This window comes from Hydractinia symbiolongicarpus, chromosome 13, assembly GCF_029227915.1.
Source record: "Hydractinia symbiolongicarpus strain clone_291-10 chromosome 13, HSymV2.1, whole genome shotgun sequence".
NCBI lineage: Eukaryota > Metazoa > Cnidaria > Hydrozoa > Anthoathecata > Hydractiniidae > Hydractinia > Hydractinia symbiolongicarpus.
The window spans coordinates 22911677-22983765 of NC_079887.1; the positions used below are offsets into that span (position 1 = coordinate 22911677).

At 33.0% G+C, this 72089-nt stretch overlaps 4 protein-coding genes, 2 long non-coding RNA genes and 1 pseudogene across 6 annotated transcripts; 2 read left to right on the forward strand and 5 right to left on the reverse strand.

Moving 5' to 3' along the window:
• Positions 1-3203: 3203 nt before the first annotated feature.
• Positions 3204-6348, reverse strand: LOC130624216 (uncharacterized). The gene is made up of 4 exons (XR_008981191.1): positions 5680-6348; positions 5419-5476; positions 3726-3784; positions 3204-3621 (listed from the first exon to the last, which is right to left on the reverse strand). It is a non-coding gene; the product is annotated as an uncharacterized LOC130624216 (long non-coding RNA).
• A 10357-nt stretch (positions 6349-16705) lies between these two features.
• On the reverse strand, positions 16706-20262 carry LOC130624207 (uncharacterized). Its single transcript, XR_008981187.1, has 4 exons — positions 19182-20262; positions 18921-18978; positions 17228-17286; positions 16706-17123 (listed from the first exon to the last, which is right to left on the reverse strand). It is a non-coding gene; the product is annotated as an uncharacterized LOC130624207 (long non-coding RNA).
• A 3076-nt stretch (positions 20263-23338) lies between these two features.
• On the forward strand, positions 23339-25636 carry LOC130623805 (alpha-1A adrenergic receptor-like). Its single transcript, XM_057439324.1, has one exon. The coding sequence runs from the start codon at positions 23644-23646 to the stop codon at positions 24781-24783; it is 1140 nt and encodes a 379-aa protein (XP_057295307.1). The 5' UTR covers positions 23339-23643; the 3' UTR covers positions 24784-25636.
• Positions 25637-33500: 7864 nt separating this feature from the next.
• On the reverse strand, positions 33501-35308 carry LOC130623879 (alpha-1A adrenergic receptor-like). Its single transcript, XM_057439417.1, has one exon. It carries the CDS (start codon positions 35036-35038, stop codon positions 33902-33904), a length of 1137 nt encoding a protein of 378 aa, XP_057295400.1. The 5' UTR covers positions 35039-35308; the 3' UTR covers positions 33501-33901.
• Positions 35309-37862: 2554 nt separating this feature from the next.
• Positions 37863-39134, reverse strand: LOC130623233 (uncharacterized). Its single transcript, XM_057438708.1, has one exon. The coding sequence runs from the start codon at positions 39132-39134 to the stop codon at positions 37863-37865; it is 1272 nt and encodes a 423-aa protein (XP_057294691.1).
• Positions 39135-43344: 4210 nt separating this feature from the next.
• Positions 43345-44701, reverse strand: LOC130624101 (melanocortin receptor 4-like). The gene has a single exon (XM_057439667.1). It carries the CDS (start codon positions 44665-44667, stop codon positions 43498-43500), a length of 1170 nt encoding a protein of 389 aa, XP_057295650.1. The 5' UTR covers positions 44668-44701; the 3' UTR covers positions 43345-43497.
• A 22596-nt stretch (positions 44702-67297) lies between these two features.
• On the forward strand, positions 67298-68939 carry LOC130624073 (uncharacterized; annotated as a pseudogene).
• Positions 68940-72089: the final 3150 nt, after the last annotated feature.

Genomic DNA, 72089 nt, shown 5'->3' on the forward strand with positions numbered 1-72089 from the left:
TGAGGAAAGAAAGGAATCAGACATTTTTGCGTTACTGGTGTGTGTTTTCCTTTGTAAATGACATCTTTTTTAGATATAGACACTCTGAGATAGATAATACAGAATTTTAATACATATTTGTGATGTAAGAAACAGGTGCCGTTAAACACGCATTGTTACATGTCAACATCAATTTCATAAATTCTTACCATAGCAAACTCTTAAATGTTTAAGATAGAAATGAAGAGAGCTAAGAATTAACACTTTTCCGTTAATGGTGTCTGTTTTCCTTTGTAAATGACATCTTTTTTAGATATAGACACTCTGAGATAGATAATACAGTGTTTTAATACATATTTGCGATGTAAAAAATAGGTGCCGCTAAACACGCATTTTTACATGTCAACAACAGTTTGATAAATTTTTACATTAGCAAAATCATAAAGGCTTAAGATGAAAATGAAGAATGCTAAGAATTAAACACTTTTACGTTAATGGTATCTGTTTTCCTTTCCAAACGACATCCTTTTGACATTAAACACTCTCATATAGATAATACAGAATTTTAATACAAATTTGCGATGTAAAAAATGGAGGCCGCTAAACACGCATTGTTACATGTCAACAACAATTTGATATATTTTTACATTAGCAAACTCATAAAGGCTTAAGATGAAAATGAAGAATGCTAAGAATTAAACACTTTTACGTTAATGGTGTCTGTTTTCCTTTGTAAATGACTTCTTTTTGACATTCAAACACTCTCATATAGATAATGCAGAATTTTAATACATATTTGCAATGTAAAAAATAGGTGCCGCTAAACACGCATTGTTACATGTCAACTTTGATAAATTCTCACCTAAGCAAACTTATAAAGTCTTAAGATGAAAGTGAGGAAAGAAAGGGATCAGACATTTTTGCGTTAATGGTGTGTGTTTTCCTTTGTAAATGACATCTTTTTTAGATATAGACACTCTGAGATAGATAATACAGAATTTTTATACGTATTCGCGATGTAAGAAACAGGTGCCGTTTACAGCATATTTTTACAAGACAAAGTTAAAGTTTTATCAACTCTAGGTACCAAAAACTTACTTATGGCAGCTACGAGGAAAACAAAGATATAAGGAGCTTAAATAGTTTTGCATCGATTGTGTAAGTTTACTATACCAGCAGCATCCATTTTTGTTTTAACACTTTAGGGTAAATAAAATAAAAGAAGCAAAAGGATAGATAAAGAAATATACAAGTTAATAGTATATAATATACAAGTTTTTTTTCGACAAGTGAAGCAACTCCTTAGAAATAATTACTTAAGGGGGCTATCAAAACGGCTGTTGGTTTTCGAGCTAATGGTGGCGGTAAAGTTTATGATAACTAATGATAAAAACAACATCCTAAATATCCTCTACATATATTGAATATTCATATATTACTCGATACCATAATTTACTCGATAAATATAACGTACCTTGCTTTTAACTCAAGTTTTCTAATACAATAAACTTCAAACATTTTGAACTAGCTATCTAGCAAGTACAAGTTTGTTGCATATAAGTACCAGTTGAATCAACAACAATAACTTTTAAATCTTTTTAGCGATATTAATTACCTTCTTAAAGCTAGTAACGTAACACATTTCTAACAAATACATCTTCTTGTGTTGGCTCTGTTCTCTCGTCAAAACAAACTTTCTATTTACTGATATTTAATACATTTTACAGTGCTGGTGGATGTATCTTTAAATGCATAACTTTTTTTGAAATCCTCAATTTTGACGACAATATTACTCAATGGGCATCCTGCACGCATGTTTGTAGCCTTGAAGTCTTTATAGATGATACTTTCTGATGTAGAGAAAAAAAATTATATGCATAAGTGCTCTCACGTAGTACCATATTTACATGGTCATTAAAAACAGTAAGCAACTCTTTCAAGTTGTGTACCACTTGTCAATGGTGTGGTGAAGCAACTTTCAAATCTTATGTCATTCTTATGCTGGAGTTGGCTGACTTTTAAATTTATTTCTTACCGTTTAATTTTCGTGCTCAGAACCGCGAAATTCCTTGTTGCGTCTTGAGTACAACAATTTCAACTCTGATTTCGGCGGCTGTGTGTGTTATAAATGATTAGATTGGCCTCAAAAAATTTGATATATTGGACTGACATTTATTACTTGTTGTTTTTAGTAGGTTTTGTTTTTAAAGAGCATCACAAAAGTTGGATATAAAGCGATTTCCTCCAATTCACTTAAAACTAAAGTCAAACCATAAGTATATCCTAGAAAACGATCGGTTGTTTTCGAAATATTGGTTTGTTTAGCTAAAAAAGATAATGAATTAGGACTTTAATTGTTAGTAAACTTGTGACTTCTAAACCAATCAGAATACTTTACTGGTACTTATTTTTAAGGCAATAACCCTCGCTATTGTCATGAACTAGAATTATGGTGTCATTCAGTAAAGCTAAAAAGTTCAAGAAATGTCAGCAGTTTGTGGAAAATTGATCTCGATTGAGAAAAAAATAACTTTCTCCGCACAAAAAAAAACGCGTTCGCCAAAGTCATGACAGAAAATCATTAACGACCTGCTTGTAGTATTAATAATTTCACGTCATTTGCAATAATAAATTGTCACAATGTTTTTTTTTTTAAATCACAAATTTATTTGCTCAAAAATTAGTATTACTTAAGAAACAGTAAATTAATATGCATAACGGTTTCAATTGGTTAAACGTCGAGATCACGGAAATAATGACTGTAGAACACAACCTCATTGTAAGAACATTTCTCTTATAAACACGAGAGTTGACTGATGTTATCTTAAGCACTACGCAACACTTTTTCTTTCGTTCAGGATCGAACATCAAGTAAATTTTGAAATGCAATGTAAAGTCTGTATTGACGCGAAAAAAAAAAGAAACTTTTAATTCTTAGTCCCTTAAAAATTGTTTTCAAACCCAAGTAAATGTGTCTTTTGATAAATTAAGAATACAAATTGTTTCTTCCATTAAAGCCCCAATGACTAGTAATTACCTATAATGCCCATCTCGTGATTCTTAAAACTGTGTTTCTTATGAAAAGATGTGTGTAATAAACTAAAAATACAAAACTACTATGTTTACATTTTATACCTTTTCATGATTTCAAGTTCAATAGATAGGTAAGGCAAGATGCATTTATAAGGGAGTTCTTAGCAGAAACATGCCAATTACAGTGAGAGTACAACAAAGGTAAAATTATTGTATTTCATGATATACAAAATTTCATAAAGAATTACTAAAATGACTACACATACTGTGATATATAAGAATACAAAGTAAAAAGAAAAGATAACGCTCAAAGATTCAGGCTGTCCATTCATTAAAAATAAATATGCTCCATAAATGATTTATTAGCTATAGTGACACTTGTAGTGAGTTCACTATAATTTATCTGTATCCGGAACTTAGTGTTTTTACACAAACTGTCATTTAAAACAAGTATCTTTTCAATGTTTAAACTTTTATTGGTATCTACAATACAAAGGAACGTTTTTAGTACACCTTTCGTCAATATTATTTCATTCTGCATGTTCACTACATTTCTGTCCAAGCGTTCAGGTCAAATTTGGGTGTTGCCAACAGCTCGTGGAACATCCCCTATAAAAATATTTTCACGACTCATATAAAAAAATATAATAAATAAAGACAATACACAAATGAATACAACCGAAGATGATACAAATAAATACCAAAAATATTACCTTTCACTTTTAGATGATAACATATATCCATATCAAGGATTTTCCATTCCTTAGTTTCACTATAATAACAACCATAATATGTGAGAAAATGAAGTGGAAATCCATTTGAAATACTTTGAACAGTTTACTCCACATACTGAATGCAAAGTCATTTAAATACTTAAATTCAACAAGAGAAGTATGTTCCATTTTTTCCCTAAACATTGGTTTTTAAAATACATTTCTTACCATAAAAGGTTAGTTACAAAGTTATCAGAAATAGCATAACTATATTCATCACTTTAATCACTATATACGTAAGATATTTTGAAAAGCACATTCTTTAGAAAAAAGATTTTTTTGTTAAGAAATACTCCAAAAATGTCACAATTTCTAAAAGTTTATACAGAAATAAGTTCTAATAAATGGGAGAAATAAAACCAACTTTTTAGCTAAAATATATGCTGACTACACGTCCTTTTTTTATAAGACGAATTATTATCTGAGGCTCAAAAAACCTCAAAACCTTAAGAAAATTTTAAGAAAATCCCTAGCCTCAGCATGTTAAGATCCAATTTTTGGAGACCATTCACAGCTTTTAAACCATAATTTCAAAACACAAAACAATCAAGTTTCTTATTTATTAATGAAATATACATCCTAGCAAAGTTTTATTGTAAAAATAACAAAAGAAGTTTATTTTTTCATTAAAAATAAAGATGTCTTCAAAAAATACATAACTATAACTTCAAATAAAACATGGAACTAGTTTAATTTGAGTCAGAATAAAGTCAGAATAAAGGAATAAAAATTAAGAAAATATTTACGAAACCTAATGTAATTCCGGTATTCTGCTAAAAAAATTGAGGCACAGGTCAAAAATTGGTTTTCTTATAAAAAAAAAATGTGTATAATAACAACACATGGAATAAGATTTTATTAATTTCATTTAAGAACAGAATACTGTCAAAGTTTTATCTTTTTGTTAAAAGTTACAGGTTATGTCACCAAACCAGTCGCATCTTTTTTTTAAAAAAAAAAAAATAAATTGGATAAATAAAACCAATTGCAAGTTTTCCAATAAACCATGTATTCGAAATGTGCACTTGATTATGAGCAATTAAACACAATATACAAAAAAGTTTGTGTTAACAACATTATCATGAGTTCAAATGTTGAGTGTATTATATATAAGGTTATTCTGACCAACCGAAAGGTTGCTCAAAAACTCACAATTACAGAATGAGTTTCATATATATATATAGATAAATTATTTCATGTTTTCTTGTATATCTTGATGAAAATTAAAAATTAAAATGACTTGGTTTCAAAAACAAAAAAAAAATATGCAGAACTCCCTTTGATTTTTTTCTATCAAACTCTTACACATTACTATTATTTTGAAGTTGGACGTACGCTTATGCTCTATTTGGGTCTTGCGTTAATGACATTCAATGAGGTGAAGGAAATATTGAAAAACAGGAGCTGTTCATGTTTTATCCAAATATAGGACACTTTTTATTGGATGTGATAAGTGTGAAAAAATTAGTGTTACCCGTACACCTAAGCTTCCTAATAGTGGCCATTTTCTTAGCCTGTGCCAGGTAAAAAGTTTCCTAAAGCTTCTTAAAAGTATCTTTAAATTACATTTGGCTTTTTTGAGTCCACAATTTTATAAAGTGTTTCTTATAAAAAAAATTATAGTGACGTTTACCTTTTTTTAAAGTTTCTAGTTAAATCAGTTCTTTATTCTCCTCCCTCTGCTATTCATGCTATTAAACAAAAATAAAAAAGCTCAAGACTTGTATCACTCCTAACAAGAGTACTGAATTAGCAAAACAAATTCTAGTAAACAAAGAAACCTGCTGTATGTCAGGGACTCTACTAGTGGATCGAAAAGATATGCAGAAGTTTTTACTCATTGTTTTGCTTTGCATTGAATTATTACTTAGAATCCAACTAAAAATATGTTTACCTTTTTAGTATTGTCCTTTATTTTTGCTATCAAATCAAAAATGTCGGCTTAAAATACCTCAGTGTGCAACTTTAATCTTGCTCTTCTCTTGGTGCCATTAAACACCCAAAATGTCAATATCCAAATGATAAACAAACTTTTGGGCAATGGCATTTTGTGGGTATAGCGGAACCGGGTTAAGATACAACAAAAACATGTGATTAGGAATAAAAGCTCACTCCATATCTTTCCTATAAGCCATAAAAGTTTTAAAATAAGTAATTAAAATAAAATTATATTGATTACTTTTTGGTGCCGCTAAGGCAGTGTTTTTACAAACCATGAATGTTTTTTTGAGGGCTTAGCGGCACCGGATTTCCGAAGTGCTAGAAGTAACCAAACCTGGCTTAACGAGTGTTTATTGACTTATTTATTCAATTAAACCAACCCAGGGTTTATTTACGATAAGAAAACGTTGGTGCCGCTAACCCCGCATTTTAACAAACGTATTTTTGGTGCCGCTAACCACACATATGCTTCTATGTTTGTCTGTCTGTCTGTCTGTCTGTCTGTCTGTCTGTCTGTCTGTCTGTCTGTCTGTCTGTCTGTCTGTCTGTCTGTCTGTCTGTCTGTCTGTCTGTCTGTCTGTCTGTCTGTCTGTCTGTCTGTCTGTCTGTCTGTCTGTCTGTCTGTCTGTCTGTCTGTCTGTCTGTCTGTCTGTCTGTCTGTCTGTCTGTCTGTCTGTCTGTCTGTCTGTCTGTCTGTCTGTCTGTCTGTCTGTCTGTCTGTCTGTCTGTCTGTCTGTCTGTCTGTCTGTCTGTCTGTCTGTCTGTCTGTCTGTCTGTCTGTCTGTCTGTCTGTCTGTCTGTCTGTCTGTCTGTCTGTCTGTCTGTCTGTCTGTCTGTCTGTCTGTCTGTCTGTCTGTCTGTCTGTCTGTCTGTCTGTCTGTCTGTCTGTCTGTCTGTCTGTCTGTCTGTCTGTCTGTCTGTCTGTCTGTCTGTCTGTCTGTCTGTCTGTCTGTCTGTCTGTCTGTCTGTCTGTCTGTCTGTCTGTCTGTCTGTCTGTCTGTCTGTCTGTCTGTCTGTCTGTCTGTCTGTCTGTCTGTCTGTCTGTCTGTCTGTCTGTCTGTCTGTCTGTCTGTCTGTCTGTCTGTCTGTCTGTCTGTCTGTCTGTCTGTCTGTCTGTCTGTCTGTCTGTCTGTCTGTCTGTCTGTCTGTTTTCACCAATGTGTGTTTACCGGCACCAAAGTGTGTATAAACACCGCCTTAGCGGCACCAACTATTTTATCGGCACCAAATTTGGTGCCGGTAAATTTATTGCTGCTATGCCCATAAAATAGTGTTTCTAAGTATTTAAAAGTGATTTATTTTGGTGCCGCTAAACCACAAATTTTTAACAGACACGATTGTAAAATTGTGGGTTTAGCGGAACCAAAATTTTTGAAAAATAAAAGTGTTTTTAGTCTGTCATATATGCATCACATTTACTACAAGGCCGATAAACTTCCTTACTTTGCTTTTTTTTCCTTTACTTTAGCCATAAACACTATAAATTTCTACGTGTGTTAAAACGTGGGTTTAGCGGAACCTGAAAAATAACAAACTTTACATTTGATTTTTCTTTTTTATGTTTTGTTTTTTGTTAACATATACTTCTGAGTAACTACTAACTGGAATATTCCGTTAAAACGTATTGTGGAGGTTTTGCAGTTTTTATATAAGATCTCTATATTATTTTTGGCCGCTAAAAAAATTGAAATTCTGAAAACACACGAAAATACTTTGTTGTGACGGAAATTGTAAAATTAAAAGACGACCAAACACGTGGTTTTTTTTCATGAGCCGCGAACAATCCTTTATACTAATACCCGTGTTCTTTGTGTTCGCAACAGTTTCACTGCAGATTTATTTTACTTAACTTATAATACTATAAAGTGTAAAATCTAAATGGTAAAGAATACGTGCATGCAATCTGCATGCAATTTACAGGACATTTAAACACAATAGTATTGTAGGCCATAGATATAATTTATTTTATCTCTATGTGTAGCCCATATATGGCGAATGAATAAAAGATTTTTGGTTGGCTTAATAAGAAATGTTTAATTGCTTTATAATATCAGTGAGATTTTTGATACGTTTCACTAAAATATTATATTAAGTATACATTTGCTGAAAAAATTAAAGAAACTCCTAGTCCTGGCTAATTCAGGAGTTGGATTTTTATGCAAAATACATTAAACGTGTAGCTTACAAGTGGCTGGTGCTCTTTTTCTGAATCACAAAAAAGTGCAAAATGAAATTATGGAGCGGAACATAACAAATTCCCACAAAAGAAATACCTTCAAATAACAGTTTGTCTAATTTGATCATTTTGTTGTCAAATTTATACATAAAAATAGCTCTTAAACAAACAGAGTTGAAGTGGGACCAGAATGGAATTTTACATAAAATGTTCTGATATTATTATTCCAAAAAATTGAACAGGACAAGCGATGGTAAGGGACAACATTCGCAAACTGCAGTGATTATTACTAAAACTACAAAATTGTTTACAGACAGGTTACAAAAGAGAACTTATATCATGTATGGTACAACCAAACCTTATCTTAATATCGCCGCCGGCATTCAAGTGTTTTAAAAAGCGTGCAGAATCTAAGCCGATGCTTGCGTGAGTAAAAGGCAAAAATCAGCTACACTTTCCCAAAAAGTAGCAGTAATTAATATTCGTTACCTCAAAATAAAAAGTAAATATTAGTTTTGGCGGAAGGACAATCCTTTTATCGTTAAAGTTAGATCTTAAAGGCTTTAGCGTCTACATTTTAGTTATTCCAAATGTATTATATGCCATAAAAAGTCATAGGATGCCAAAAAGTTTTTCATGAACCTGAAAGATTGGGTCAGAAATAGCAATGTATTTCTTAAAAGAAAAAACTTATTTCTTATCAAAGTTTTGTAAATAATATTCTTCACAATTATGTCAGGGAAAACTTTTTTCGCTTTTTTCTGTTATTTTTTATTAAAGCAGTTTAGACACCTGACATCGCCACTCTTCATCTGTAAAATTAAAACTACAAGTGACACACTTTTACAATATTGCGCAGTAGACTCCCGGTTAATCAAAGCCCCACGGGCGATAAGAATTTGCTTCGAATAACTGAAATTGGAGGTGTTTATAAAAAAAAGACATATTTAGATACTACTGTACTGTTTTAACTAATAATAATACCAGAAACAACTTATTAATAATGCCTAAAAAATCTTTTATTAAAGCTGGCTTTTTTGTTTCACAATAGTGTTTACTGCCGTGGCTGTTATAGATGAGAAAGAGAATGTAGTGGGGCATTTACCAAAAGGAACAAGTGCCAAATACGCAAAGACCATATTTTACTTTGTCAAATTAGATCCACTGAATATTTATTTGCATAGCGAAAGTCACAGAAAAAGCTATAAATCTTGGTCATGACAAAGAAGAAGAATTGTTTGCTCTATATTTCTAGAAATGGAGAAATGATAAGTGTTGAAAAGGTTGCTTTGTACATAGTTATATTTTTATGAACAGGACGAATATTTTCATCTTCAAAGCTTTTTTTTAAAGTTAAAAAACCTTATTTTTGCTCTAAATTTTCAATAACTGGGTGAGTATTTGGTTCAGGGAGTAAGATAACAGCCTTAAATAACTGAAATTTCAAATAACCGAGGGAAATTTACGTTAAATTCTGTTAAAAAAATTTGCGGGAAATACAATCTTTTCATATAACCTAAAATAAGAATATGTGCAGGTTCGAATATAGTCTACTATACTTTATATAAAATGTTGTTTGCCCGTGTAATAAAAATTTGAAATTCTGAGAGCTATACATAATACATACAAAAAATACGCCAAATTGCGTTAATTAATACACGTGTCAAAAGTTTTGCTGTTAGCTACTTTAGACTACGTGCTAAATAAACTAATTTTTACAAAAAATGGATAATAAATACCTTGACGCCTTATTTATTATCCTTCTAAGTAAACTCAATACACACTACTATTTTGTCGTCTTTACTTTTATTGTCAGTCATTATTTTGCTACGGAACTTTGGAACTTTCGTCAATGTTCATCCATTGACTTTTGTTTCTCTAGATTAAATGCGTTAAAATTAGTCTAGATTACTGCGAATTGAATTAGCTGTTGGAGGGGCGTTGTACAAGTTGCACGTTGTAAATGTATGTATAATTGATCAAATCTCTTTGTAAGTACATAAAATAACTAGCTCATAATTTTGTTTGGACTTCCTTATCCTGTTAAAAGTCAATGACATTAGAATGGAATGAACACAGTTTTGTAGATTTGAGTTTAATTTATTAGTCAGTGATATTGAATTGTTCATAAATGAAGTTATCTATCTGACAACACATTGTCCTAAAAAACCAAAGAGAAATCCGCGAGAGTTAGTTTCGCAAGTCCTGATATGTCGCAAGAATTGAATTGTGTAAATTTTACGAAAAAGGAAATTTCATGACATTCTCAATTTATATCATTTTCTAACAGCTTTTATGTAACAGACATAAAAAAGATTGTTACAATTTAAATTTTAATTATATCGATTTCTAGGTTGCCTTTCTCTACGAATTTAATTTACCTGGACTTCAATACCCTCTCCAATGCCAAGCTCTTCAGTGTAAACATTTTTACTCTCATAGCAACATAAAGGATTTGTTCGAATCTGTAAATATGGAACTTATCGATATAAATGAGTGGTTTCGTGCAAACAAATTGTCTTTAAATATAAAAAAACCTAATATAGTAGAAGATTTAGTAGAAGAGATCACATTCCTTTAAAACTACCAAAATTAGCAATAAACAATATAGAAATTGAAAGGGAAACAGAAAGTAAATTTCTTGGAGTAATCCTAGATCAAAATATTACTTGGAATAAACATATTGAATTGGTAGAAAACAAAATCTCGAAAAATATTGGTATTCTTTGTAGAGCTAAATCTATTTGAACCAGATGTGTTTAAAAAACATATACTTCTCACTAATTCACTCGTACATAAACTATGCAAACACAGGACCAAATAAAAACCAATTTTAAGCAAACAAAAACGAGCAACTAGGATAATTTACCACCAGGATCATGGCACTCACTCAAGGCATTTAATGAAAGATATAAAGGCGCTTAACGTTTATGAAATAAATGTCTATCAACACTTAATCTTCATGTTTAAAGTTAAATATAAGTTAGCACCACAAACATTCAACAATAGTTTTGAGCTAATAAATCACAATTTTTCGACTAGATTTCGTAAAAATAATCTAAGGCAACCAAAAATTGTTACGCAGCGAACTAGTTTTGCTATATCTAAAAGAGGACCACATCTATGGAATAACTTTTTAGACAGAGATTTAAAAAAGTTCACATCATTATGTGTTTTTAAGCAGTGTGTGAAAAATTTTATTGCGAAATTTGAAAACGAAGTTACTTTCTTTCAAATAACAACAAGGAATAATAACTCTCTACTCTAACGAAACTTATGGTGGAGCTTGGTGATAAGGCAAAATTGCTTTCTGCAAGCTCCAGTCAGTCTTTTAATTTTTTTCGTATGGTTTAAGATCTTTAATATACAAGCTGATGTATGTATATATTTTCTATTTACTTTTAAACGATACGAACTTGTATATATAAACGAACTTGAAACTCTCTTTGACGAAAAGAACACACACTACTACTACTACTACTAAACAGAAGGGGGAAATACCTAAAGTTTACGGAAAACAATTTTGCTAATTTCGCGAATAACGACCATCCTTAGTGCCAACTATTTTAATTAATTTTAATAAATTCTCACCTAAGCAAACTTATAAAGGCTTAAGATGAAAATGAGGAAAGAAATGAATCAGACATTTTTGCGTTACTGGTGTGTGTTTTCCTTTGCAAATGACATCTTTTTTATATATAGACACTCTGAGATAGATAATACAGAATTTTAATACATATTTGTGATGTAAGAAACAGGTGCCGCTAAACACGCATTGTTACATGTCAACATCAATTTCATAAATTCTTACCATAGCAAACTCTTAAATGTTTAAGATAGAAATGAAGAGAGCTAAGAATTAACACTTTTCCGTTAATGGTGTCTGTTTTCCTTTGTAAATGACATCTTTTTGACATTTAAACACTCTCATATAGATAATACAGAATTTTAATACAAATTTGCGATGTAAAAAATAGGTGCCGCTAAACACGCATTGTTACATGTCAACAACAGTTTGATAAATTCTCACCTAAGCAAACTTATAAAGGCTTAGCATAAAAATGAAGAAAGCTAAGAATTAAAAACTTTGGCGTTAATGGTGTCTGTTTTCCTTTGTAAATGACTTCTTTTTGACATTTAAACACTCTCATATAGATAATGCAGAATTTTAATACATATTTGCGATGTAAAAAATAGGTGCCGCTAAACACGCATTTTTACATGTCAACAACAGTTTGATAAATTTTTACATTAGCAAACTCATAAAGGCTTAAGATGAAAATGAAGAATGCTAAGAATTAAACACTTTTACGTTAATGGTATCTGTTTTCCTTTCCAAACGACATCCTTTTGACATTAAACACTCTCATATAGATAATACAGAATTTTAATACAAATTTGCGATGTAAAAAATAGGTGCCGCTAAACACGCATTTTTACATGTCAACAACAGTTTGATAAATTCTTACATTAGCAAACTCATAAAGACTTGGCATAAAAATGAAGAAAGCTAAGAATTATAAACTTTTACGTTAATGATGTCTGTTTTCCTTTCTAAACGACATCCTTTTGACATTAAAACACTCTGAGATAGATAATACAGAATTTTAATACATATTTGCGATGTAAAAAATAGGTGCCGCTAAACACGCATTGTTACATGTCAACAACAGTTTGATAAATTCTCACCTAAGCAAACTTATAAAGGCTTAAGATGAAAATGAGGAAAGGAAGCGATCAGACATTCTTGCGTTAATGGTGTGTGATTTCTTTTGTAAATGACATCTTTTAGACATATAGACACTCTGAGATAGATAATACAGAATTTTAATACATATTTGCGATGTAAAAAATAGGTGCCGCTAAACACGCATTTTTACATGTCAACAACAGTTTGATAAATTCTCACCTAAGCAAACTTATAAAGGCTTGGCATAAAAATGAAGAAAGCTAAGAATTAAAAACTTTGGCGTTAATGGTGCCTGTTTTCCTTTTTAAACGACATCATTTTGACATTAAAACACTCTGAGATAGATAATACAGTGTTTCAATACATATTTGCGATGTAAAAAATAGGTGCCGCTAAACACGCATTCTTACATGTCAACAACAGTTTGATAAATTTTTACATTAGCAAACTCATAAAGGCTTAAGATGAAAATGAAGAATGCTAAGAATTAAACACTTTTACGTGAATGGTATCTGTTTTCCTTTCCAAACGACATCCTTTTGACATTAAACACTCTCATATAGATAATACAGAATTTTAATACAAATTTGCGATGTAAAAAATAGGTGCCGCTAAACACGCATTGTTACATGTCAACAACAGTTTGATAAATTCTCACCTAAGCAAACTTACAAAGGCTTAGCAAAAAAATGAAGAAAGCTAAGAATTAAAAACTTTGGCGTTAATGGCGTCTGTTTTCCTTTGTAAATGACTTCTTTTTGACATTTAAACACTCTCATATAGATAATGCAGAATTTTAATACAAATTTGCGATGTAAAAAATAGGTGCCGCTAAACACGCATTGTTACATGTCAACATCAGTTTCATAAATTCTTACCATAGCAAACTCATAAAGGCTTAAGATAAAAATGAGGAAAGAAAGGAATCAGACATTTTTGCGTTACTGGTGTGTGTTTTCCTTTGTAAATGACATCTTTTTTAGATATAGACACTCTGAGATAGATAATACAGAATTTTAATACATATTTGTGATGTAAGAAACAGGTGCCGTTAAACACGCATTGTTACATGTCAACATCAATTTCATAAATTCTTACCATAGCAAACTCTTAAATGTTTAAGATAGAAATGAAGAGAGCTAAGAATTAACACTTTTCCGTTAATGGTGTCTGTTTTCCTTTGTAAATGACATCTTTTTTAGATATAGACACTCTGAGATAGATAATACAGTGTTTTAATACATATTTGCGATGTAAAAAATAGGTGCCGCTAAACACGCATTTTTACATGTCAACAACAGTTTGATAAATTTTTACATTAGCAAAATCATAAAGGCTTAAGATGAAAATGAAGAATGCTAAGAATTAAACACTTTTACGTTAATGGTATCTGTTTTCCTTTCCAAACGACATCCTTTTGACATTAAACACTCTCATATAGATAATACAGAATTTTAATACAAATTTGCGATGTAAAAAATGGAGGCCGCTAAACACGCATTGTTACATGTCAACAACAATTTGATATATTTTTACATTAGCAAACTCATAAAGGCTTAAGATGAAAATGAAGAATGCTAAGAATTAAACACTTTTACGTTAATGGTGTCTGTTTTCCTTTGTAAATGACTTCTTTTTGACATTCAAACACTCTCATATAGATAATGCAGAATTTTAATACATATTTGCAATGTAAAAAATAGGTGCCGCTAAACACGCATTGTTACATGTCAACTTTGATAAATTCTCACCTAAGCAAACTTATAAAGTCTTAAGATGAAAGTGAGGAAAGAAAGGGATCAGACATTTTTGCGTTAATGGTGTGTGTTTTCCTTTGTAAATGACATCTTTTTTAGATATAGACACTCTGAGATAGATAATACAGAATTTTTATACGTATTCGCGATGTAAGAAACAGGTGCCGTTTACAGCATATTTTTACAAGACAAAGTTAAAGTTTTATCAACTCTAGGTACCAAAAACTTACTTATGGCAGCTACGAGGAAAACAAAGATATAAGGAGCTTAAATAGTTTTGCATCGATTGTGTAAGTTTACTATACCAGCAGCATCCATTTTTGTTTTAACACTTTAGGGTAAATAAAATAAAAGAAGCAAAAGGATAGATAAAGAAATATACAAGTTAATAGTATATAATATACAAGTTTTTTTTCGACAAGTGAAGCAACTCCTTAGAAATAATTACTTAAGGGGGCTATCAAAACGGCTGTTGGTTTTCGAGCTAATGGTGGCGGTAAAGTTTATGATAACTAATGATAAAAACAACATCCTAAATATCCTCTACATATATTGAATATTCATATATTACTCGATACCATAATTTACTCGATAAATATAACGTACCTTGCTTTTAACTCAAGTTTTCTAATACAATAAACTTCAAACATTTTGAACTAGCTATCTAGCAAGTACAAGTTTGTTGCATATAAGTACCAGTTGAATCAACAACAATAACTTTTAAATCTTTTTAGCGATATTAATTACCTTCTTAAAGCTAGTAACGTAACACATTTCTAACAAATACATCTTCTTGTGTTGGCTCTGTTCTCTCGTCAAAACAAACTTTCTATTTACTGATATTTAATACATTTTACAGTGCTGGTGGATGTATCTTTAAATGCATAACTTTTTTTGAAATCCTCAATTTTGACGACAATATTACTCAATGGGCATCCTGCACGCATGTTTGTAGCCTTGAAGTCTTTATAGATGATACTTTCTGATGTAGAGAAAAAAAATTATATGCATAAGTGCTCTCACGTAGTACCATATTTACATGGTCATTAAAAACAGTAAGCAACTCTTTCAAGTTGTGTACCACTTGTCAATGGTGTGGTGAAGCAACTTTCAAATCTTATGTCATTCTTATGCTGGAGTTGGCTGACTTTTAAATTTATTTCTTACCGTTTAATTTTCGTGCTCAGAACCGCGAAATTCCTTGTTGCGTCTTGAGTACAACAATTTCAACTCTGATTTCGGCGGCTGTGTGTGTTATAAATGATTAGATTGGCCTCAAAAAATTTGATATATTGGACTGACATTTATTACTTGTTGTTTTTAGTAGGTTTTGTTTTTAAAGAGCATCACAAAAGTTGGATATAAAGCGATTTCCTCCAATTCACTTAAAACTAAAGTCAAACCATAAGTATATCCTAGAAAACGATCGGTTGTTTTCGAAATATTGGTTTGTTTAGCTAAAAAAGATAATGAATTAGGACTTTAATTGTTAGTAAACTTGTGACTTCTAAACCAATCAGAATACTTTACTGGTACTTATTTTTAAGGCAATAACCCTCGCTATTGTCATGAACTAGAATTATGGTGTCATTCAGTAAAGCTAAAAAGTTCAAGAAATGTCAGCAGTTTGTGGAAAATTGATCTCGATTGAGAAAAAAATAACTTTCTCCGCACAAAAAAAAACGCGTTCGCCAAAGTCATGACAGAAAATCATTAACGACCTGCTTGTAGTATTAATAATTTCACGTCATTTGCAATAATAAATTGTCACAATGTTTTTTTTTTTAAATCACAAATTTATTTGCTCAAAAATTAGTATTACTTAAGAAACAGTAAATTAATATGCATAACGGTTTCAATTGGTTAAACGTCGAGATCACGGAAATAATGACTGTAGAACACAACCTCATTGTAAGAACATTTCTCTTATAAACACGAGAGTTGACTGATGTTATCTTAAGCACTACGCAACACTTTTTCTTTCGTTCAGGATCGAACATCAAGTAAATTTTGAAATGCAATGTAAAGTCTGTATTGACGCGAAAAAAAAAAGAAACTTTTAATTCTTAGTCCCTTAAAAATTGTTTTCAAACCCAAGTAAATGTGTCTTTTGATAAATTAAGAATACAAATTGTTTCTTCCATTAAAGCCCCAATGACTAGTAATTACCTATAATGCCCATCTCGTGATTCTTAAAACTGTGTTTCTTATGAAAAGATGTGTGTAATAAACTAAAAATACAAAACTACTATGTTTACATTTTATACCTTTTCATGATTTCAAGTTCAATAGATAGGTAAGGCAAGATGCATTTATAAGGGAGTTCTTAGCAGAAACATGCCAATTACAGTGAGAGTACAACAAAGGTAAAATTATTGTATTTCATGATATACAAAATTTCATAAAGAATTACTAAAATGACTACACATACTGTGATATATAAGAATACAAAGTAAAAAGAAAAGATAACGCTCAAAGATTCAGGCTGTCCATTCATTAAAAATAAATATGCTCCATAAATGATTTATTAGCTATAGTGACACTTGTAGTGAGTTCACTATAATTTATCTGTATCCGGAACTTAGTGTTTTTACACAAACTGTCATTTAAAACAAGTATCTTTTCAATGTTTAAACTTTTATTGGTATCTACAATACAAAGGAACGTTTTTAGTACACCTTTCGTCAATATTATTTCATTCTGCATGTTCACTACATTTCTGTCCAAGCGTTCAGGTCAAATTTGGGTGTTGCCAACAGCTCGTGGAACATCCCCTATAAAAATATTTTCACGACTCATATAAAAAAATATAATAAATAAAGACAATACACAAATGAATACAACCGAAGATGATACAAATAAATACCAAAAATATTACCTTTCACTTTTAGATGATAACATATATCCATATCAAGGATTTTCCATTCCTTAGTTTCACTATAATAACAACCATAATATGTGAGAAAATGAAGTGGAAATCCATTTGAAATACTTTGAACAGTTTACTCCACATACTGAATGCAAAGTCATTTAAATACTTAAATTCAACAAGAGAAGTATGTTCCATTTTTTCCCTAAACATTGGTTTTTAAAATACATTTCTTACCATAAAAGGTTAGTTACAAAGTTATCAGAAATAGCATAACTATATTCATCACTTTAATCACTATATACGTAAGATATTTTGAAAAGCACATTCTTTAGAAAAAAGATTTTTTTGTTAAGAAATACTCCAAAAATGTCACAATTTCTAAAAGTTTATACAGAAATAAGTTCTAATAAATGGGAGAAATAAAACCAACTTTTTAGCTAAAATATATGCTGACTACACGTCCTTTTTTTATAAGACGAATTATTATCTGAGGCTCAAAAAACCTCAAAACCTTAAGAAAATTTTAAGAAAATCCCTAGCCTCAGCATGTTAAGATCCAATTTTTGGAGACCATTCACAGCTTTTAAACCATAATTTCAAAACACAAAACAATCAAGTTTCTTATTTATTAATGAAATATACATCCTAGCAAAGTTTTATTGTAAAAATAACAAAAGAAGTTTATTTTTTCATTAAAAATAAAGATGTCTTCAAAAAATACATAACTATAACTTCAAATAAAACATGGAACTAGTTTAATTTGAGTCAGAATAAAGTCAGAATAAAGGAATAAAAATTAAGAAAATATTTACGAAACCTAATGTAATTCCGGTATTCTGCTAAAAAAATTGAGGCACAGGTCAAAAATTGGTTTTCTTATAAAAAAAAAATGTGTATAATAACAACACATGGAATAAGATTTTATTAATTTCATTTAAGAACAGAATACTGTCAAAGTTTTATCTTTTTGTTAAAAGTTACAGGTTATGTCACCAAACCAGTCGCATCTTTTTTTTAAAAAAAAAAAAATAAATTGGATAAATAAAACCAATTGCAAGTTTTCCAATAAACCATGTATTCGAAATGTGCACTTGATTATGAGCAATTAAACACAATATACAAAAAAGTTTGTGTTAACAACATTATCATGAGTTCAAATGTTGAGTGTATTATATATAAGGTTATTCTGACCAACCGAAAGGTTGCTCAAAAACTCACAATTACAGAATGAGTTTCATATATATATATAGATAAATTATTTCATGTTTTCTTGTATATCTTGATGAAAATTAAAAATTAAAATGACTTGGTTTCAAAAACAAAAAAAAAATATGCAGAACTCCCTTTGATTTTTTTCTATCAAACTCTTACACATTACTATTATTTTGAAGTTGGACGTACGCTTATGCTCTATTTGGGTCTTGCGTTAATGACATTCAATGAGGTGAAGGAAATATTGAAAAACAGGAGCTGTTCATGTTTTATCCAAATATAGGACACTTTTTATTGGATGTGATAAGTGTGAAAAAATTAGTGTTACCCGTACACCTAAGCTTCCTAATAGTGGCCATTTTCTTAGCCTGTGCCAGGTAAAAAGTTTCCTAAAGCTTCTTAAAAGTATCTTTAAATTACATTTGGCTTTTTTGAGTCCACAATTTTATAAAGTGTTTCTTATAAAAAAAATTATAGTGACGTTTACCTTTTTTTAAAGTTTCTAGTTAAATCAGTTCTTTATTCTCCTCCCTCTGCTATTCATGCTATTAAACAAAAATAAAAAAGCTCAAGACTTGTATCACTCCTAACAAGAGTACTGAATTAGCAAAACAAATTCTAGTAAACAAAGAAACCTGCTGTATGTCAGGGACTCTACTAGTGGATCGAAAAGATATGCAGAAGTTTTTACTCATTGTTTTGCTTTGCATTGAATTATTACTTAGAATCCAACTAAAAATATGTTTACCTTTTTAGTATTGTCCTTTATTTTTGCTATCAAATCAAAAATGTCGGCTTAAAATACCTCAGTGTGCAACTTTAATCTTGCTCTTCTCTTGGTGCCATTAAACACCCAAAATGTCAATATCCAAATGATAAACAAACTTTTGGGCAATGGCATTTTGTGGGTATAGCGGAACCGGGTTAAGATACAACAAAAACATGTGATTAGGAATAAAAGCTCACTCCATATCTTTCCTATAAGCCATAAAAGTTTTAAAATAAGTAATTAAAATAAAATTATATTGATTACTTTTTGGTGCCGCTAAGGCAGTGTTTTTACAAACCATGAATGTTTTTTTGAGGGCTTAGCGGCACCGGATTTCCGAAGTGCTAGAAGTAACCAAACCTGGCTTAACGAGTGTTTATTGACTTATTTATTCAATTAAACCAACCCAGGGTTTATTTACGATAAGAAAACGTTGGTGCCGCTAACCCCGCATTTTAACAAACGTATTTTTGGTGCCGCTAACCACACATATGCTTCTATGTTTGTCTGTCTGTCTGTCTGTCTGTCTGTCTGTCTGTCTGTCTGTCTGTCTGTCTGTCTGTCTGTCTGTCTGTCTGTCTGTCTGTCTGTCTGTCTGTCTGTCTGTCTGTCTGTCTGTCTGTCTGTCTGTCTGTCTGTCTGTCTGTCTGTCTGTCTGTCTGTCTGTCTGTCTGTCTGTCTGTCTGTCTGTCTGTCTGTCTGTCTGTCTGTCTGTCTGTCTGTCTGTCTGTCTGTCTGTCTGTCTGTCTGTCTGTCTGTCTGTCCATGGGTTTGAATAACTATTCTCTTACAATAATACGAAAACTGTGTCTGTCCGTTTGTCTGCCTCTGACTGACAAGGTTATTATTTTTTTTGAAAGCTTGTATAAAACATCCTTCATAAGAATGTTCTGTATTTTACAAAAGTTTGGTTTACATATTTAATTGGCTAGAACAAATCATGTGATAAAATAAAGTGATTTTATGCGCTGAGAATCATTTTCTAATAAGAAGCATATTATAATTTTTAAACTCTTTTCGTGCAGCCTTTTTAATGAAACAAAAATCGTTTTATGATAAGAAATACAATAAACTTTGAAAAAATTGGAGAGTAATAACTAGTTGAGGTATTAACTTTATTGTTGTCATTTATTAATGGCATCTTGTTTAGTTTTTTTTGTCAGTTATTTTCTTAATTAAGTTTTCTAGTGCTTTCTGCTAAAAACTTTATAATGACTTTTGGAATGAAATCAAAAAGTAGTTGCAGTTGATCAAGTTTCAGAAATAGCAGTTTGGTTTTGTTGCAGACCTTTCTTTATTTTAAACGAGATCCTAGTGTAGATATAGCTATTTGTTCGAATACTTTTTACAGCTTTTAATAAAAAGATATTGTACTGTATACCTTTTTCTTTAGGTTTTACATCTATTTTATCAAGGAAAAAAACAATTTATAATTTTAAATTGCAATTTTAAACAGATGTTGAAAAGTGATGTTGAAGACTGATAAGACTATCGCAGTAAAAGATAACATGCGATTATATACAAGCAAAGAAATGACTCAGCTTTTTTATTCCAGTGAATGTCCAAAACTATGTCTTATTAAAAAAAATGCGCGTTTCCCACAACAACAACAATTCCCCTCAAGAAAAATCAAAATGACAGACACAACGCAGATCAAATACAATGCAGGATGGCTATATTTACAAGGAACATAAAACTCTGTCGATATAACCTTTTGTGCATTTATAAATATTTATATTTATCTACAGCATAACCTTCTGCATCACCAGGTAATTTCTTAAGGTAAAGTAAAAGATGCTAAACATGTGTAAATAACTGGTTAGCTACCTCACTAAATATTTCAAACGTTGAAAATGTATCTTATAAACTACGTTTTTCATAACTATATTCTATACGCAAATTTATTTGACTTTGATTTTGTCATTGATTTTATTCTTATTGTTCAGTTTCCGGTTTGTTTACAACTTGCTGCCATTTTTATATTTCTTACTCTCGGCTCAAATCACGTGACCATATTGCAGGATTTCCGCTACTGACATCAGCATGCTGCGAATTTCATCACTATATATATTCGCATTGTTTTTAAATTAAGATAAATTTACCTAGGTACCGGATTTGGTCTGGTTTTTCAGGAATAATGTTTTTTTGAAACACTTGGAATATATGCAACATAAAAACGTATGTCACCAGGACAAATGACAAATTTCTTCTAGATTTTCTTTTATGTTTGAAATCCTCATAGCTTAATAGATGTTGAAAATTTCTCTCTCTTCTTTTGCGGGATGTCATTACATTGAAAGTTGGAATTTCACAAAATATGAAATTTAAAAGCATTTGTTCATCTGACGTGAATTTTGGGAGAGGCTTTGTCATTAATGTATGTAATTGGTATTGATAATAAATTAATAATTGAAGAATTCTAAAATTCTTTCATCGACAGATCCTCATACTTCTTAGACATTGACAAGTCCTCCCTTTCCTTAAAAAGCCTCGTTGGTTAAATTTAGGTACGGGATTTGATTTCATTTTCGAGGTTATAAATAATAGGAAATATAGTTATATTTTTTGATTTGACTCTAATTTTGGGAGAGGTTTTGTCATTAATATGAAATAATATTAGTTATAAATTAATAATTACCAAACCGTAAAATTCTTTTATAACCAAAGCAATAAGAATACTTTATTATCATATGTATAGTATATTCTCGGATAACATCTTGACCGTTTCAAAAAAATCCCATATTAACTTTCCTTTTTTTAAAAATACTAATTTTCTGTTTTAAGACTTTGTAAAAATGTTATCTGCATGCTGTGGCAAGGTTGTGAACGCTTTGAAGAACTACTTTGGTCTGCCAGAAATCCCCTCACCAGAGCAACTCGAAACGAACTTAATATGTTCGGCAAGGAAGCGCATTTGGCATGATTGAGCCGTAAAACTTTAGGCGCTAGTGCAGGTTTGTTAACACCCCAAGTGTCAAGGAATGCTTGCCAAAAATATTACTTATATGCCCACAGGTGTATGAAAATATCTTATGGTGGCCTTGTGGTGGAGCGGTTGCCTTCAGTGCGGAAGGTCTTGGGTTCAACCCCGACCAAGTCATGCCAGAGACATAAAAGTGTGAATCGACTCTTTCTGCATAACGTTCAGCATAAGAATAGAATTGATAACTCAGGTGGTTGTCTAGTTGAGCGGTTGTTGCACGCCTTACGTAGCTCAAATATAAGCTTTAACTGAACTAGGACCCCCTTCGCAGGATCCTCATTAATAACAGTTCATATAGAAACTGAAGATGCTATCCTGGGTAAATAATAGTAATAACAATATTAAATATTTTCAAGAACAAGCTATTTAGGAAAATTTATGCTAGCAAGATTTCGGAAGACAAAATGCAACAGCTTTGACTAAATAGCCTTTACATTTTTAATAATTTTTGTATTTCCTTAAATGTCACCAAGTTTGACCCATAAGCGACCTGCATGGTTAGGGGTAGCAGGAGGGGTAGGTTTGTGAATGTATCTTTACAGCAATAAATGGTGGCTTATGGAAAAATGAATGTTTTAAGAACAAATATTCTCAATGTTAATTCATAAAAACTGCGTTTACACTAAAGCACGCTTCATGAGTTAACTTACTAAAATTTATACGGATTGTGCTTACACTAGACTTTATACAAATTGGCACAGACGTAGTATTAAAATGATAAAAAATAAAAAAGGAAAAGTTTTTGAATTCATTCGTAATAATTTTTTCAATCCGTATAATTTTTTAATGTAAAACTGGCAATAAAACATATATTTGATAATAATACGAAAAAAATTCCGTTTTCAATAAAGTGCGAATACTTTCTTTAAATTCATACAAGTGATCAGATGTAAACACTTCTCCAAAATCGTAACGTCATCATTATTCAGCATGACACAAAGGCGTAATTTGTAAAAATAGATGTTTAAAAATTTATCGCTAATACGTGCAAGGTTCATAAATATGTATATTGTTTTTTCAACGTTTCGATAGTACACCGCGATAATTATACATTTAGGCTTTAACAAATTGAAATAACAGAATGAATTTACTTGATGGTATGAAGGTGTTTTTATATATATATACTTTTTTTTGTCATTATTTATGACTGCTATATTGTATATTTCTATTTGGAACTTTCCACAATATATTTACTGGATAGGTGTTGCAAGCAGAAGAAATATTTGTTACATTTTGGTAATTATTCGTTTGTTGATGTCGTAAAAATTATGAAGTTAGTCAACGTTGCTTGGAATAAAAACCTGTGTTTTAATTTCACAAGAAAGTGTCAAACAATAAACTTATCTGGAATCCAGGTTGGGTCTTGGGCGAATTTCTAAATGTTAACAGTTTAGCCCCGTTTAGCCAATAATATAGGATTTTTTGTTTATTTTTAGTGAAACTGCCACACAAAATAACATGTCAAAGATGGAGATAGTTGTTTTGCTTGGATTGTTGTGTGGCACAGTTTTTATTGTGAACCTGTACTGCATTGTAATTATCCTTTTGAATAAAACTCTTCACAGACCATCAAACATAGCTATATGCAGTTTGCTTATTGCACACTTATTACAGAGCATTTTTGTTATTCCGTCGTACGCAGTCAAGAAAGCTGGAACTGAAAACAAGACAGTTGTGTGTGACACTTTCAGGCTTTCATATTTATTTACAAATTATGCTTCCTGTCTCAGCCTACTCGTTATAACACTTGACAGATTTATCGGTGTCCGGCTACCGTTAAAATACCATATTATCGTCACAACGCGAAGAATGTTACATTTAACAATATCTATCTGGATGTATTCACTCTTGCTAAATTTAATACCATTCATTCCGAAGCATAGAAAAAGTGTCTGTAATTATAATCCACAAAAAATATGGACTGTTTTTATGCTGTTAGGCAATACGCTTCTACCGTTTTTAATAATAGCTGCTTGCTATGTGGTAATCTTTAAAAAAGCACGTAAGGTATTCACTCAGAGAAAACTTGCTCTAGCAAACACAGACACAAGACGTTTGGCAAGTTCACATTTCAATAAATCCAAAATAACCTTACTTATAGTTTTCTTTTACGTACTTTGCTGGGGGCCAAGTTGTTGTTATTATTTATTGCAGTCCCTGTGTAAAGCATGTTTCAACGCGAGTTATCATGATTCAAACACTGAGGATATTATACATTTTACCATGAAACTTCTTACATTCGTTGATGGTGTTATAGCTCCATTGATTTACTGTTGCACAAACGCCACATTTAACCGTGCTCGGCGACGCGTTTCTAATCAATTACGTCAACTGATACAAGGTGGATCAGTTACTGAGTTTAAACGACAACCTGGTTATTACTTACATGTACATCCACAAGAAGCTTTTCCAAGGGTAGCTGAAGAAGTCGTTCCTGTCAGAACGAATAGAGTACGTCCTGTTGGCGAAGAAAACGTGTCAACGGAACTTACGTCGTCAACGGACGTAAAAATAACAGATGTGACGTGCAAAGCAAATTCTGGGGATATGATTAAACCTATGGTAAAAGATGGTAATGGGATTAGTATATTGCTTTGAAAATGGTAAAAGAAGATATGTGTCAGTGTGAGAATTATCATCAAGTATTATCGGCTGTATTTTGTGTGTTTAAAATAGTTGCATAATAGTTTAAATTTATTTCAGCTTTGTATGATCGTTTTTAAATACTGACATATATTTGTAATACGCTTTTTAAAATATGAAACAACTACCCTTTAATGTTAAGGATTTGGCATTAAAAATAAATAATTATTACCTATACTTCCTTATTTAGGGAAGTCGACGATCGGATTTTTCCAAAATTGGATCTTAACTGAATAACGACCAAATTCAAGACCAAATGAGATTATGTCCCGTGAAATTAAGTCAAGTTTTTCCAGCAAATAAGAGCCTCTTCAGTTTAGATTTAACAGGAATTTAAGAGTGAATCCTTAAATTATGATTCCAATGATTATATCGCTACTAGTCAGCCAAGAATATCAATTTCTCATAATGAGAGTTTTGTAAGCGATACTTTTTGATGAACAAGATGATCGAGAGATTGTTAAACAACGTTTGATAAACAAAGTATTATAGGATAGTAAGGCAACCAAACTTTCTTTTTTTCAACCTTTGTTGGTTTTCTTGCGAATCACAGACAGTATGTTTTGTTTATTGTATTCAATGCAACGCAAATATGATTTTCTTACCTAAAAATGGGAACAAATTAAACTCTAAGTTATATAGCATACGGAAAGACTGTGTAAATGACACGAGGTCACTAATACAGAACTGGTATGCGATAAAGTAAACTCCAAGCCAAAAAACAAGTAATTGAACTAAGGCAAAATCACACTATAAAATGGAAAATCTGTCTTCAAATCAAAACATGAAAAATCTGTTGCTGGAAGCATCAACAGATTTCTCAAGTGTTGGAAGGATATAGGCGAGCGTTTCATTATCGTTTCAAAAGTCGGTCAGAAAAGTGTGACAGGTATATAAATTCTCAAAAGTATTTCAAAATCTTATTGATTTTAGCGTTACATAAATTGCCTTCACTTCGCAGTTGATAAAAGTTTGTCATTGCAATATGTGGAATTAAGTTCTTCACAGAAAAGATCAAGTTAATTAGTTATATTCTTATCAAAGCCCTTAACTACGACTCAGATTACCGCACGATAAGCTCTTTGAGATATTTTTCAACGCATGTGTAACAACAAACCGAAGTCTGAATCTGTTTGAAATCACACAAATAAGTTTAGCGAACGTACTTTTGTCCCGTTTACACAAGGTGCAGTTTAATTATCCTGAGTGTCACTATTACACCTAAAAATATCTCTTCACACGTTTGCAAGTTTACTCAGAAAGAGTGTGGCATCATTAAATATACCAGTGGATATGTCATGGAAACACTCTACTGTCGCAAATCTACAGCGTATCATTGTGATACTAACATCAAACGTCGGAGTATTTTGTTAGATGCTAAAGGATTCTACAGAATCCTGAACTGAAGAAGACAAGTTTTTAAATGCAAAAAAACAGAGGTGGTCTTTGTCGGCTGGAGTTTTTTAAACTTTTCTTATAGTCGAGAAATGTTTTAGAGGTAATGTTGTAAAGGAAAAAAATAGAAATGACTCTATTGTAACCTTTAAATTTTCTTTGATGTTTATGATCAAGTACACATTGATCACAAAAGTTTTTGATGACAGAAAAGGCTATATGTAGATGGCATATCTTCTTTACAATCCATCGCATTGCGTTTCTTTGTTATTTCTCTTACTCATAACTTGAATGGCTTCAATAAAGTTATTGTTTCCCATCTCATGATACCATTCAATCACATTTTAAATCGTGCAAGAACATTGAAGTGTGTATTTCTTGAGAAGAAGCATTTAAATCAGACTTTCAAAGAAAAAAATTAAATGTCTGAGGAGAACACCAATAAAGCAAGTCACAAAGAAACGTGAACTTTGTCATTGTAGAAAAAAACGACTTTATTTATTTAGTTAGCTATTTTTTTATATTGATAGACTATTTTTCTGAATGAAAACACTTTTTAAACTAAAAGAACCCTATTACAACACCATTCAAAAAAAAAAAAATTTTTAAAGTATGCTTAATAAGCAATTCCATAAGAATTCCTAGAATTTCAGTGAACAAAAATGGTAACACTATACAATGCATAAAAAATTTCTTATCAAACAATATACTTTAAGATACTATTTTCTAGACTACTTTTTTTCTGATTCTGCTTCTTTTTTAAACGTTATAACAACACCCAAAGATTTATAAAACATTTTTCTTTGTTGTATGTGCGAGAGAGAAAAGGTTCTGAATTAAGTTTAAAGTTTGGCTGCTCCTTTTCCCGGAAGCTGCTAGAAAGAGGTCTAAAAGTTTTAGAAGTACGTGGTGTCTTGGTACTTAAAATTTCTTGCATTGGGTAATCTCTACGTCGGCCAATACAACTTTGTCGACTAAAGTAGTTTTTAGGAGGATCCTTACATTGAGTGGATATGCATTTCACCTGATGATTTAAAAGGTAGATTATCATCAGATCTACCAAAGCTTTCACAAGCAACAAGAGTCATTTACACTCTGGGCAACATAAAAAGTCACCCAGATGCAACTGAAGCTTCAATAATTCTTGTGTAGGAAAGGAGATATATTCTCTGATTGCAAGATTTTTGTCTTGTAAATAATCTTGACAACCATGTTTCAATAATATGTTGACACGAAAGCCTCTAACTTGTTGTGACACATAATGTCTAAACAAAAAAAGGTTTATTTTATTCTTTCCTTGTCTATCTTTCGTGTAAGAAAAAATATAATAAAAACATTTCGAACGCTTAACATTTAGGACAACGAAAATTCTTAAAGGGGAGGCAAAGAAAAAATTATTTTGTGACTGCCAAAAGATAAATTTTAAACGACAATTTTTTTTAAAGATTTCGAAATCCTAAAATCTACTAATATAACTACAACAAATATTTCAAAACTAAGTATCTATAAATATTTTCTTAACTGTACGGGGTAAAAATAAGAAGTGTTAGATGTACTTACCAGTAAACATCAAAAATAAGATCTTTAACTGGGATAACTAAAAATAATTATATTGGTTGGTGACAGCATTTTATATGGTTCGTTTAAACTTGTTTAACCTTAAAAATATCTGTCATGACCAACAACAATATTTTTTTCCATGTTTTGAGTCTCTTTTCCATAAACAAACTACAAGCTTCGAACGATGAAGTTTGATATGTTGAGATGGCACCAAATTCAATAAATATAGAGACCGGAAAAATTCAACAACAAATCGAACGCGCAATATATAGGCTTCATCTTTATGGTCATGACAGATATTATTTCGAAACTTTATTTATTTATTTTCTTTACTCACAAATTTGTTCAGTAAGTGTAAGCTTGCAACAACAAAACAAATTGCTTAATGTCGTATTTTATGAGAAATAAAATATGGTGGCCAAATGAGGTATTTTATTTCCCTTTTAATTGTTAAGCAAAGAACATTTTTTGATTTAAAAAATCAAAAGTTAGGAACTGCTACATTGTGGATAAAGAACCTGTTACAAAAACAATACTTATTTTACTTTGGGGAAAACCAAAATACGTGTGTTGTTTTGTTTAAAATCGCCATTTTTCTATATGTAAGAAGACATTATAGTGTTTTAAGCAAGAATAATTTATTAAAAATGTTGGCAACATCTAAAATTTGAACTGAGTGACATTATAAATAGGAACCAAATGCAATAAATATTCATTGTCCTGTGGCAAGTTCAAATGCAGTAAATATTCTGTTTTAAAACTGAAACAAATGTCTTTTTTTTATGCAAATAAGGACCATTTAATAATTATGTAACCCCCAAACACACCATATTGTACCACCCTCCACCCCTTTTAGCGAAAATGGTTGGAGGGTGGTAAAATCGGAGCAAATCTAGTTCCTCCCAACCAACGCCCTTCCCTCTATTTTGAATCTTAAGACCTCGACTATTCATTTCCTATAGCATCAAAAACAACACCTGTTGATATGTTATCCATCTCGTTAAACATTTCATTAAACATCAAACATTTCAGCTTAATGTAATGTCATATACACTAAGGGCAACGAATTTTAGAGAGAAAAGCCGCCAAAAATTTGGCAACTAAAATTCCAAGCCTCAGTGAAATTAAGAAATTTCTAAGTCTATCATTTTATTTGATGAGGCGTGATTTCTATCGAATTTATTTATCACGGAATGGTTTCAATGCATGAATTTATCGGATCAAAATTTTTAGCGCATGAATTTATTGCATCGAATTATTTGGCGAATAAGTTTATCACATCGAATTAATTTGACGCATAATCGACTTCATTTGACGCATAATCCAATAGATTTGTCGCATAATCGAATGAGTTTGACGCATAATCGAATAATTTTATCGCATAATCGAATTGATTTGACGCATAATCGAATTGATTTGATGCATAATCGAATTCATTTGACGCATAATCCAATAGATTTGTCGCATAATCGAATGAGTTTGACGCATAATCGAATAATTTTATCGCATAATCGAATTGATTTGTCGCATAATCGGATTAGTTTGTCGCATAATCTAATGAATTTATCACATAAGGCAGCTCTTAACAAAATTCTGCACATGTCTGGTTGTGTAAGCTTTGGCTGTGCAGATAATAAGAATGGTAAAAAATGGTTTAAAAACTTTGATGCTGGAAGTTTCTGCGATAACTAAATAATAGGACAATCTCCGAGATAGCTTTCTAAGTTAAAAAAAATCAGGAAAACAAAGCATGCTTATGTCAGCAAAAATCGTCATCAATAAACTTCAGAATCAGAACAAAAAGCCTAATTTCCAACGTCTATGTTTGTTTGCGAATAACGACAATTGTGTTCAGCAGTCAATCATAAAGAAATTTTTTACATTGTTTATCTACATAAATTAATATACCAAAATTCTTTTAGTAGGTCAAACTATTCCTCCAAAGGAGAGAAGAAAAGAGACATAAATTTGATTTGATTTGACACACATTTTAAAAACATTTTTCCAAAGATAAATTATAGCAGCTGTTACACACCATGTGACTGTGAACAGCGCTTTCTTAAACTTTCGTGTGTGTTTCAAAACGTCTACGTGTTCGTGTCAACCAAGTTATATCATGTTATGCAATGACGTCAAAGAAATACTACTTTTAATAAAGTTAATTGTCTGTCAGCGATGTTTTCTAATGTAAAAACCACCTTTGTTACCACATTTAATTAAATACTGTTTTCCTGTCATATGTTAACGCTAGAAATATCGTACCATTGGAAAGGTAATTTGACCTTTTGTTTTGAGAAGTATGCGTAAAAAAATAATTGAATGCGAGTTTTCCTCTATCTTAGGAGGAGGGGATATCGTTTTACAAGGAAAATGGGTGGGTGACAGTTTACTACCCCCGTTGAATTGAAGGAAGGAAAAACGACCATAAAAGTAAAACTCAGTAACTAAGTAAAATAGTAATTTGATATTGATTGATGATGACTTCATTATTTTTGGCTGACGTCATCATATTCTCTAAAAAGCTTTTTTTAAATTTTTTTATAGATTTTTTTATCTTTTTACTTATATTCGCCTAATTTATCTTTAATATGTCGGGAATCTAGCTGAAAAGAATTTTTTTTTTATAAAACTCTACATTTGACGGGTAATGATAAAGCTTAACCCGTTGAAAGCATGAAAATGGCGCCAAAATTTTCAAGTTAAGAACTCCTAAAAACCCAGTATATTTTCAAATATTGGTCTTATAACTTTTTGTCCATATAAATCTCGTCACATATTTTCTTCTGCATTTTTTCACACTTCTCCTTTTTTAATGTGAGTGTTTTAAATTTGTCCCAATGGCTAACGTCTTTCCTTATGCCCTGCTTACATTACTTTCAATAGCCTTAAAGTTATATGCCCCTGGGGTATACTAAAAAAAGTAAAACCAAAGGGAGTGTATTCTTTAACTGCCTTATTACAAAAGTGCCATAGAAATCTAGGCTTTTTGTCAAAACCTTCCAAGTGAAGACAAACTTAAGACATTGAGGAAGAAAGGAGATTTAAGCCGTGTTAAAACTTTGCGAGGTAAAACCACAGCGTTCAAACAGTTTAGAATGTTCAAAATATGCTGCCCAGGGCTCCGCTTCTATCGTTATTGTTCATCTCATCATTAATAATAATTGCATCAATCTATACAGAAACACGCTATACCTCGAGAATTTTTAATACTAGCTCTAACCAACTGTGACGGTATTTGTGATTGAATATGCACGATAAGCTGATAAAGAAGTAACGTCGCAACGATATGGGATTGACGAATCTGAAAATTAACCATTATGGCTTTGAGCAATAACCTGTACGCGGTGCGGTTGCGTAGTAGAGCCCTGCAAAATTGCCTCACTATTTCCTCAATAGCTCAGTTGGCAGGTTCTCTAGTAGCTAAAAATAAAAAAATTATTATTTCATATAATATAGAACATTTCCTTACGTTTACAAGCCGAAATGTTTGTGGCGTGGCTGTGATAAGGTTGATTTGGTTAATTTTAATTTGCTTGTAATTTAAATCGCATATTTGATGCGTGGATGAGTTTCTCTATATCCTAATTAATCCCTTAATTTTCATTCTGATTAGGCCAGAATAAGATAGATTTCCTGCCTCCCCAAGTAATTGTCTCCAATACTATCTTGATGCATTATTTTTTTGCCAGGAATTGAAATCTGGCACGAGTCAAATGAAATTTATAAAATGAGGTTTAAAAATTTAATAAAGTACTTACTTAGGGGTGATTTTTTAATATGTTAAGAGCTGTCTGCAAATATTTTGTCACGACAAAGATCACAAGATTCTTTCATGTGCACAAAGCTTCTGAGCAACTTTGACATTAGGCATTAGAGACCAACGTTTAATAAGAATATTTCTAAACACAATTTGGAAAAAATGATAAGAGTTTTTTTTACTCAAAAGTTGATTTTACGAAATTACTTTCAGCTAATTTTCCTAAAAATTTCTTTTAGATAAAATTGCATTTTGCTTTTTAGGCACATAAATTTAGTTTTTTAACAATTTTGATTTTTGTAGAAATTTAATCAAAAATTTCCAGAAAGAGCAAACCCTAACTAAATAATTCTATTTCACGCCTTTACTTCTAAACATCGCTTAATTAGGGGAAATCATGTATTGACAGGAAGGACACATTTCCGGTTTTCATTTGCAATAGTACTTTGCTTTAAATTAAATTCAGTATAATACAAGGTATAATTCTACAAGGAAGAGAAGATGTACAAATCGAGGTTGTGCTTTCTTGGTCTTAGCTGTATTTTTGCTACAAGGCAGGCATTAGTTTTACGCATGCATAGCATTGTAACAAATACACCAGCGCAATTTGAAAGAAGTACACAGTCTGTTTATGTCACAAAAATCACAAAGGAAGTTAGACTGTTAGAAGAGCGAATAAAAATCACAGAAGATATTTCAGGATAAACTTCGTGAAATAATTAATGAGATGGATAACATGTCAACAAATTTTTCAGCAACGTTTTACTAAATATAACTACAGCACACCATAAATGACAAGAATGTAGGTCTGCACTAGACATACTAATTAATTTAAATATTGGATGTTTTACGAAATTGTATGCATCACGGTGTTACTACAGTCTACCTAGCTGATTCAAGCTGATTAAACTAAGCACATAATATAATTAACAAGTAACAAGTTATTCTCAACAAATAAAATAATGTACTGTACTATATGGGATCATTTAATAATTACGTAACGCCTGAGGGGAAGGGATATGATCATTCTTGTTACGAACTGTTACGGAAATTTAGGCGGATGGGTGCGGCAGAGCTTTGTTATTCTCTGTTATGTGACAGAGAATTTTGATGTATTACGGTTATTTTTAGCTATTTTAGTGTATAACCTACATAATTTTTGTTATTATAGTGTATGGTATATATCATAAATTTGTTTCTCGCCTCTGGACTTACGCAAAAGTACCAAAAATGTCATCTTGTGTGCTAAATAAATAACCCTGTTAAATCTTTTTCTCATACTAAAGCAATAGTTTGCCTGATCATCTGTTCATGAAGGTTTTTGATACTATAGGAGGTGCATAGATGCGGTCTTAAGATTCGAAATACTACGTAGCAAGGGGTGTGAGATACTAAATTTGTTACGATGCGTTACAAGGGGTTGGGGGTGGTAAAAATGAATTCCAGTGTTACGTAATTATTGAATGACCCTTATTTCCATCAACAAAACAATTGTTTCGGTTTTAAAACAGAATATTTACTGCATTGGAACTTACCACTGAACAATGAATATTTGTTGCATTTGGTTCCTATTTATCATGTCACTCAGTTCCAATTTTAAATGTTGCCAACATTTTTAATAAATTATTCTTGTTTAAAACACTATAATGTCTTCTTACATATAGAGAAATGGCGTTTTTAAACAAAACAACACACCTATTTTGCAACAGGTTTATTATCCACAAAGTGGCAGGTCCGAAATTTTGTTTTATTATAAATATACAATAAATCAAAAAAGCATTGATCACAAATACGTTTTTAAACTCTGCATCAAATCAAAAGCACTTTTATTTTTTCCCATTTGATTCCTTTTTTATAATTTTTATATGCGCAATCTCTCTATGAAACGCTCACCTATATTCCTCCGACACCTAAGAAAGCCGATGATGTTGTGATTTGAAGACAGATTTTACATTTGATAATGTGATTTTACTTTAGTTCCCTTACTTATTCTTTGACGTGTAATTCACCTTACCTTAAATTCACGGTACCTAATTTAGTACGACACTGGGTCGAGCTTAACAAGCATTCAGCTTAAAGGGGTAATGACGATCTCATTTGTTCTTTTTTACCATAAGTATAGGCTTTGAACAAACCATTTGGTCGTTATTTAGTCAAGATCCAATTTTTGAAAAGCCTGATCGCCTTAATTATGCAACCCATGAAGTAATATTTAAAGTAGCGGATTGTCAGAATTGAAATAAAAATCGTGCAAAGATGAAATAAAATGAAACTGTGATGCAACTAATTTAAACACATACAAAAAAGCTCGTTATACTTGATACTACTTTTTACGCAGACAAAAATTTTCTTTCACCACCTTCAAAGCAATACTAATCCATTACCATCTTTTACCATAAGTTCAGCCGTATCCCGAGACTTTTCTTTGTACATCACATCTATTGTTCTTACTTTCGTCGATGACGTCGATAGCGTCACTTTCTTCGACGCGTTTTTGTTGCCGACAGGATGAAGTCTATTGATTCTGACAGAAGCAACTCCATCAGCTGCTCTTGGTGAAGCTTCTTGCAGATGTTCATGTAAGCAGTGACCAGGTTGTTGTTTACACTCAGTGACTGATCCACCTTGCATTAGTTGGCGTAATTTTTTATACATGCGTCGCCGAGCTCGGTTAAATGTGGCGTTTGTGCAACAGTAAATCAATGGAGCTATAACACCATCAACGAATGTAAGAAGTTTCATGGTAAAATGTATAATATCCTCAGTGTTTGAATCATGATAACTTGAGTTGAAACATGCTTTACACAGGGACTGCAATAAATAATAACAACAACTTGGCCCCCAGCAAAGTACGTAAAAGAAAACTATAAGTAAGGTTATTTTGGATTTATTGAAATGTGAAATTGCCAAGCGTCTTGTGTCTGTGTTTGCTAGAGCAAGTTTTCTCTGAGTGAATACCTGGCTTGCTTTTTTAAAGATTACCACATAGCAACCAGCTATTATTAAAAACGGTAGAAGCGTATTGCCTAGCAACATGAAAACAGTCCATATTTTTTGTGGATTATAGTTGCAGACACTTTGTGCATGATTGGGTATGAATGGTATTAAACTTAGCAAGAGTGAATACATCCAGATGGATATTGTCAAATATAACATTCTTCGCGTCGAGACGATAATATGGTATTTTAACGGTAGCCGAACACCGATAAATCTGTCAAGTGTTATAACGAGTAGACTGAGACAGGAAGCATAGTTTGTAAAAAAGTACGAAAACCTAAAAGTGTCACACACAACTGTCTTGTTTCCAGTCCCAGCTTTCTTGACTGCGTACGACGGAATAACAAAAATGCTTTGCAAAAAGTGCGCAATAAGCAAACTGCATATAGCTATGTGTGATGGTCTGTGTAGAGTTTTATTCAAAAGGATAATTACAATGCAGTACAGGTTCACAATAAAAACGGTGACACACATCAATCCAAGCAAAACAACTATCTCCATCTTTGACACGTTATTTTGTGACAATTTCACTAAAAGTAAACAAAAAAAATTATATTATTGGTTAGACGTTAAGATTTAGAAATTCCAGAATCGTTATAGCCAAGACTCAACCAGGATTTCAGATCATTTTATTGTTTGACACTAACTTCATAATATTTACGACATCAACAAACGAATAATTATCAAAATGTAACAAATGTTTGTTCTGCTTGCAATAGCTAATCAGTAATTATATTGTGGAAAATAGCAAAAACACCTTCATACCATCAAGTACAAGTTCATTTTTAAATGATTTAATTTTGAACTTATTCTGTTATTTAAATTTGTTGAAGCTTAAATCTATAAAAAGTTTAATAGCGTGCGAATCTCTAGCTTCCCGTTTTTTATCAAATGAAATTGCCTTTATTTGTATGGTGTAACAAAACATGTATTCTCGTGGTGTACTATCACAACGTAAAAAAACAATATACATACTTTTGAAGGCTGCACGGAATAGCTATAAATTTTTAAACATCTATTTTTAAAAATTACACCCTTGGTTCATGCTGAATAATGATGACGTTACGACTTCTAAGAAGTGTTTACATTTGAGCACTTGTTTGAATTCAAGGAAAGTATTTGGACTACATTGAAAACGCAGCTTGAAAACAGAATTTTTATTCATTTTTATTTCTTTTTTTTCACTTACATATATAAAATGTAGCTATAAATTAAAATATGACTTTTGTATTATACCCAAGTCAGGACAGTCCAATTAATCCAATTCGATTTTTCGAAATTATATCGAGCATTAAAATAAAACCGAAACTTGACAGGTGATACACAAGAACAGATTTTTGATATTTTTCTTTCAATAAAATGTCTTCAAAGAGTGAAAAGAAAGTTAAACTCGCTGCTGTTGCAGTTATTATTTTAGTAATCATAAATTTAAGAAAAATGCTGCAGAAAAGACCTAATTTTGGAGCGTGTGATATGTTATTAAACGAATTTCGGTTAAAGCAATATAACCTTTTTTAATTTTTTTTTTGATGTCTTCTGCTAAAAAACTTCAGAGCGCTTTTTCCGAAATCCATTCAAATTGCATATAGAAACTCACATCTTTCTGAACGCAGATTTGATGCACAAATTTTAAGCACTTTGTTTGGTTAAAAACCTTTCAATTAATGGAAAAAGTTAAGCTAAGGCGCCACGAGGAACATTTTCATGCGCGTGCTATGCAACATTGCTGCATAGCACGCGCATAAAAAAAATTACTCGTGTCCCATGCCTATTTTTCACTGCAATGCAGCAAAAAAATGTTGCATGGAGCAAACATTTTGCTCCACAACTTCGGGGACAAAATAGATCTGAATTTATTTTGCTCCCGTGCTCCGGGGACAAAATGTGCTGAAAAATTTGTTGTGGAGCAAATGTTGCACGTGTCCCCACCTTCTGCAACAAATATTTTACAAAATTATTTGAGGCATTATTTTATTGACCAATCAAATCACAGAAAGATATAAACAAGTTTTTTTCTTGAGAAGTTGAACTGCAAGTGAAGAGTAGCTAGTGAGAAAATAGCGAAAATGGCGGATGAAAAGAAAAAACTATCAGACGAGGAGAAAGTTACTTTAATAAACTTTTATAAAGCGAACCCAACGTTATGGGACAGTGGGAATATATATTACAAAAATAAAGACAAAAAAGAAGCTGCGAAAATAGACCTTGTCACTGAATTTGAGGGGGCGTATAGCTGTGATTTTCTAGAAAAAGCATTCCATTCTCTTCGTTCATCGATGCTCCGTGAAGTTAAACGTAATGCTGGAAGCGAAGTTCCATCGAAAAAGTGGAAGTTTTATGAACAAATGGAGTTTATCGTAACTGATCTTTCAAAAGAAAAGAAAAAAGCGCAACTTTCGTCCGACGAGTTGGAAGAATTGATTGATTTTTATCGTGAAAATCCCGCGCTTTGGAACCACACTCTACAAGATTATAGAGACAGAGTGTTGCGCGAAGCTCTGATGGTCAAACTGAGTGAGCGTTTTGATGGGAAGTATACCGTAAACGAGCTCAAAACGTCATGGCATAACGCATTGACAAAGTATAGAAGTGAGCGCAATAGGGAGATTGGATCAAGATCCTCTGGTGCAGGTGTAAACGAAGCATATTTTTCTACCTGGGACCATTATAATCAAATGGATTTCGTTGAGATTACTTGCGATATGGATGAGACCGTCGATACAATGAACGAGGATGAACCACGTACCCCTGCTCCTAAAAAACGACGGGAGAAGAAGATGACGGAGGAGCAGTGTGCCAAAGCCGAACTGTGGAAAGCGTTGACAACTTCCATCACACAAAGGGCTGATCACCATGAAATCCGGCCGCAACAAGCTTCTACATATGGATGCGAAGCGCAATCTGCTGTCGAAAAACGTGCCCAAATTTTTGGAAGTACAGTGGCCGACAGTTTGGTCCAGTGCGAACTAAAAGATTGGCCAAGGTTGAAGAAAAAAATCATGGATATTTTTTTCGAGTATGAAGAGCAGAAACAACACCAATCTATGCCTACCAACCATCATGCTCGTATGTTCGCAGCTTCAACGTTTACTCCATACACCCCATCATATCCCATGGCAAATACATATACTGGTATGCTGCAATCGCCACCTCTACCTTCTCAAAATCAGCCGTATTCACCCGCAAATTCATCCTGTTCGAACGATACGTTTTGATACGTTACGTTATGGTTGGCAGACATTTTCTGGAGTAAAATAAATCAGAAAAATATATTAAACGTTCAGTAAATCTTATCATTTTTCATTTATCCTCGCAAAAAATAAAATTAAATGTCAACTCTAGCGCAATGCCACTGCCAGCGTACAGCACCTTCCATTACGAAATACTCCGTGAACTCGTCTCTTATTGCTTTGGCTTGATTACTAGATCGATTGCCGTAAATGTCATTGGACAGTGAAAACCATGTGCCAGTAGGAGTATGTTCTCTCCAAGCACCTTCGATAATTTCACCACGCTCATTCTCTCGGTCGACAAGACCAATTGGTAGCTCAATTTTGCCCACAGAACTTTTGCTCCTCTGCCAGTTATGCAATGCCACTGTTGCCATTGTGATGGTAGAAACCTTTTCTGGTTCTAAGTTTATAGGTCGACAAAAAATGCGCCACCGATTTGCCAATATCCCAAATCCGTTTTCAGAAATTCTTCTCTTTCGTGACAGTCGATAATTGAAGATGCGTTTGTTTACTGTCAGATTTTTTTGTGGATAAGGCTTCATCAGGTAATTCTTAAGAGGAAACGCATCATCTCCTGTTATCACATACGGCACTTTGTTGTTTCGACCTGGTAAATTGCAAACCTCTGGTAAATTTAGCGATCCACTGTCTAGCGCCTTCTTTAAATTACATTGGTCCCATATACCTCCATCAGAATTTCTACCGTTCGCTCCAACTTCCACATAAAGAAACTCATATTCTGGCCCGACAAGAGCCATGAGCACTACACTGTCTGTCCCTTTATAGTTTCGGTAATGAGACCCTGAATTTGGGGGCTGCTGAATGACGATATGCTTCCCATCGAGAGCACCTAATCCATTTGGGAAGTTCCAACGCTCATTGAACTTTCTGGAGATATCTAGCCATTCCCCCTGTGTTTTCGGAGTTGAAAGGAAGGTTGGACCCAACCTCTTTATGATAGCTTCAGATACCTCCATAACAGCTGCTGAAATTCTTTTTCTTGACACTCTGAATTGAAATTCTAAAGACCTGAAAGTCTCACCAGTCGCTAAGTAACGTAGGGCCACGCAAACGAGCTCAGCTGGTGTGATAGAATTCCTCATATTTGTATCTTGTTTCTGCAAATCCTCAGAAAGAAGACCGACTAGGTATTCGAATTGAGCGTTATTCATACGTATATACCCTCTACATTTCTTCTCATCGTTTTTTATTTCGTTGAAGATTGTATGAAAAGCGCCAAGACACTCTCTATTCCCAAGCCACGGTTGCACCCAGCAATTTCTTGGTGGTTCTTCACGATCTTCCTCTTCTTCTTCGTCCAACAAAAGTAAAGCTAAAATAACTTCTCTGTTTATTCCTGCCATATTTTAATCACACATGAACTCAATAAAAAACTTAAGGATACGGTATATCCTTTGAGCATGATTTTTTAACTTCGATTTTCGAAATAATCTTGCAGCAAATAAGATGTGGCGCCACGAGAAACATTTTCATGCGCATGCTATGGGACATGTTGCATAGCACGCGCATGAAAATGTTCCTCGTGGCGCCTTAGCTTTAAACCGGTCCGACTTTGTAGAAATCGAATTCGACAAGTCTTTACATACCGAAAGGATACGATTTTTATATGATACACGATCCAAAAAATCGAATTCGACAAACCGAATTAATCGAATCGTGTATCACCGGTTTTAGTCAGATATATATTTTATTGTCAGTTTTACACTAGAAAATTTATACGGATTGAAGAAATTATTACGAATTCAAATAAACCCAAATTTTTTTCTCCGTTATTATTAAAAATAAGAGTAGCGAGTAACACTAAAAGAAAGAATAATATTGACTAGGATTAGCACTTAAGTGTGCAGAATAAAAACCTCATAAGAACATCAAAAATACAGTTATCTAGCTACTTGGCTTGTCTGGTCTGGATCATGCCAGTTTGTACTTAGAATCTTAAAATAGTTTTTAGGATTTATACATGGCTAAAAAAGTGATAAAAGTTATTTCAACATGCAATACGTGTCAAATAGAAAGTTTTAGGACACGAAAATTTTTTAAAAAATAGATCTTTAAATCATTGGCATAAAATTAAAAGTCAGAAAATAGATTAGCGCTATTGTTATCATCTTTTGTTAAACAATTACAACTAGTGCCCAGTGATTCAGATAGACCACAGAAATGACGTATTTGTGAGAGGACGAAGGATGAATTTTTTGTATTATGTCGGGTGTAAACTGCGCAATTCAGGGTTGCGAAGTAGCTCTAAGTATAAGGGTATGTCCTTTGTGAAACAACAACCATTGCTTCACCTGGAATTACATTAAAGACTTGATGCTAGAAGATTTAGAGTTTGACTTTCGGTTGTGTCCTATAATTACTACTGAGCACATAAAATAAACATCATTATACAGCAAGGGGGACATTTAGTTATAAATGTCCGCCTTGCAGCACGAGGTTTAAGTACCACTGTAAGTATTTTTTTTTATGTCATAATTCTTTGCGGGGATTAAATTTCGTGGTTGAGCTCATTCACAAAAATCGAGCATTTCGTGGGGACTTATTTTTGCGTTTCGACATTTTTGATTATTTTATGAAATTGGCAAATTTAGTTTTCATCAAATATTGTCGAATAGTATGAATATACAACGGCGAATTCTGGCCAGAGTTACAGCTTCAATGGTGTGAGCTTTGGTATTGCTAGAAGCTCTTTTCCTCAGTTACAAAAAAACTTACCGTTAAAATGGCTGGAATTGTGAGGAACCATAATTGTACGCTGAACCAAAAAAAGAAGTGGTTCTGGGATGTGAAGAAAAAATGTAAAGATTCTGCTGTTCCTTCAGAAAACGCGACCAGATCGTGACATCAGAACAATGTTTTTTAATATCGCTACACAAGATCAAAATCACACAGCCGGCCAAGTGAAAAAGTAGACACTTTTGTAATCGATGACTAGATGTAGTTTAGTTTAAAAGATAGAAAAGATTATATGTTTTAGCTCGTTTTTTTGTTAAGGGAAAACCGGGAGGGAATGTACAAATGTGGAAGTAGAAATTTAGACCATGAAAATTAAAAAAATCATCAGGTGAATACTAACGGAATGGTTTTGTCAGAATCCTCTTGAAAGCTACTTTGGTCGACAGAGATCAATGGGCTAACGTAGAGGTAACCACAATGTAAGAACTTTTGGATACCAAGAATCCACGTACTTCTAAAACCTTTAGGCCTATTTCTGGCCAGAAATGAGAAGCAAAACTTTGAAATTAATTTAGAGCCTTTACTCTCTCGTACAAATAACAAAAAAAATCTGATGTTTTATAACTTTTTCGGTGTTGTTACAAAGTTTAAAAAAGAAGCAGGTTAAAAACAAAAGAGGAAGTCTTAAAAAATCGTATCTTTAAAAATATTGTTTGGTATGGAATTTCAGTGCAGGTGTATAGTGGTACCATTTTTGTTCACTGAAATTCTAGGAATTTTCATGGAATTGCTTATTAAGCATATTTTAAAACCTAGATTTCTCTTTAAGAATGGTGTTGTCATAGTGTTCTTTTAAATTTTTTAATTTTTTTAAATAAAAAATTAAAAAATAGCAAAAAGGACAATACCGAGAAATACACGCTTGCACGAATTGAAAAACGTGATTGAATCAATCATGAGTGAGGAAACTAAAAGTTATAAACTATAAGTCATTTAAGCTATGAGTCAGGAAAATAACAAAGAAACGCAATGCAATGATTATGCCATCTACATACTGCCTTGTCTGTCATCAAACACTTTATTATCTCTGTGTACTTTATCATAAACGTAAACGAAAATTTAAAGGTTCATTTTTCCTTTTCTATTTTACAACATTACCCCTAAAATATTTTTCGACAATGAGAAGAATTGAAAAACTCCAGTCGAAACTTTCCAAAACCCACCTTTGTTTTTTGCATTGAAACACTTGTCTTCTTCAGTTCATGATTCTGAAGAATCCTGATGAACAAAATACTCCGACGTTTGATGTTAGTTTCACTACAATGCGCTGTAGATTTACGCAGACGACATTATGTTTTCATTACATATCCACTGGTGTAATTAAAGATGTTATGCTTTTTCTGAGTAAACTTGAAAACGTGTGAAGATATGTGTTTAGGTGTAATAGTGAAACTCAAGATAATTAAACTGCCCCTTGTTTAAAACGGGACAAAAGGACATTCGCTAAACTTATTTGTGTGATTTCAAACAGACTCAGACTTCGGTTTGTTGTTAATGTTGAAAAACATCTTAAAGAGCTTATCGTGCGGTAATCTGAGTAGTAGTAAAGGGCTTTAAAAATAGTACAAAACTAACTTGATCTTTTCTGTAAAAAATGTAATAATTCCATATATAATAAAAACGAAACTTTTGTGAACTGCAAAGTAAATGCAAATTATGCAACGCTAGAATCATTAAGATTTTGGATTACATCCCAGAGATTTTGTACTTGTCACACTTTTCTGACCGACTTTTGAAACGATAGATGTGACGTCAGAATTTATCAGTTAAAATTAACCCCCGAAGTTACTTGCAGTACCTAACTTCGTGCAGCCTTTTTAAAATATAGCAGTCATATCAAACCAGCCAAGGCTAGGCACAACTATTTCATGTCACTTTCATGGGTTATTCTTCTTTCAATTTGATTCTTTATTTATAATTTTTGTATGCGCAATCTCTTTATAAAACGCTCAACTATATCCTTCCGACACCTGAGAAAGCCGTTGATGCTTCTAGCAACAGATTCTTTCTGTTTTGATTTGGAGACAGATTTTCCATTTTATAGTGGGATTTTTCTTTAGTTCAATTACTTGTTCTTTGACTTGTAATTCACCTTATCGTATACCAGTTCTGTACTAGCGAACCGATGTCATTTGCACACTTTTGCCGTATGCTATAATCCTTGGAGTTTAATTTGTTCCCATTTTTATGAAAGAAAAAAAAGTCATATTTACGTTGCGTTGGATACAATATACAAAACATACCGTCTGTGATTCGAAAGAAAATCAACAAATGTTAAAGAAAAAACATTTCTTTCCCCTATCCTATAATACTTGGTTTATCAAACGTTGTTTAAACATTTTCTCGATCATCTCGTTCATCAAAAAATATCCCTTACAAAACTCTTATTATGAGAAATTGATATTCTTGGGTGATTAGTAGCAATATAATCATTGGAATCATAATTTAAAGATTAACTCTTAATTCTCTGATAAATTTAAACTGAAGAGGCTCTTATTTGCCGAGAAAACTTTAGACCTAAGTGTCTCAATTTCACAGGACGTAATTTACCGCGACACTGGGTCATGCTTAATAAGGACTCGGCTTTAAGGGGTATTGACAATCTCATTTGGTCTTATATAACCTTAAACAAACCTTTTGGTTAACAGAATTAAACCTAAATTAAATTTAGTTAAGAACCAATTCTTAAAAAGTCCGATCGTCGACCTATAAAGTGCCTAAATTATGCAAGCCATGAAGTATAGCTCAACTCATAATATATTTTTTTCTTTTAATTTTTATTTTTAATGCCAAACCTTTACCATTAACATCAACAGATAATTCATATTCATATTTTAATTGTTCACGTTTTAAATACAATAAATATGCGTCAGTATTTAAAAAAGATCATACAAAGATGAAATAAATTTAAACCGTGATGCAACTATTTTAAACACACAAAATACAGCCGATAATACTTGATGATAATTTTCACACAGACAAACATTTTCTTTCGCCACTTTCAAAACAATATACTAATCCATTACCATCTTTTACCATAGGTTTAATCATATCCCCAGAATTTGCTTTGCACGTCACATCTACTGTTCTTGCGTCCGTCGATGACGTCAGTTCCGTTGAGACGTCTTCGCTGCCAACAGGATGAAGTCTATTAGTTCTGACAGAAACAACTCCATCAGCTAACTTTGGTGAAGCCTCTTGCAAGTGTGCATGTAAGTAATAACCAGGTTGTCGTTTAAACTCAGTGACTGATCCACCTTGCATTAGTTGGCGTAATTCCTTAGACATGCGTCGCCGAGCTCGGTTAAATGTGGCGTTTGTGCAACAATAAATCAATGGAGCTATAACACCATCGACGAATGTAAGAAGTTTCATGGTAAAATGTATAATATCCTCAGTGTTTGAATCATGATAACTCGAGTTGAAACATGCTTTACACAGGGACTGCAATAAATAATAACAACAACTTGGCCCCCAGCAAAGTACGTAAAAGAAAACTATAAGTAAGGTTATTTTGGATTTATTGAAATGTGAACTTGCCAAGCGTCTTGTGCCTGTGTTTCCTCGAGCAAGTTTTCTCTGAGTGAGTACCTTACGTGCTTTCTTAAAGATTACCACATAGCAACCAGCTATTATTAAAAACGGTAGAAGCGTATTGCCTAACAGCATAAAAACAGTCCATATTTTTTGTGGATTATAGTTACAGACACTTTTTCCATGATTCGGTATGAATGGTATTAAATTTAGCAAGAGTGAATACATCCAGATAGATATTGTTAAATATAACATTCTTCGCGTTGTGACGATAATGTGGTATTTTAACGGTAGCCGAACACCGATAAATCTGTCAAGTGTTATAACGAGTAGACTGAGACAGGAAGCATAGTTTGTAAATAAATATGAAAGCCTGAAAGTGTCACACACAACTGTCTTGTTTCCAGTCCCAGCTTTCTTGACTGCGTACGACGGAATAACAAAAATGCTCTGTAAAAAGTGTGCAATAAGCAAACTGCATATAGCTATGTGTGATGGTCTGTGTAGAGTTTTATTCAAAATAATAATTACAATGCAGTACAGGTTCACAATAAAAACTGTGCCACACAACAATCCAAGCAAAACAACTATCTCGATCTTTGACATTTCACTAAAAATAAACAAAATTTTTTATATTATTTCTTATAAAACCGGCTAGACGTGGCTAAACTGTTAACATTTAGAAATTCCAGAATGATTTTGGCCAAGACTTAACCAGATAAGCTTAAACACAGACCTTTAATACAAGCAACGTTGACTAACTTCACAATTTTTACGACATCAACAAACGAATAATTACCAAAATGCAATAAATATTTCTATCTGTTTGCAACAGCTATTCAGTAAATATATTGCGGAAAGTAGCAAATAGAATATAGTTGCTGCGAATATAAATATGACTGCTTTATATAATATAGCAGTCATAAATAATAACAAAGATGTATGTATAAAAACACCTCCATACCATAAAATACAACTTCATCTTTGAAAGGTTTAATTTTTAATTCATTCTGTTACTTAAATTTGTTAAAGCTTACAAGTACAAAAATTTAAAAACCGCGAGAATCTCTACCTTCCCCTTTATTATCAAATAAAAAGCTTTCTATGTGTATTATGTAACAAAACATGTAACCTCGTGGTGTAGTATCGAAACGAAAAAAAACATTATACATATTTATGAAGGCTGCACGTAATAGGCATAAATTTTTAAACATCTATTTTTACGAATTTGGACGGCCTAACCATGCCAAACATGCTCCCTTCTCAGATATATTGAGTTCGTTTCGAGTTGCTCTGATGAGATGATTTCTTTAAAGCTTTCACAACCTTGCCGCAGCAAGCAGATAACATTTTACAAAATCTTAAAACAGGAAATAAGTATTTTTTTAAAAAAAGAAAGTTAATATGGGAGTTTCTTGAAACGGTGAAGAAGATTGGTTTACTTATGAAATAATTTAGCTTTTGGTAATTATTAATTCATGACTAATATTTATTACATATTTTAATGACGAAGCCTCTCCCAGAATTAGAGTCAATTCAACCTAATTTCAAATTATTTATAACTTGGAAAATGAAATCTTATTCAGTACTTGAATTTAACCAATCAAGGCGTTTTAAGGAGAGGAAGGACTTTTCGACATCTAATTTGTACGAGGATCTACTAATGAAATTTTTTTAGAGTTCTTTAATTATTAATTTACTATCAATACTTATTTACATAAATTAATGACAAATCCTCTCCTAAAATTAAAGTCAGAATGCTACCATATTCCATATTTTTCTCAAAATTTCAAATTTTAATGAAATGAAATCCCGTAAAAGTTGAGGAAGAAATTCTCAACATCTATTTGAGCTGTGTGGATTTCAAGTATAAATGGTTGGCTTCTTTTAAAAAAGGGAAAACTAGAAATTTTTACATATTTTTAGAAGCATTACCTAAACTCTTTGATATATATTATTACATTATAATAAAACAACGCACGCGACTAAATTTGACGCCTAAATTCCACAAAGCCGGAAAGGATGGGTTATTTTTCCGAGTTTTCTTTCATATATTCCAAATTTTTGAAAAACCATTATTTCTAGTAGATCAGCAGAAAATCCGGTACCTGGGTAACTTGAACTTGATTTTGAGACAATATGCGAACATATACAATGAAGAAGGTATCAGCATGCTGATGTCAGCAGCGAAAATCGCTCAATATGGTCACGTGATTTAAGGCAACAGTAAGAGATTTTAAAATGGCAACACGCTGTAAACAAATACGAGATTGAACAGTCACAATAAAATCAATGACAGAGTTTTATTTAATAAGCAATCATTCAGAAAAAAAAAATACATCGCATTAACAACGCCAAATAAATTTGCGTATGGAATATAGTTATAAAAAACGTAGTTTTCAAGATACATTTTCAAACGTTTGAAATATTTAGTGAGGTAGCTAACCAGTTATTTACACATGTTTAGCATTTTTTACTTTACAATAAGAAATTACCTGGTGAGGCAGAAGGTTATGCTATAGATAAATATAAATATTTATAAACGCACAAAAGGTTATATCGACAGAGTTTTATGTTCCTTGTAAATAGAGCTTGTATACCTCGTGGTTTGTTCGCCTGTGTCTGCCATTTTGATTTTCTGTTAAGGGAAATTGTTGTTGTCGTGGGTAACGCGCATTGTTTAATAAAGAAAGTTGTGGACATTCCCTGGAGAAAAGCTAAGTTATTTTTTACTTTGCTTGTATATAATCGCATAATATCTTCTTCTGCAATAGTCATATCAGTCCAAGCCTTATGTTACTAGTTGTTTCTTGAAAAAAGAGGAATAACTTTTCAACATCTGTTTAAAACAAGGATCTACAAATACAATTTGTTTGTTTCCTTCATAAAATAGATGTAAAACCTAAGGAAAAAGACATACAGAACAATACTATATTTTATTAAAATCTGTAAAAAGTGTCGTTACCTACACTGGGATCTCGTTTAAAATATAAAATAAAAATTGAGCAACAAAACCAAACTGCTATTCCTGAAACTTGATCAACTGCAACTACTTTTTGATTTCATTCCAAAAGTCATTTTAAAGTTTTTAGCAGAAAACACTAGAAAACTTAATTAAAAATATAACTGACAAAAAACTAATAAACTCGGTAAATACAATTAAACTACTTAACCCCTCATGAACAAGATACTATTAATAAATGACAACAATGAAGTTAATACCTCTGCTAGTTATTTAAACACGTGAAAGAATACACTTAAATTTTTTAAAGTTTATTGTGTTTCTTATCATAAAACGATCTTTGTTTTAATAAAAAGGCTGCACATAAACGTTTTAAACAAAAAACCGTAAAAAAATCCACTTAAAAACAGTTTAAAATCTATTATATGCTTCTTATTACAGAATGTTGCCAATTTCAAGAAACGAACAATTAATTAAACTACTGGACCCTAATAGGCAAAAATTATATTAACAACGCTAATTGCCCGTGACTTTACCTGGACAATAATTTACGACAAAGTACCCGTCACAGTAAATTTATATTAGCACACAATAAAATTCTCAGCAAATAAAATCACTTTTTTATCACATGATTTGTTCTAGCCAATTAAAAATGTAAACAAAACTTTTATAAAATACAGAACATTCTTATGGAGGATGTTTTATAAACGCTTTTATAAATTGTAAAAAAAAAAATTGACCCCGTCAGTCAGAGACAGACGAACGGACAGACACAGTTTTTGTATTATTATAAGAGACTAGTTATTCAAACCCATGGAAGTATGCACGTATGCATGGAAGTATAAAAATAACTCTCTTAAGGTTTTATTGTGCTTATTAAAAAAAAAGGGTTGCTAATTTCTTAAATAAAATGCAAATAAAGCGTGATCGACTTTGCCGGTCACAGACGGACAGACACAGTTTCGTATTAATATAAGAGATAACCAGCACCAATGCCAGGCTTGGATGTGTTCCTTTGTGGCACAATGAAGAAATCAAAATTAGGAGAACTATCATTACTAAAACAACTAGTTGATTGGTCGACGGAAAATTGATTATTTAGGGAGAATTTGTTATTTTATATATTTTGATGAGTCATTGATAACCTTTCATACCCCAAAAGTATTCTTTTTAAATTGGTTTACTTTTTTATCTATTGTGTAGAGCTTGAAAGGCGGATTAAACATGTGTGTGGATCGTATGTTTTTGCTATTACAGAAATATTCATCGATCCCAAATCGATCTCAGATTTGGCCCAATTTTAGTCTCAGATGATTCCCCCTTACCAACAGAAAAATTAAAAAAATCTGCCGAAGGAAATTGTCACGGTTAGGAACGAAAAAACCAGTCCAATAATTTTTTTGAATAAAACTTACTCTCCCCAAATGAAAAGAAGAAATGCAGATAACATAAAATTTAACTTCACTATAACTATTCTAAATTACCAGTTTTCATTCTTCGATGATACAATTCTAAAAATATGCATGCGATTTTAAAACCTCGTTTTCAAAGTTTGAATCCCAAGCGTTTTCTTAGAAGATTTGCTTGTTAAATACTTTGTTCTTTTGAAGTAGCAAGTTTTGTGTATCCTCTATAAAAAGAGGCGTGACATGACCATTATATTTAACATCACATATTGTGGGAGAAGCAAAACATTCTCTTACGTCTTGAGCCTGAAATGCTAACTTTTACATGTGTGATGAAATTCCCACGGTAATATAAAAGGAAAATACGAAAAAAATTATCCCTTTGAAAGAAAAAGAATAAAGGTGTAAAAATATTAATCATATGATCCAACTAAAGTTTCGTCACACGATCAAGTCACGGAAAGAGTGCCAGGTGCAAAAATGTTTTGACCTCATCAAAAAACCTTAAGGTCCTGGTTTATTGTAGGCAAGAATAAATAAGACATTATATATTTTAGTTTTTGCCTGAAATAGCGTTAATAAGTATTCGCATATGAGATAAATGTCTCAAAATCAGTATGAAAATGGCAAACTGTAAACGTGTGTGTCGAAAAAGGGAAACTGCGCATAACAAAAAGGCGTTAAAAAAATTAAGAATTGATAATATAGACTGAAATATTACAATAGTTAATGCCGCAAAAAAATAAAAATAAAAATAGCGCAGCGCCGAACCGTAATAATTATCTGTATGGTTGTTAGTAATGCTTCATGATGTGGAGACATAAGCAAGATCTCAAAATTAGAGATTTTTTAAAGCGCGCATGGTTGACAAAACAACAAACACAACACAGAGCAGAGTAGTGAAATGGAAAGGAGTCTTTATAACCCAAAATAGTTACTACAGTTGCTTAGCAACAGTTACTTATAAATTGGTTTCTTATAAAAAATGTACGTGTATATGGCGTCCAACTTTAAAGTCAAAAAACTGTTCTTAACATGCCTTTGGGAATAAAGAAAAAAAAACAGTTGACCATATGGTTGGCGTTTCTTTTACAATTTAGCAGTTCCTTTCAGCGCGGTTTTACAATTTAGCAGTTCCCTTCAGCGCGGTTTTCCAACAAAAACATGTAATTGGAAAAAAAATTGAATGATTTCGTACAGATCTTCCTTCCACCTGTCGCGTTTTGTTTTCCTAATATAAATCTTCAGCTGACGATAGAAAGGTCAACACCAACAATAAATATTAACCCAACAAAAAAATAATAATGAAACACTCTAAAAAAAGAAAACAAATAAATAAATATAATATAACTCCAATAATTAAATTTATTCTGTTTGATAGTTGCAGTAGGTACTAACAAGTGAAGTGACTAAAAAATTGGTTAAAAATCACGTCAAAATGGGCACGAAAATTTTGTTTTTTCTTAATGTTGCTTTCACCTGTCAAAGTCCAACCTGGGTGGAAAGAGGGAATGGGTGGGAAGAGGGGGCATGGGCATGCTTAGTATTTAATCAAGCGCACGCTATAACTAAAGTAAGTTTCGGTTAAAGGACAAGTTAAAATTGTAAAAAATCTATTTCTTTAAAACTGTATTTAACCTATTATAGGAAAATCGACTTATCTTCACCAAAACAGCATTTTCACTTGTCGGATTAAGTTGAAAATTTATGTACATTCAATGATGTTGAATATAATTCTAAAGTCAAAACATAAAAATGCTAAAACTTAAAAAGACATGTAATTTGGGAAAGGTGTATTGAATCATAATCGCAATTTCCGTTTTTATATCTTTTCAATCATTCTATTAACTTGTAATACATAGGCAGGTGGAGGCAAATTTTATTTTTTCTCATCCTAGGGACTCGAAAAATGGTCTAATATTCGTCAAAGCACACTGTACTATTCAACAGACGTTCCTGGATTTTTCTTTTGTTATTTCGCGGCTTTTTTTGAAAAAAACAAAACGTTTGACACAAAATGAATAAAATATTTGAAATTCTTACCAAAATTCTGAAATCTGGGGAAACATATTGCGTGAATAATGGTTTATTTAATTGTAAAATCTAATATTTGTTTCAAAGCGAGAAATCAAAAATTAAGAAGCATTTGACCGTGACAATAATGCCACCAAACCAGGACGTTCCTAATTCAGTTATTTAGTAATTAACATTTTCAAAAAACAAGAATTTATCAAAGTAATAATACATTAAAGAGGACGCAAGAACAAAAAAAAAAAAAAAACAGCATCCAAACAATAAAACCCAATAAAACCTAGCATATGGTAAGTTATCTCTCCTCCTATCTTAAAAGTAAAAGTCTGTAAAAAGTGGTTAAAACTTTGTTTCGCCTTCTGTTCTAATAGGTGTTGCACTAGATTGCCAATATAAGAGCAGTAATACTCAAAGGCTTTACAGGACTTTATCGCGACTTCATATGGTTACAAAATTGCCTTCGTTTAAATATATGTAATTTGTTCCTAATTGTTAAAAAAAATCGATTTTTTTATTAGCGACTTAATGGTAGATTTACCTACATTTAGGCTTTCCTCGGGTTTTTTGGGGAAAAAGGAGTAAAGTGAACAATTCCATTAAACTAGGTTAAAGTGAAAGTGTTTGGGCGGGTTCGTTATATAAAATGTGCAGCGTCTTTCTTGCCTTCTAAAGTCTAACTCTTCTTTTTTATACATATGTATATATATATATAGACTTATTTTCGTGTAATTAATTTTCGCTGAAAAGCTCTTCTCCATAACTAAGATAAATATTTGCGAAACTCTCTTCTCTTTAAAATAACTTTCTAACGTTGAACAGAAGCTTTTTAATAGAGACTTACTCACAATATTTGCTTTACCAAAGGGAGGGAAAGATATTCCAGTGATGCTAAACTCCTGTACCTACTTTCTGTTTGTCCTTTTCTCTCATCAACAATTCCAGCTACAAATCTTCACCAAAAAGATCAAAAGATAATAAAAAGGCATCCAACAGAAAAAACTAGCTTGCTTTGTATTCTAACTTTCTTCAAATCTACAATGGAAATGTTTTGGAAAGTATTCATATCCTAGGACGGGATAAACATACATTGTGTTCAATATAGTATAAAAGATCCACTGTAGTTTAGTGCTAGTAAAAACCAGGTTACTTGTTGTTGGTTTTGTTAAGTACACAAAACAAAATAAACACGTGTCACAGAATATTTACTTTAATTAAATCTCTTTACTTGTCTAATACATTACATTAAAACAACAACAAAAGTTGACTTTAGCTGCACACGATATAAAGATTCTTCCTTATAGGGAACACTTACAACGGGAAATAACCCTAAAAAATCTTGACGTTTAAAGAATACAAGTTTGAGCCTAAAAACGGAAATTATACCTAATTGGAATATAAAATAAAACATTTTTAAAAAAATCTAGGTTTGAAATAACAGTTTCTTTTATCTAAAAGGCTGCTGAAAAATATCGGCTCACTTTTTATAAAAACACATAACGTCCATAACGATATTTCCTGTTTTAGTTGCTTTTAATTTCCGAAAGTACCTTAAATAATTTCATCTAACATTTGTGAAATAAAACACGTAACAAAAGTTTACAAAGAAAAAGTAACGAACATATATTAAAGTAAGTATAGTTTTAACTTTTTTTGCTGTCTTTTTCCACATTCATTCTGTAAACCAGAGCGTTTCAATCTTTTCTGCATTGGACAGGTTGCATTGCAGCACATGTTACGTACATTATACCGAACTATGGGACGCCGTTACTGCTTTAAGTCATTAAACTTTATTATGAAATGATACTTTCTCATTATTTGATGATAATACACCATTACCTGAGGATATTTTGTCAGAGGATATTTTATACGCGGGTACGTTGTCATAATATGATCATATTTTACCATTATACGCGGATACTTGCGCATTACGTGATGATAATTCAACCTTATGCGTGGTTGACATTATACAGGATTTAGTTATGTGCTTTTTCGTTACTATATGACGGTGTAGTGTAAAGCAAAGTGACAAAGAGCGTAGTTTTACAATTATTTCTTCTGTAAGAAACACAAATATTTCAGGCGGGTTTAAACGCAACAATAAATATGGCAGAGAAAACAAAGAAACAACTGTTAAAGATAGTATTCCTAAGTTTTCTGCTGAAAGAATCACTCCTGTTATAGTTCCGAAGTTGTCCTTATTGGAATTAGCGCAATTACGTGTCACTGACAGGAAGAATATTATGGATCTTCGAATAAAATGCAATGTTTTTTCTTCAGTATCAAATATCCAAATAGATGAAGGTTTTTCATTAAAACAGGATTCGTGTTTACATGGAGTTTCAGAAAGAACAATTTATCGACGCATGCAAGAATTTGATCTAAATGGGAGAATGTTTGATGACATAAAAGATAATGGACTTGACGCATTTTTGGTGAAATTGACTTCGGAATATCCTAAATGCGGGCAAGGAATGTTAATGCCAATTAGCCAAATTCATACGGCGCGGTCAAGTTCGTCCAAATTCACTTGTAGGGAAAAAAATCATAATGGCGGCGATTGTTTTGGTGTGCTTGGCTAGATAAATAATAAATCGAAGAAAAATGTTGTATATTGCAATAGTATATAGTTTATTTATGATATCGATTATTAAGGTTTATAAACATGGACAATACAAAGGATGTTAGCAATTTTAGCCGTAAAGAATGTTCAGAATGGCTAAAAAATATAGGTCAGTGTGCCACAGGAAATGTTCAAGAACTGCAGATAAAAATGAGAAAGTTTATGCAATATCCTCGTTTAGTTTAGTTTCTAGAAGACAAAGCAAATAAAAATTACAAGTTTAGTGGTAGCTTAGATCCCACAGATATTCCTCTACAGCTAAATGGTGTAAAAAGGATGAGGATCTACCACTTATCAATGAAGATATATTTAAGAACTACTGCAAAATGAAAACATATGGTAGTTTAGGCCAGCAAGAAAAGGCTATTAGAATGCTACAGAGTAGAAAGATAGTAACTGTTAAAACTTTAGTTGATAATTCGTGTATATATGTAAAAGCAATGGTAAAAAAGTCAGATGGTACTGAAGCAAGGCCAGCAGTGCTTGTTCTTGAAAACGGGTACCCTTAAAAAGCTCATTGCAGTTGTCCAGTTGGTGCAAGTGGCTTATGCTGTCACGTTCTTGCAGTTGTTTTGTTATTTTTAAAACATTTCCAACGAGACTGGCAATCAAATTTTGGAACTGACTATGACACAACAGTTACAAAAATGGCATCGGCGGTCTAAAAAGGCTCTATTCTAATGGTTCCATTAAAGGCTATAAAAGTTAAAATGGAAAAGTTGTTCTTAATGCTGCAGATCCAAGTAAATCTTATTTTAAAAGAGATGTCACTTCAATTACGATAACTTTAAAGGAAAAACTCAAAAATAAAAAACCTGTAGTACAGCATGTCTACTAAGTGTTAATGAAAACTGATTTGGGAAAAACTACCTTACTTGGCCAACAACTCCAATACAAATACACATTAAAACTAGCCAATGCTTTAGCTGATCATGACTATTGTGGTGTAGCTTTATACAACGAAAATATTATAAGACATGACATTAACAAAGAGCAAAGAATAGTAGAATATATCCACAAACCAGTTTCTAAAACAAACACTACCAACATAATAAACGAAATAGTTAATCAAAATAAAGTAGCTGTCCAAATTGAAAAATCGTTTACAGTGTATACTCATAAAACAGACGAAATTAAAAATTTACATGCTGATATCAATAAAAAAATGAACCCAAGTAATATGGAAGTAATAGTAGACATCAGTTTTTTAGAAGCTCCAAAGCCACGTGGTACAAATTATTTTATTATTTCTCAGAACACCACTGAGTGGCAATCTGCTAGATATATGAAAATTACTGGTAGTAGACTACTAGCCCTTCTTGGTATTTATGGGCGAAAAAAGTTTCAAGAAATGTGGGATGTTGTGAAATTGGGTAAACCTGAAAAGGATATATCTTTCATACCAAATATAGCCCGTGGTCAAAAATTTGAGAATGATGCTATCAAAAATTTTCAGTTAACGTCAAAACCAACTGCACAAAAATGTGGATTTTTTACAGATCTAACTGACAACCATTATGGTGCAAGCCCTGATGCACTTGGCCCTGCAGGAATTTTATTAGAAGTCAAGACAAGAGGACAAAAAAATGATGGACCACTGGAATCACTTAATGGCTTTTCACAATACTTTGTGCAGTGCCAGTTGCAAATGCAGTGTACTGATGCAAAATTCTGTATCTTACAATCCTATCACCCAGAGACTGTGAACAGTAATTTCTTTATGATAAAACGAGACTACATCCTTATGCAAGCACTTAAAGATGTCACAAATTCAATTTTAAATAATGAAAATTTTCTTAAATACCAATAAAAATACCAATAGAAATACCAATTAATGCTTTTCCAGTTTGTGTATTTTTATAGTTGGAAAACATCAAAGAATTTAACTCATAATTTAAGGCACGTTAAAATTTAAATTCAGTGGCATCAGTGACTAAATCTGTTAAACCATGGCCAGTTTCAATAAAACTTTTAGGCATTTTCTTCACTAAAAACCAGAAGGTGGTTTTAAGTCAATTTCATTGAAAATACCAGCAACAAAAATTACCCAACCAATAAATATCCGTTGCATGGTGCTTTTAGATATATCCATAAAAAATGCCATTAAACCTTGATGAACACCATGACGGCAAATAGTCAGAACAGCTAGTAATTCTGTTGCTTTATCTAGTGATCTATTGAGTGATGGTGCGTGGAAACAGTCAGGATATGAGATCAGGTGAAAGTAAGGCATAAGACAGTCTAATAGCATGTTAAATTGGGGCAATGTTAAACCACATAAATATTGAAAATTTGACGTATTTTTAATGTTAGAAAAACTGTTTTGAAGTAATAGACATATTATCAGAACGTATTTTTCTGTTATTATTTACCAATAGCTTGTTTTGAAATTTCATAGTTGCAAGTTCCTTATTTAACCTGGCGATTTTTTTACCAAGCTATTAGCATTCTCATATTTCTGTTCAAGCTTTTGAAAATTTCTTTCTGAAACGACAACATCTGGCAAGTCTGTCACTGATAATCTCTCATTGGAGCTCCAGTGTTCACAGCAAATATACCCATTTTTCCAGTTAATACCATCTGTTTTTAAAATCTTCCGATATTGCGATTTTAAAGATTTTAATCTTGGTAAACGATAAAATTTCAAAGGTTTCCCATCAATACCCAAAGTTGTGTGGTTGTTGAAACACAAGGCTGATGCAGAAGACCACTTAACCATTTTTGTTGTAGTTTTTAGTAGCTAACGTTTGTAATGACACCTTCCAGTATATTCGGAAAGGTTTTCACCAAGTGTTAAACTATACGATTATGCAGCTAAATGTTTATAATAACGTTATAACATAATATAAAGCTGGAAGTTTTGTGTTTAATTCCATTTGCTTCACTTTAGAAGTCCAACAAACCCCCCATTATGGATTTTTTCCCCATAAGCAAAACATTAGCGCTCATTCCTCCGGCCTATGAATTTGGCTAATGCTTAGACAACAAGGTGTTCTAATTCAACGATTCCGAATGCGTGATAGCTGGGTTGATGCTGACAGTGTTAAGGAAAAAAGGGAAAGGGAGATTAGCTCGGAGGACGTACAATGTGCAAGGCTCTAATCACTCATGGCACCTCGACACCAACCACAAATTGGTTCGTTGGTACTTTATTGTTATTGGTGCCATTAACGGATATAGTAGATTACCAGTAGTACTGGACACTGCACAACCAGTAATGAGGCCACCACGGTTTTGAACAGTTTTTTGAAAAGATCAGAAGGGTATGGACTGCTCTGCGTGTGCGTTGTGATAAAGGGATGGAAAATATTCTCGTGGCTGATTTCATGATTGAAAAACAGGAAGACAATAGAGGAAGCATAATAACAGAAAAAGAACGCACAATCAAAGAATTGAACGTCTTTGGAGGGATGTATTCACGGGCGTCTAAAGTTATTTTTATGACCTATTTTACCACATGGAGGAGAAAGATATACTTGATCCACTGAACGAAATCCATCTTGGCTGTTTGCATCATGTGTACCTACCGAAAATTATTGAAAAACTGCAGTTTTGGAGCAATGCTTGGATGGCACACCGGCTTCGAACAACTAAAAGTTCTCTCTTGATTTTATGGGTGGCAGGACAAATGAGCAACCCTGTTGGAATCGAATTTACGCCTGAAGAATTGCTATGTTATGGTGTCGAAGGATTTGGCGACGACGACTTAGAAGAAAACTATAGGCCGATTTTCTCTGCACCAGAAGTCCTTTTTACTGAGGCATTGATCTATATAATGCCACAATTGACCCATCCGTGGTTGATAGCTCGGGAATCAATGCGTCCACGAAGCTTTTAAAAATAGTTAATAACTGACCAAATATCTGGCTGAAGCCCAAAACACTAAAAATTTGAAGCTGCAGCTCTTATCCTGAAAATACGATAAATGTTCCTTTTGTTTTTGTAAATAGTTTATATTAAACCAGAAATATGTATTACAAAATGCAAAGTCATACCAGTTAAACAATTTAACAACAACGTCTTTTGACAATAAATGAATCAAGGAGGGTGTTGGTAGCCTCAATTCATTTACACAAGTTGATGCAGTAGGAGTAAATCCTTCGACTACTTCCACAAAGTCGATGTGTGGCTTCCTCTCAAATCCAAGGACTGGCTCGTTATCAATGCCAGTAATAAACGAACAATTTTTTTCCAAACACATATTTTCTCTTCTACCACCTGTAAAGAAAAAATTTGACTATAAAAAAAGCCACTGGTAAGTTTTTCAAATACATCAGCCTCACAATCATCCAAAATTAACTGGATTCTTCGTAGAAGAGCCAGCTTTTTGTAAGACAACTTTTTCATCACTCGACGGAACTCTGCAGCCATACTTTGATACTAGGCAAAAAAATTATTGGTCAATGTTCTTCCTGTCACTCTTAATGAAGATGTGCTCCTAGTGCTACTTTTCTTCTTTTTAATTTTCCTATGATATGATTTCGTGTTTTCACAACATGACACCATTCATGATCTCCTTTTTGCACTCCCCCATCATAAAATAGTGAGAAGTAATATAATGAAGAATAGACGTCATGTCATGAAAAAGCGACCTTGCATAATGAAGTTTGGACTTTATTTAATATATAAACACATAATGGTAATGTGACTTCATATAATGATGCAAAGACCGCGCGTAATAGTAAAATGGCAGCATATAATAGTAAAACAGCCGTATATATCAATGAAATGACATGATGGTGAAATGACATCATACAATGCTAAGATGACCTCACACAGTGTCAAAATGACAACATATAATGATAAGTCGACCTCATATAATGACAATTCGACCTCATATAGCCGCACATTCACAAACCGTAATAAAGTTTGATGACTTAAAGCAGTAACGACGTTCCATACCGAACGCTAAAGCTCCGTTCAAACTAGGCGACTAATTGTCGTTCATCATGCTGAGTGTAGCATGAAAATTAGCTGAAACGCCGTTATTACGCACCTCTTAAACGCTTGTTGACGATAATTTTATAGTCGGTGTTTACGCTGCGATTGAAGAACGCTGAGATATTTTTGCAATTTTTCTTTATACGTTTGCATTACTTTAAGCACAATGTAGGGACAAAAAAGAGGTTTTGACGCCAAGATGATTTTAGAGTCAACGTCTGCCGGTATTTTATAGATCAGCATCTGACTGTGGCGTTTAGCATAAAGATATTAAACGCCAGTTAGACGCCCACCCGCAAATATGCAAATAGGTTAAAGATGATTGATACGAGTCAGAAACTTTGCATATGGTGGATTTTCGTAATCCTGTCTTCAAGTAATGAAACGTTATAGAATAAATTTTTCTTGTTTTGGGGTCAAATTCTGTTGGAAACTTATAAATTCGAAAACGGAATCTGATCGGAACAGATTTTTCCGCTTTCATGCCGTTTTTCGTTTTTAAACATTTCAGGTATTTTTAGAAAATGATATTAGGCATGACTAGAGATTATAAACGAAAGTTATCAGTTATTTAGAGTAGCATACAACTACCACGGCAAATCAAAATAACCCGCGACAAAAAAATAGAAACCCAATAAAATGTTAGCTTTTTGCTCTCTCTTTTGCATATTTTCACATTGGAAAATGTTTTGCCCCAATTATGGCAATCTATGTGCAAAAAAGTAGAACCTTTGCCAGAAATGTGGAAAACGTAAGAAGTTCATTATAAACATTAGCCAGTTATACCTCAGCTATAGTAGCTAAACCATAACTAAACGTTTGTTATACCAGCTAGCAAGGCTTTTCGGGTTATGCTATAACTGGCTGCACTTTTCCACAAGCAAATGCATGTACTAGCTATCAATATAGCTATAGCCAGCTAATGCTTTATTAGGACAATGTCAAATGTGTCTTATAGCTTGCTAGCTCCTAATAATATTGTTTAGATCTGAGAAGCCAACCAGCAGAATTCTCATATAAGTATAGGAGTTGTGTGTGTGGTAATAGCTAGCTAGATAGCTTTATAATTTTTGTATGCATAGCTAGCTTTATTTTGACTCTTATAATACTGTTTCAGAAATGAAATGTATAGCTAATTCTAAAAAAAATAGAAGAAGTAGCTAAATAATAGCTATTATAGCTACAGATTATTTAAAAAAGATAATAAGATTGCATAAAAGACACACCTATACAATCTTTTGCAAGATTTAAATCTAAAAAGGGTCACCAATGGAAATTGAGAGTTTGTGGCTCTAAAAAGGGGAAAGGGAGAATGCTATACAAGACGATGTAAACATAGGACTTATTGAATGGAGAGACTCTAAATGTACTCTAAAAGTTAAAAGAGACAAGCGATTGATTTTTAGAACTTTGAATAAAGATCATGCATTATTCATTCGGCTGAACAAAAAGTCAAGACATATGAGAGTGAAGAATTAATTGTAACTAGATCGTCTAAAAAGCTTTCCCTTAAAAGATATAAAGAAGAATGGATTATAAAAGAATAACATTGTATCTTTGCACATTTGATGATCTCAATTTAAAAAATCAAGCTTGATGAAAGTGATTTACTATGCCTGCCTTAGAGGTAGAAAATTGGTTTATGAGTGGTCAAGATTTTAACTTTGATCCTCAAGACTTAAATGACAGTCAATGCTTATTGGACACAAAATGTCCGGATTTCAAGGATCAAATGAAAAATGTCTGGGAAGCTATATCATAAACTTTAGTACTGAGAAGTATTTTACATCAACAACACACGTGTGCATTGATTTTAAAGAAAATTTTTGTCGCACTTTCGCATAGTATGCTTTAAACTGAAGTCACGCTGTTTTTAATAAGTTAAAGCTTCAGAGTGGTTTAATGTGGATGTCATTAACACTGTGAGTTTTTTTATAATTTTATTTCATAAAATTCTTGCCGATCTAATACTGGAATAACTTGACCTCAACTCGTTGAACACGAGCCTAACCTCAAAAGTCTTTCTATCTTGTTCGTGAAGAAGAACAGTCAGAACTCTTATCGGCTGAAGAATCTATCGTCATCTTAAACATCACCTTCAAAATCATGTCCGACGAAGCAACAAGTTCGAACGAAACAAAAGGTTCAGTATTTTTCTTACCCCTGTCACATCTCTCCCAGAAGAAGAACCGGAGGATAAAGTTAAACCTGAGAATGTAGATGAAAAGCCTAAAGATATCCTCGTGCAAAACGTCGATTAATCGAAGAAAAAAAAGTTAAAAAAATCTAAAAGCAAGAGAAATCGATCACCATTTCCTTCCTCTGACATCACTATTTCCTTCCTTCTTCGCCTGACTCCAAGAGTTCAGGTAAAGAAAGTGACAATTATAAGGAACCAAAAATCCCCGTCAACCAAAAGTCCCCGTCAAAGATCTGGTGGACTTGGCAGAAACTTGTGTGCTGTTGCTAGGTCAAGCCAGTAATGGACTAACGTATTTTAGAAGGTCTAATGCTATTCAATATCTCATGAAAGATACTAAAGAAGTTAAGGCACTTTTACGTGAAAAATCCGAGCGTTTATAGAAGCATGATGACCAGTTATTTAGGAAAAAAATTCGGTCATATATAATCTAGACCGAAAAATCGAAGTAAACTCTGGATGTCCTCGACTCAAAGTTTAATCACAACATCAAGACTCTCCCCAAGGTTCATCAGGGAGGGGGCGTTACTTCTTCCACAGTTTTAAACGTGGAGGAGGACACCAGCATCGGCCAAATAAAAATAGCAGACAAAGGCATAGAGACAACAAAACAGCTGCGTCATCTTTCTTAACCACCCCAGGTAAAAACACTTCAAGTCACCTGGTGTGGATAATATTCCACCTGAAGAATATCGACGCGAGAAGCATCCCTGCTATCTTAAACGTTGTGCTGTGGAAACAAAAGAGCATTCATCCCCGTTGATGGATGCGCCGAAAGCGTCCTACTTCTCGATGCCATCATTCAAAATGCAAGGAAACGGCATTTAAATCTATCTTTGGTAGGTATCGATCTGTCTAAAGCTTTCGACACCGTGTCAATTAATTCCATCCATAGAGCCTTGCTTCGACATGGTATCGACAAGCTAACAATCAATTATGTGCTCGAGTCATGCACATGTGCTACAACAACCATGCACTGGTGCTACAACCAACATCTTATGTGACCCAAATACGGTGGAGAATGTCATGATCTCTGAAGGAGTTAAACAAGGCGATCCACTGTCACCCATCATCTTCCACATGGTCCTGGACGAATTATTAGGCTCTTTGCCGTCCTATGTTGGCGCTCTACTATCTCCCGATAAAAGATTAAACAACTTGCCTTCGCAGATGACTCTATTCTGTTATCGGAAGCAGAAACTGGCATGGACGTACTTATCAGTTTCACAACTCGTTCTTTGGTGACAGAGGTATGACTATAAACACAAAAAAATGCTTTTCAATGCGAATGACCACCGCTAGGAAAGACCGTAATGCAGTTTTCATCAGGGAGCCATCATTTAACATAAATGTCAAACCAGTTTTAAGGTGGTAAAACACTATCAGGGGCGGATACATACCACGTCAAAGACGTCAAGTGACGAAGGTAAATTGTCTACCTGTATAACGGACGATGTCAATCGATAGGGGCATAGTAGTGCGTAAAGTTCTTTTTATGTAAACAACGTGCGCCGACGAGCAGGAGTTGATATAAAATAGGGGACCAACGGCTCAGGGTGCCGCAGAGCCACGTCTGTGCGTTGTATCTGTTTTAATTTGCATGGTGCGTGATTGTTTTGATGAATATAGTCTGTGGTCTGTTAAGCGGTAGTGTTTCTTACAGCGGTAAAAGTCATACAAATCTACAGAGTTGAGCAAACCTGTAACATAGACTAGTGACATATATAGTTTGTGCGGCACGATTTTTGAGTGAAAAAAAAGGTAGCCGCCCGTAACGATATAACTCGAATTACCAGTCTAGTGACTTAGCAGTCCGCTGGGTTCGATTACCCCTGTGAAAAAAGGTTCTTTCTTGTTAAACATGGCTTTAAAAACCATGTCTGACAAGGTTACTAGTGCTTTTTTAAGTAGAAATGTCGATGCAATGAAAGAAATTTTTAACTCCCGCATTGGTGATTTGTTAAAATTACCTACAATAAATTTTCCGCAGCTGCTGGAGAATGGAAGTGTTTTAAAATATAGGTTAGCTCCTTTGGACTTTCCTACAAAGTTCGTTCAAAACAACTCGGAAACACTCATTGCTTTGAGGTAGGTTTGTTTAAACTTTTTTCTGATCCCTAAAGCTTTGTTTTTGTTAATAGACTGTGAAGTTTACAATTCAGTTTTTGTTCAGCTATAACAATGCAATTTTCAGTCATAAACTGAAACTAAAGCCAAAGATTTAATATGGCTGACCTTAATTGTTTTTATTAAATATTCTTTTGTTTTATTCTCAGAATAATTTAATTTTTCAAAACGTGTCATAAACAAATATATAAATGGTAGCTGAGTTGTGTTGTTATGTTTGTGAATGTATTAATAGCTAGGCACAAGACTCAGATTGGCTTTGTTTTTCTTGTTTTAGCTCTGAAGCAAGTGGAAACTGCTTATATAGCTCGGTATCATTAATGTTGTCAGGTGACAATTCATTGTGCCATGATTTAAGGTTACTTACTTCTTTAGAGTTGTTTATTCATGCTGAATTTTATTCTACGCATCCCCTTTTATACTCTATTTTTGAACAAGGACAACTAAATAATAACCAACTTTTTAAGAATTTCAAGCAAGTATTTGATATGTCCCTGGCTATATCTGATAAAGATTACCCCCATGGTTCTTCACTTACAGAATTAGTGCAATTTGAAGCTCTGTATAATTGCAAAAACGGCAGATGGGCAGGTCTTCTTGACATACTTGCCCTTTCTACTGTCATTAATCACAATATAAATGTAGCATACCCCGAATGCGGCGAAACATGTTATAAGTTATTGTTTGCGGAGAAAGTTCAACCTCGAATCCCCAATGAAAACATAGCTTCTGACATAGAGCTTTGTTATGTTATGCATGGTTATGTATCCAGACCAGGTGAAAATTATAAACCAAACCATTTTGTTCCCTGTATACGTTTGTTAAATCATAGTAGTAAGCGTAAATCCTTTTCCAATGAAAAAAAACTTGTAAAAAAAATTAAAACTGTGGGTTTTGCTAGTGATAAAGTACAAGCAAAGCTATCATTTTGGACCGATAAATGCAGCGATAAGCTTGTATTACCTAAAGTAAAAAGTATGTCCACACAAAACAGCTTGCTGATAACTAAAATAAATAAATGCCAGCCAAGTTTTTGGAAAAAATTCTTCTACTTTTACTTCCCCTGCTAATCTTTCTTCCCCTGTATCCTTTTTGTCCCAAAAGCCTTTATTATTTCCTTCATTTTTCTCAGAATCATCATCAAAAGCAGGTTGCTCATCTCTTGTCACTTCTTCAATAAATGAGTGGGATGTTGCTGGATATAGGGACAAATGTAAAGGTCTTAGGCCAGAAGAATTATATAATTTGATAAAAAATGTTCACAAATGTGGTGACAATTTTGTTTTTCCTAAAAAAAAATCTAGAAGTTTTCGTCGGGAATGGCTTAAGTCATTTAGTTGGCTATGTTATTCTCCAAGCCAAGATGGTGCATACTGTCTTCCTTGTGTTTTATTTGGAGACAGATTTCCAACCAAGGCATATAAAATAAAGAAACTGTTACGTGAGCCATTAACATATTGGCCTGATGCATGTGCTGCTTTCAAGCGCCATGAAAATGTTCCCAATGGAATACATAGTGATACCATAGTTGCTTTTACCTCACTGATAAATGCTGTTGAAGGTAAATCCAGAGCAATTGATGTCTTAATTGACAACCAAAGGAAAACTGTTGTATTAGAAAACCGAAAAAAAACTGATTCCCATTACAGATGCCATCATATTGTGTGGGCGGCAAGGTATTGCACTAAGAGGACATCGTGATGATGCTAAGTATCATCCAGTTCCAGGGGAATATTTAGTAGGGAGAACTGGCAATTTTGTAGAATTGCTGAATTTTCGAGTTCGAGGTGGTGATACTGATTTGAAAGAGCATTTATCAAAATGCCCTAAAAATGCAACATATATTTCCAAAACCACTCAAAATGATTTAATAAATTGTTGTGGTGAGGTAATAACTAATAAAATTGTTTTTGAAATTAGGAAGAATAGATTTTTCTCTGTCCTGGCTGATGAACTTTTAGATTGTTCTAATAAGGAACAACTTTCTTTAGTAATCCGTTATGTTGATTCAAGTAGAAATATCAAGGAAGATTTTCCTAAATTTCTTTATTGTAAAGAGGGTTTAACTGGTGCAGATTTAGCCCAGCTTATGTTGTCTGCTCTGCAAAATTTAAATCTAGATTTCAGTAATTGCAGGGGCCAGGGTTATGATGGGGCTGGTAATGTTGCTGGACATTTAAATGGTTTATCAGCTCGTCTTCTGTCAGTTAACAAAAAGGCTATTTATGTTCATTGTCATAGCCACCGTTTAAACCTTTGTGTTGCTAAATCTTGTTCCATCACGCTGGTAAAAATTAAAGAAATTTCCTACTTCTTTAACTTTTCACAAAAAAGGCAACAGCTCCTTAAAAAAATGTCATTCAATATTGTCCTAATTCTGATAAGTCTAAACTTAAAGATGTCTGCCGAACACGGTGGATTGAGCGTATTGATGGCATGGAAGTTTTTCAAGAACTTTATGTTGCAATTTATGTGACCCTTGATGATATGATAGTTAATTTAAATAAAATTGTCAATAAAGAAACTGCCACCAAAGCACACTCTTTTTTTTATGAAATTTCTACCTTTGAGTTCATTGTATCTGTTGTTGTGACCAGAAATGTTTTGGCACTAACACATGGTGTTACAACTTTGCTTCAAGATAGAAGTATTGATATTACAGATAATGTTCAATACATTACTAATTTGAAAAATACAACTATGAGTTGCAGGAACAATGTAGATTTTTTTCACAACTCATGGTACAAGGAGGCATTAGATGTTGCGGAAAGTGTAGGAGTTGAGGAGAAAATGGAACGGGTTATCAGAAGGCAAACATTAAGGGACAACCAACCTGCTATCAGTCCAAAGGATTATTATAAAAAAGCCTTAACCATACCAATCTTGGACCATTTAAACAGTGAACTTAACTCGAGGTTTGATTTTGAAAACTTTGTAGTGTATAATGGATTGTGCATTGTACCAGCCAAAGTAGTTTCAATGGTTTACTCCAACAAAGATTGGAAGAGCAAATTTAAAAGGTTTGTAGATTTTTACAAATCTGACATGCCAAATCCTCTTGCTCTAGAGTCTGAGTTAGAGCTGTGGGAAAAGTTTGCTTTGGATTATCAGGGTACAAGACCTGAAACCATTGCTTCAAAGTCAATAAACCTGTCTCTATTTACTAATATAAATGTTGCTATTCGCATTCTTGCTACTATCCCTATTACTTCATGTGAATGTGAAAGAAGTTTTTCATCATTAAGACGATTAAAAGATTATTGCCGTAGTACCATGACAGAAGATCGTCTTAATGGCCTTTCCTTAATGTACATTCATCAAGAAATTATTCCAAAGGTAGATGATGTACTTAATATTTTTGCCCGAGATCCTAGAAGATTACAGTTAATTTAAATTCACTTAAAACTTAATACATATTTAAATCTTTTGATAAGTCTTACTTTTAAGTTGGTAATTATACACTTAACATCTTAAGTCCTAACTCCTATTTTATAACATACATTTATTAAAATGCTTTGAGCACAACCCCTGATTTATATGTTAATGCTGCTTTTTAGAAAGAGTCCTTTCAGTTTATAAATTTACTTTTTGAGCCTTGCTTTTATATGCCATATCCTTTGTTTTTTTATATATATTTTACTGAAATAGTTCTTGCACATTCATTTTTTAAATTTGTTTTTATATATTTCTTTGTTATCATGTCAACCCGGTATACTGATTTTAGATGTCAGATTTGATAGATTCATTCATTATTCCATTGGCCGGTTTTGACAATTTGCTCAATTTGACCCATTTCATGTTAGATTCAATTTGTCCATGGTTTTCTACATTACGTGATGTGCAAGAAAGAAGAAAGAAGAAAGAAGATTTTTATGGGTTATTAATGTAACCCTTCAAGTTTTCAAAAAACATTATTTTGAAAAAGTAGTTAGATTTATGTTGTTTTTTCTTTCAATGTATTCTTATGAAATGTCTGGTAAGTATACATTAAAAAAATGATAATTCGGGCATTTGCAACAAAAAATTTTTGGCTTTACGAAAATTTTGACTAAGGACTTTTTAAACCTGTATCCGCCCCTGACTATTACATCTGATTTTTCAAAAACAACTGTTTTAACCATTTCTGTCAACGTAGAAAACGAATATGATAACCGTTTTGAATAAAAATTGTCGGAAAATTGAGAAACTTGAAATTTTAGCGGACAGGTATGAGGAATTTTACCATTAAAATGTAATGTAGAAGGTGCAGCTAGTCCTGTTAGTCACACACCCCTCCCTTTTTTTTGGGGGGGGGGGGGCGTTATGGGAACCCGTTCCGTTGTATTAACCATGGGTTCACCCACTGCCCTGGGAATGGCTATGAGGTTTCAAAGTATGACCAAAAGTTTGCTATTTTACTGGAAAGTAAGTGGAAGATTTTGTTATTGTACGGTTAGTGCTGATGGTGGAAGGTTTTGTTTTTTTCACTTGTTTTTTCTACCTGAAGCTTTGCCTTACATATAAATAAGAAAATGGGAAAACTTCATCTTCCAAGAGGAGAAGGTCTGGCCAGAAAAGCAATAAAGTACATGGAAAGAAGATAAATTTCAGGGAAAACCAACACACAAAAAAGGACGTTTTCACCCCAGAAGAAAACGATATTGATCATAGCTATGTTTCAGCTGCTATGTTCTACACCTAAAGAACCAAGTTCAACTGCAACATTACCAAACCATTTGCACGACATCGACAAGGTAAATGATGATACATTCCCATCGTGTTATTTACTGATCGATACATTAATGTTATTTTCATTACTTTCCTTGATGACTTGCTGTTCCGAATGTCAGTCGCGAGACATTGATTTTAAAAAATATTCTGCGAAAAGGAAGGGACTGAGTATAGTTCTTGAAGTCAAATGTAAATACTGCTCTTGGAAGAACAACAGCTATACAAGCCGTCAAGTTTCAAATAACACTTGTGGTGCTTCACCTTTTGAGATAAACATTCAGGCTGTACTGGCATTGGAAACTGGAAATTGGAAAAGGCCTCACAGCTTTTGAAAAGTTGTGTGGATATATGAACTTACTTCCACCTATGAACTCTAATGCATATAATAAAATGCAAACAACTCTCCATGCGGCATACAAAAACATTGCAGAACAATCAATGAATGAGCCTTCTGCTAAGATAAGACAGGTTGATAGAGATAATGTGGCTTTGAATGCAAATGGTGTTGCGGATATATCTGTATCATGTGATGGCACGTAGCAGAAAAGAGGAAATTCATCACTGAATGGTGTTGTAACAGTTATATCTGCTGATATCGCTAAATGCCTTGATGTCCGTGTAATGTCAAAAGTTTGTCATGAATGCACATACTGGGAAAAGTTAAAATGCACTGATAAATATTTTGAATTTATTGAAAAGCATATCTGCAGCATTAATTATGCAGGTTCAGCAGGAGCAATGGGGTCAGCCGGTCTAGTACAATGTTTCATGGCATCAGAAAAAAACATCGTCAATTGCGGTATCAATATTTCATTGGTGCTAGTGATTCGAAGTCACATGCTGATATTGTAGAGAAAGATCCCTATGATGGGATTCTGGTAGTAAAGCTGGAATGCATTGGTCACATCCAAAAGAGAGTTAGTGGACGGCTGCGGAATTTAAAATCGACAAATAAGGAAAAACTTTCTGATGGAAAAACATTAGGCGGGAAGGGTCGTCTTACGGGAAAAATAATAGAACTATTATGGTATTGCAGTGAGACAGTCAACAGGGAAAACAGTTTACGAAATGAAAAAAACCATTGGTGCTGTACTTTTTCATTGCGCTGTTGCTGGCGATTCAGAATAAGACACAAAATGTGCCCACGTACTCCCGACACATGGTGCACATATCCAGCCGATAAAATCAATGGAAGAAGTAAACATGTTAGCAAAGCTGGTATACCGCCAATTGTTAGTGATGCCAATTAAGCCGATTTTCATTAGTTTAAGTGATGATGATCTTCTCAAGCGCGCGCTGTTTACATGGCAAAACACAAAACAATAACGAGTCGTTGAATGGCATGATCTGGAAACGATGCCCAAAAGACGCTTTCGTGAGCAAGGAAATGGTGCTTTGGGAATGCTAAAATTGCTTGAGTTCCTTAACATTGATGCAGGAGTTCACATATATAACTTTTGCAAAGGCAATGATCTTGGTTAGATATTATAGAGCGAAAGTGCACACCAGTGACAAAGAACAGAAGAAAGCAACTGAGGGCACAAAGAAAGGGATTTTTTGATAAGACTGAAGAAAAAGAAGGCGTCACATATGGTGCTAGTTTATTTTGAGAAAATTTTCAGTTTTTAATTTTTATTATTAGGAATTATAACTTTTCATATCAACTGATCGCTTTTGTTATGCCATGGTTAAGATTCCACGAAATAATTCTTTATGTCGTGCGTACGGATGGGCAGTCCTTGAAGCTATTTTATATGTATGTCACTGTTTCTAGGGCACAACATTCTTTGTTTTTGAATGTATCTAGTGGCTCTAAAAATGTTGTTATTCACTTTTGGAAATGGTTTTTCATCAATTCTGCATAAATTTTTTGGTAAATTTTTAGTATGTATATTTTTAAACGTGATTTTCTCAGAATATTGTTTTTTTAAAAGCTGCGGAATATCATTTTTGAACGGTGTAACCGGTTGCTCTAAGATTTTGAAAGAGCATTGTTCTATATAATTTCTAGTTCCTGAAGCAGAATTAATGTTTTCGCTTGAACGGTTAGTGCTGTTCTGCCATTTTGAATTTGGAAAAAATGACCTTTTTTGTAAAAAAAATGCTAATCTTAAATATATGATGATATGATTCAGCTAAAGCCTTGAAACTGGTACAGCAACTAGATATAAGACTGCTGTCAAAATTCCAAGGTCCTGGCATGTGCACTTCTTAAGTTATGTTGCGCAGCCAAACCGCTCTTTTTGGCGGTCCACAGACCATTTTAGGGGCCTGGGACCACAATTTTCAATTTTTTAAAAAGTTTTGAAAATGATGTAAGCATATCTATGTTGGTGCTAAATTTCAAAAGAAAAGAAAGAATGAAAAAAAGTGCACGCACAATGATAAACTTGACCAGTTAAGTCTTAAAATTTAAATTCTAGAGGTTTTGCTCCTCTAAAGAATATGCTCATAGTCAGCATCGTTTCTGCGGTGGGTCCACCGGTTTCCATCATTGTCCTTGCCGTTACGGGAGGAAGTGGTGCAGCAGCAGGTGCTGCAGGGGGAACCGCAGGGGGTGGTGAAAAAGGGCTTGAATAATGAGGATTTTAGTTTTAATAGTGGTTTACCACTTTAACAACAGACTACGATACTTCATTCAAATACCTGGACATCATTTTAAACCTAATGGCAAGATGCCACACAACTTAAACCATCTCTCGACCTTGCTGTATCGACTTAAGTCTTCGCCTACTAAGCCGTATCACAAGTTAGAGCTCTTGAGGAAACAACATCCTACCAAGTGGTATTCGGCCGCGTAGCAAAAGGTCTCCTAACCTCATTTGATACTAAAGATTCATATGTGGGTCTAAGATCTCTTGGGCCGTCCTATGGACATACCAACTTCCCTCTTCTTCACGAAACATAAGGACGGCGGCTTAGGCCTAACATCTTGTGAACTGAGCATACCAATGTGTAAAGTTGTGTTGTATGTCTCGATTTGTTTACAGACTGTTCGGTACTTTATTCAAAAATAATCCAGTAGGGAAATAAAGATTTAATTATGCCTATATATTATGGTTAACGATCTATTTTTCAACGCATTCGAATTCAACGTTTGACACAAGTGAGAAGCCAGAGTGAGCTCCTAAAAAACAACAACAATTTATTCAACTTTTAAATGAAAAAATCAAGGCGTTGACGTATTTTGTATCGGAAGATTTTGTTTAATTTTCAACCTTCAAGTTTTTTCAATCACACGTTCAAGTTTTTACACGCTGTTTATTTTGCTGTGGCAAGCTGTTTGAACAACATCATTCGTGTTACAACATCCACAGCAAATTTGTGTTTAACTTGTGTGTAAGGTCCTAGGTACCCGTGAAACCTAACACAATGATGCTTCTGAGACGTACAGCAAAGATGGCTGATATCTCAGATCTAGCGCTTCAGACTTTAGTGGCGCTCATGTCTACTGACACTTTAAAACGGAAATGTGCGACAATTCTTGGTAGTGCGACAATTCTTGGTAGAGCTACACCTGAAGATGCGATGAGAAAGGAACCTCATTTTAGCGCCCAGCTGTACGCCACAATCAGGTGGAACATTAATTACAGCCGTAAATAATTTTTACGTAGCTGAAGCTTTTAACTTGTGTAAATACTTTAATAATAATAATAATAATAATAATAATAATAATAATAATAATAATAATAATAATAATAATAATAATAATAATAATAATAATAATAATAATAATAATAATAATAATAATAATAATAATAATAATAATAATAATAATAATAATAATAATAATAATAATAATAATAAATAATAATAATATCGACGGCAAGCCGTTATGCGAATTACGTAATAAACCCAGCGGCCAATTTTGGCAAAAGGGCGTTATTCTATTATACAAAGACGTTTGTCAAGTTACGCATTCGACGGCTTTTTACACTGGAGAACTGCAACAGAGGACGCGACGTGGACAAGAAGTGTAAGCATTATCAGAGGATGGGGAGACCCACTTCCACGTAGTGCAGCACTGTGGCTTTACGCAGTTCCTAAGGATCAAAAAGTATGACGCAATTGTCGATTACATCAAGGACATTGCACTTAAAAACGAGTTTTTGTCGAACCTGTATTTACTATTGGTGGCATTAGATTAAAATCTGATCTCGGGGTTGCGAAGCCGGCTAAAGTTATTGTTGTAGTGTGTCATTGTAAGAGTTAATGCGATTCCAACATGCTGAGGGAGCTTTACTCAGAGATGCGTACAACCAAAAAGTCGTCTTTTACGATAGACTTGGTTTACGATAGTTTGGTCCGTACAATCATAATCTCCTTAAGAGGAATCTGGTACTCGGAAAACAATGATACATTATTCTCCATAGGCGGTAAGAAACGTGACATCGATACGATAGTGGCGAGATGCATGGAAAAAACCATCAAAATCTAGAAATTGTTCCTGAGAGCAACAAGATAATAGGGTATAATATACGGCAGACCCCTAGTGGGCCACCAATGGTCCAGAATGACCATTTGCCAGGCTTATATGCGAAGAATCGTACATTGTAATTTACATCTGGCGAGACAATTGGAATTTTGCCTCCAACGTTGATACCATCAAAATTTGGAAAAGATTTGTTATATCTAATATGTGTCGGTAATCAAGGTTACACAAATTTACATATCTCTATACGGGGCATCGCTACTACTTAAAAACGGAACAAGAAACCGCGGTCGGTTTGAAATCAAACACACGGTTTCTATAAACCTCGTCCCCGGGTATCTTGTATCTTTTTTCGACCTCCGGGACGGCGTTGTACGTTTATCTCGCCGTCCCGGTTATTGAAAGGAGACAACGGGTGCGAAGAACGAGGTTGGATTCCTATGGCACTAATTTAGCAAATTTTACAAAAGAAGATGTAAAACAAGCTGCGATTTTGAATTTAAAAAGTCGTAAACAAAATTTGTGATATAGTGAATAAATTTCGCTAATAACGGTAGTTGCTGCTGTGGAAAGGTGGGATCGAGGCAATGAATAGAACC

Excerpts from the sequence above, each read along its gene's own strand:
- LOC130624101 (XM_057439667.1), bottom strand. The coding sequence starts at position 44,667 with ATGTCAAAGATCGAGATAGTTGTTTTGCTTGGATTGTTGTGTGGCACA.
- LOC130623879 (XM_057439417.1), bottom strand. The coding sequence starts at position 35,038 with ATGGAGATAGTTGTTTTGCTTGGATTGATGTGTGTCACCGTTTTTATT.
- LOC130623233 (XM_057438708.1), bottom strand. The coding sequence starts at position 39,134 with ATGGCAGGAATAAACAGAGAAGTTATTTTAGCTTTACTTTTGTTGGAC.
- LOC130623805 (XM_057439324.1), top strand. The coding sequence starts at position 23,644 with ATGTCAAAGATGGAGATAGTTGTTTTGCTTGGATTGTTGTGTGGCACA.